At 36.9% G+C, this 72,089-nt stretch overlaps 1 pseudogene; it reads right to left on the bottom strand.

The window, feature by feature from the left end:
* Positions 1–56,878: 56,878 nt before the first annotated feature.
* On the bottom strand, positions 56,879–57,538 carry LOC136388367 (ubiquitin-conjugating enzyme E2 S pseudogene; annotated as a pseudogene).
* Positions 57,539–72,089: the final 14,551 nt, after the last annotated feature.

The following is a 72,089-nucleotide window of genomic DNA, read 5'->3' as shown; positions in this document are numbered from 1 at the left end:
AGGAAAAAATTAACATCTTACAATAATCACCCTTCCATTCTACTAACATAAAATTTTAAAGTACCATTTCGCTGGGTTTACGTAGAGCAGGAGTCGGAAATCTTTTTGGCTGAGAGAACCATGAACGTCACATATTTTAAAATGTAATTCCGTGAGAGCCATACAACGACCCGTGTACATTACACATTATCCAATAAAAATTTGGTGTTGTCCTGGAGGACAGCTGTGATTGGTTCCAGTCACCCGCAACCATGAACATGAGCAGTAGGAAATGAATGGATTGTAATACATGAAAATGTTTTATATTTTTAATGTTATTATTTTTTTTTATTAAAGATTTGTCTGCGAGCCAGATGCAGCCATCAAAAGAGCCACATCTGGCTCACGAGCCATAGGTTCTGACCCTTGACATAGAGACACCAAGTACAACTGAATTTTTAAGGAGTTTTATTAAAAAGAGGAAACTTAATAATATGCTGGCCACATATGACTAACATGGTGTATAGCAAACCCAAATCATGTGTGTGCCGCACACAGCCCTGAGGCAGGTTATATATCTTTGATCACACACAGGTTGGTGGGAAAAGGCAGAGGGGGAATGATGACAGAATTCATTAGCAAGCTTATAATATTCTATAGGATTTATAAAAATATTCCTATATATCAAAACTTACAATGTAACACAATAGTGAATATGTTGTTCTACATATTAAAAGATATTCCCAAATTTTCTAGTGTTCATTTGTCATCCCTTTGTCTAGAGGTACAGACATCAATCAAACATTTTTCAGGAGGGGAGAGGGAATATGGCGCCTAATGGATAAGCGCCTGGAAATGGCCCATTAAAGAGAAAAGAAAGGAAAAGCTTCGTTTAACCTCTCCCTCCTCCTCCCCACACCTGGCTAGGTGTTTACCCTGTTTCTCACAGAGGTGGGGGAGGGGGAATCTAAGTCTCCCCAGCACAAAATCTCTTTACAATACAATGTTGTTGTCTATCCTGAGTTGGTGCAAATCACACAAAAGTATAAAAATCATATTTACAAAATCTCTCTGTATGCTTAGCCCAAATTATAAAATGCCCTTTAAGCTTCCTAGTAAAAAGGGTTTTTCTACACAGTATGTCTCTGCAAGCCAGAAAACTCCCACATCCCTTTACTGTCATTCCTTCCACAAAGGAGAGGACAAGAAACCTGACTTTTTTCCCTAAAACATCAATATTAATTTTTCAATTCTTTGGTACCTTACCACAAAATAACTCTGTTTATCTAATTTTTTAAAATTTCTTTTATTTTATCAATGTTTTATAACTTTCCAATACAGATTCTGGATGTATTTTGCCAGTTATATGACTTTATTTTTGGTGCTCTTGTAAATTACATTCTTAAATGTTAAACTTCAGTTGTTCATTGCTCGTATATAAAAAACGCAATTGATTTTTGTATATTAACCTGTATCCTGCAAATTTTCTGTATACACTTTTTATTTTCAAGATTTTTTTTTTTGATTTTTGGAGTTATCTAAATAGACAATTGTCATCTGGTAAAAAAAAATTTTCTTTCTTCTTTTTCAATCTGTATTCCTTTTTATTTATGTTCTAGTCTTCTTGCTTGAGCTATAACACTCAATAAAATGTTGAGTAAGTGTGGTGACAGTGGACACTCTTACCTTGTTCCTGATCATAAAAGTATCTTGTCTCTCAACATGATGTTAACAGTTGTTTTTGTTTTTGTAGGCGTTCTTTATCAAGTTGAGGGAATTCCCTTCTATTCACTCAGAGTGTTTATCATTAGAGGGCATTCGATTTTGTCACTTTTTTTTCTGTCAGTTGACATGATCATATATTCTTTTTCTTCTTAAGCTAATATATTACATTTACAGATTTTTGAATGTTGAATCTGTCTTGTATACCAGAAGTAAAACCCATTTTTTCATGGTGTATATTTCTTTGGTACATTTTAAAATTTAACTTGCATGTGTTTAGTTGAGAATTTTGTTTGTATATGCATGAGAGATATTGATCTGTGTTTTTACTTTCCTTTAATGTCTTTATCTGCTTTCAGTATTAACTGTTGGCTTCATAAAATGAATTATGTAATGTTCTTTCTATTTCTATTCTTTTAAGAAATTGTAGAGACTGGTATTATACTATTCTTATGTCTTTGTAGAATTCACCAGTGAAACCATCTGGTTTTGTTTATTTGCTTTCTATTTTGTTAGATTATCAATTATTGGTTTGATTACCTTAGTAATCAGGCTATTCAATTTATTTATTTATTTATTTCTCCTATGTGAGTTTTGGTAATTTGTGTATTTCCACAAAGTGGTTCATTTTATCGATCAAATTTGCTGCCTGTCCCCTCCTTCCTCTCTGTCTCTCTCTTCCCCTCCCGCAGCCAAGGCTCCATTGGAGCAAAGATGGCCCGGGCGCTGGGGATGGCTCCTTGGCCTCTGCCCCAGGCGCTAGAGTGGCTCAGGTCGCGGCAGAGTGACGCCCCGGAGGGGCAGAGCATCGACGCCCCGGAGGGGCAGAGCATCGCCCCCGTGTGGGCAGAGCTTCGCCCCTGGTGGGCGTGCCGGGTGGATCCCGGTCGGGCGCATGTGGGAGTCTGTCTGTCTCTCCCTGTTTCCAGCTTCAGAAAAATACAAAAAAGAAAAAAAAAAATTTGCTGCCTGTGGTGTTAAAAGATATCTGAGGTATTCTTATGTTATATTTCTAATGCCATAAAATCTTTTATATCTGATATTGGTAGTTTCTTTCTTCTCTCCTCTTTCTTAGCCTGACTAGAGCTTGATACATTTTATTGATATTTTCAAAGCTTTTGGTTTCCTTGATATTTTTCTGTTATTTTTCTATTTTTAATTTCATTGACTCTGCTATTATATATACTACATGTATTATTTCTTTTATTTCACTTATTTTAGGTTTAAATTACTTTCATTTTTCTAGTTACCTATGGGAACTTTAGGTTATTGATTTTAGAACTTTATTTCCTGATATATATATTTAATGATATAAAATTTCCTCTAAGCACTGCTTCACAGCATCTCAAAAAATCTGTAAGTTGTATTTTTACTTTCATTCAGTTCAAAATACTTAAAATTTTCTCTAAAGACTTTTTACATATATTATTTAAGTTCTAAGCATTTGTAGAGTTTCCAATAATCTTTCTTTTATTAATATTTACTTTAACTCTACTTTATTCTGAGAACATGTTCTGTGTGTGTTTATATTTGTTAACATGCATTTATAATCCAGAATGTGGCCTATCTTGGTGAATCTTCTATGTGAACTTGAGAACATGCATTCTGCTATTGTTAGATAGAATATTTTATAAATAACAATTTGGTCAAGAATAACTTTATTTTATACTTACTGCTTCATGCAGTAAAAGCAAAACCATATTTTATATCAGGGAAGAATTTTTATAAAACCATTTTTAGAATATAGTATGTCTCTGAACTTTTAATTTTCATTGTAGTGCTAAAAAAAATAAGAATATGCAGACCACCGTGATACTTAAGGAGCATGTGTTTGATGTCTTTCTATAGTATATAGCACATGTATGGTAAATCTGAGATGTCTTAAAATCTTCTAATCATAGGTTTTATCTCTAAACAAATTAGATGCTTTTCATCAAACATCTGAAGCATACATTCTTTTCCACAATAAAATTTAATTATATCAAATGAGAAGAAAATGAAGAAATAAAAATAAGTCAAAATCATTTTAAGATAATCTGAGAAATGCATCTTTACTTATCACATGAACCATCATATATTTAAACTTTTGGACTAATATATAGAAGCTTAATTATGGTGTTCTTGCATATTAGATATTCTTATCTTCAATATCTTTTTTTAAAACCAAAGAAATTATAGAATTAGTGAATATAAAATAAGGGAAATTAAATGTCTTTTCTGAAATTAAGAAGACTGGGAAAGAAAGGAGATACATTTGGAAAGAGTGGTCTGACTTTGAATGTAAGCTTGAGATGTGTTGGTCAAATAAGTTTTTAAATATGATATATGTTTGCTCGCTTATAGTTTGCATTTGGTGTGGGGGACAGGCTGTAAGCAGTCAAGGTGGTTATAGCCTCAGGCTTAGTTTTAAGACTAAGCTTTTTCCCACACCCTTGACTGATTGCATGATGTGGGGTGGTGCACTCTCATGAGGAATCCTATTATGCTTCAAATAAGTGACTTTGTATCAGAGACTTCTTTGTTTGTATATTGGATTAGCGGTTTTGATTTCTACACTATAAAGTGGGGCAGACTGTGAGCTTGCTCTCTTGGTTCCTGAGATTAGCATTAGAAGAGAATAGAGAAAGGAGTGCAGATAAAGGCCATGTGGAGGAGAGGAGAAGCAGCCAAGATGGCAGAATGCTAAAGGAGAAGTCAGTTTGTGCAGAGTTGGTGCAGAGAGAAGGAGATGGGGAACAGAGGTGAATAAGGCTAGTGAGCTAGAAACCTTTGATTCTAGGAAACTCGGATAAAGTCAGTAGCTTTGTGAGCACTGAATGAGTGGGTTTTGGAGCCCAGTGTGTGTTTGTACTTGCCCGCCGGGGGCAAGCTAGGATTAAAGCTAATGGCCCACCAGTTCTTGGCTCCATTGTTTCATTACCGTCTGTCCGAATCCAATGTGAACCTGCATGGGCTAGGCGGCTCTGATGGTGGCCGTGGCTACTGGCTTTACAAGATGCTTATTAAATATCAAAATAGAAATGTTAAATAAGCACTTTGATATTTGTACCTGATGCTGAAGAAAAAGTGCATGAAGTAGAGTGAACCCCTTTAGAGAGAGAGCGCATATACTAGGTTGAGTACTATGCCATGAGGAACTTCAACATGTAATGCCTAAACAGAGGGGGGGGAAATAAATGGGATTGAGAAGGGCAGATACAGATGTAGAAGAAAAGATAAAGATGTGTTCAGAAACCCAAAGAAGAAGGTTTTTACTAAAGAAGGGGCAGTAAACTGTGTCAAATGCTGTTGACAATTTGGGAAATACCAATATAGTGAAATGGCTATAGAATTTGGCAACGGGAAGTCCTTAGGGGCATTGATCAGAACTGATGTTGTGGAGAGAAGAGAATGGGATGAGCTGAAAAGAGAACATAAAATGAGGAATTTGAGAATGTGTACTTGGTCAAATCTACTGATAAGAGGACTCTGAGGGGGAAAAGAATAACGGGATAATACCTAGAGAAATATGTATGGTCAGGGGAGATAATTTTTTTTAAAAGTATGGTGGGCCATAGAAGATTTTTATGGTTATGAAAATGAATGTGTGAAAAGCGGAAAATTGATAGAGCAAAACAGTGTGAAAGATGATTAATTATAGAAATCGTGTTTTCAAAGGTCAAGAGGAGGTTGATTCCAGTGTACAAGAGGTGGTTGGCTTTTTAGAAAAGTAAAAATATTATATCTATTGTGAAAATAGAGGAAATACATTGAGATAAAAGTTTTAAATATTATTGGTACATAAGACAAAAATTATTCTATTCTTTGATTCCAGACACATTTGGCTCACTCTGCTGAGAGTTGTGTGCAGATGCCTAAGTAGGTTTTCTACATCAAAGAAAAGCAACTGTGGAAGGACAACCACAGGCTCTTCCTTTGCTGGTGCCTCATTTCCTCTCAGGGGTGGTTATGGCATTTTTTCAGGCATATTTTAAAGACTGTGGTTTACCTAAAAATTTATCATGTATGTCTTGTGCTTTCCTCATTTGTTTGAAATTGTGCACAAAAAAAATAATAAGTTAGGCCAGTATGCATATAAGTAGATACAAAGCAGCCAACTGACTGCTTGAGAGCCAGGTAAATTATCAGAAGAACTGATATGAAAAAGAGAAAGTTTGGAATTAAAGGGGATCTTGAATAGATTATTCTCCAAGGAGCTGGCAGGGAGTCCGGGAAAATAGACTAAGGCAACCTCAGATCAACCACAAAGACAAAACAGTAACAAACAATGGCAGTGTAAAGCCAGTAGCCAGGGCCACCATCACAGCAGCCTCCTGGCCCATGCAGGTTCGCATTGGATTCGGACAGACGGTAAAGAAACAATGGAGCCAAAAACTGATAGGCCATTTTCTTTCATTCTAGCTTGCACCCGGCAGGCAAGTAAAAATACACACTGGGCTCCAAAACCCACTCACATTCAGTGCTCACAAAGCCACTGACTTATCCGAGTTTCCTAGAATCAAAGGTTTCTAGCTCACCAGCCTTATTCTCCTCAGTTCCCCATCTCCTTCCTTCTCTCTACACAAACTACACAAACTGGCATCTCACCCAGCACTCCGCCATCTTGGCTGCTTCTCCTGGCCACATGGCCTCTTTCCACTGCTCTCTGCTCTGCTCCCTCTGCTCTCTCATGCTAATCATCCCAGGAACCAAGAGAGTAAGCTCTCATTCTGCCTTCATTTTATAGTGTAGCTTCACAACCTTTAATCCAATATACAAAATAAGGAAGTCTCTAATACAAAGTCACTTCTCTGAGGCATGATTGGATTGTACCGCCCCATATCAAAAAGGGTGTGAAAGGCTTAATCCCAAAACCAAGCCCCATTCCCACAGAGACACACATTAATATCACCTGGGCAATGGCCTCCATGTGGGCAGCGCCACTTTAACAAAGTGAGCATAATACATTTTATCTGCCCAACAGGCAGAAAACATAAAGTAACAATTTATGAAAGAAGAAAATACACTGTCAATACCATCTGAAAATATTCTTATTTTTATGAGCTAATAGCCCATCTGAAAGCATTAACTGTCTCTTCATTTCTTTAGATTACAACCTGTATATTTAAGATTATAGTAGCCTACAAAACTGCATGAAACAACTTTTTTGTAGGTTAGTGGATTAACCATATTTTTCAGTTATATTTTTTTTTCCTTTTTTTTTTTTTTTTTGTATTTTTTCTGAAGCTGGAAACGGGGAGAGACAGTCAGACAGACTCCCGCATGCGCCCAACCGGGATCCACCCGGCACGCCCACCAGGGGCGATGCTCTGCCCACCAGGGGGCGATGCTCTGCCCCTCCGGGGCGTCGCTCTGCTGCGACCAGAGCCACTCTAGCGCCTGGGGCAGAGGCCAAGGAGCCATCCCCAGCGCCCGGGCCATCCTTGCTCTAATGGAGCCTTGGCTGCGGGAGGGGAAGAGAGAGACAGAGAGGAAGGGGGGGGGGGTGGAGAAGCAAATGGGCGCTTCTCCTATGTGCCCTGGCCGGGAATTGAACCCCGGTCCCCCACACGCCAGGCCGACGCTCTACCGCTGAGCCAACTGGCCAGGGCCTCAGTTATATATTTTTAAAGTATTCGCAGATTGATTGAGATATAATTGATATAACCTTTAATGTTTAAAGAATGCAAAGTGATAAAGCTTAAAGTACAAAGTGCTAAAGTTTGATATAGATATTCACCTGACACCACCACCACAATAAAAATAATGAACATATCCATTATCCTCAAGTTTGCTTTTGCTCCTTTTTTAATTCTCCTGATAATAAATTGTTTCAAATAAGAGGAACAAAACCAATTGTAGATATATATAATAGTATATATATATTATATAATAGGAGTTGACTAATGCAATTATAGAAGCTGTTAAATCTTATAATCTGCCACATAGAAACTGAGAAATCAGAAAAGCTGGTGTTATAATTCAGCCTGAATCCAGACTCTAGAACAAGGAAGAAGCACTGATGTCTGAGGACAGAGATGGGTGTTCCAGCTCAAGGAAAGAGCAAGTTTGTCCTTCCTCTGCCTTTTTGTCTTGTTCAGGTTCTTACCAAATTGGATAATGCTTACCTATATTGGCAAGGGTAAACTTATTTTTAATTAAATTTGGGGGATAACATGGGTTAATAACATTATATAAGTTTTGTGGGTGATCTTCTCTACTCAGTCTACACATTCAGATGCTAATATACAATATTTTTCAGAAATACAGACACTCAGAAATACCCAGCTATCTAGGCATCCCTTCATTCAGTCAAGTTGACACATGAAATTATTATCATATGCACCTAAATTGTTCAGTTACAGGAGAGACAACTGGTTTAGCAAGTGAAAAAATTTAAAAGTTTTAGTTGACTACAAACTCAGTATTCATTATCATCATGAGAAGTGTGTCAGAGAAGAAAAGGGCAGGTGGGGGGAGAACACAACAAAGCCAGTTTAGTTTGGGTTAAGAGAGGCAAATGGTCTGGAATGAGCAAGGTGATGTTTCTACTTGGCCTCCCTTGCATGAGTCAGGTTATTCCTCAAATGCCGTATTCAAATCTGGACATGTTTCTGAGCCTGACAACCTGGGACACAAATGAGAGGGAGAGCTCTTGCAGGTCCCTCCGACTAGCTTTGTAACTGGGAACAATTATGCTGTATTACTGATATTAGTCTGACTAGCTATAAAATAGAGCTAAATAAAAGTATACTAACAAAGTAAGGTAACAAAAGAACTTCTGTAAAATGATACATCCAGTTTGTTGCTCTTATATCTATGATTCAGCATATAGTTTAGTGATCAAAGTTATGTATTCTGTATCAAATTAAAAGTATATAATTAATCCTGTACTTTCATCTCTGGCTAAATTCTTTTTTTTTTTTTTTTTTTTTTTTTTTTTGTATTTTTCTGAAGCTGGAAACGGGGAGGCAGTCAGACAGACTCCCGCATGCGCCCAACCGGGATCCACCTGGCACGCCCACCTGGGGACAATGCTCTGCCCATCCGGGGCATCGCTCTGCCGCGACCAGAGCCACTCTAGCACCTGGGGCAGAGGCCACAGAGCCATCCCCAGTGCCCGGGCCATCTTTTGCTCTAATGTAGCCTCGGCTGCGGGAGGGGAAGAGAGAGACAGAGAGGAAGGAGAGGGGGAGGGGTGCAGAAGCAGATGGGTGCCTCTCCTGTGTACCCTGGCCGGGAATCGAACCCGGGACTTCCGCATGCCAGGCCGACGCTCTACCACTGAGCCAACCAGCCAGGGCCTCTGGATAAATTCTTGGTACAGTTAAAAAGCTTGTTGTTCCCCTCTGGCTGATGAACACCAAGGGTTAACATCAGAATGAGTACATATCCTCAGGCCCTCTCCTGCTCTCCCATCATACTGCTGATAAGGCCAAGAGGACAGCCTGACTGGGAGAATATGTGGAACCTGTTACATAGAACAAAAAGCTTCTTTTATAAGTTACTTGCTAACTTCGGTTTCTGTAACCACCAAGGAAGCAAACTCTGGTCTTCAGATGTGCCAGTTCCCAGAGTCATACTGGTCTTCAACCACTTATCTGAACAAATAGTGCCAAGTGCCCTCAGCAAAACACTCCCCTCTTTGTTCTAATTTTGCTTGTTCCCCTTTCTCCTCCTTTTTATAAAACTTCTGCCTGCACCAAGAGAGGAAGAGGAGTTTCGAGGATAGGAGGCCCCTATCTTCTCAGGTGTCTAGCATTTGAATAAACCTCTTTCCTTCTCACCAGCCCTTGTATCATGTCCATAATTGCTTTTCATGATGACAGACAGAGGGTCCTGTGGGTCTTTTTCTGGTTTCGGTTTGGTGTGTTCTGTAATTCATCTCCCTGCCTGGGTTTTCACATTTAGAGAAAAAAACATTTGTCCATTTAGCACTTACTCTCTAAAAAGCATGGGAATGTGTCCAGTGGAGAATCTACTTTAAAGCTGATAAAGGTGAATTTTTGAACTCCTTTCTTGCCTGGCTCCCTCTCCCTTGTAAGGTATTGGATGAGCCTTAGGCAATGTGTTTACATAGTTGTCTGTGTTTGCTAAATTTGTAAACCTAAGATATTATAAATGTACTCAATTAAGACTGCTATCTTTTTCTGCTCTGACTTCCCTTCCATCATACCACATTTCCTTCCACTTGGGTTGGAAGGGTGGCCAGCATTTGTTTTGATCTTCTGAAGGGGAAGTTGAGGTGGCAAGAATTTTCAACTTAGTGAAGTGCCAGGAATGTATGTAAGTTGTTTTCATTTCTAAGTATATTTAGGCTCTTGCTCGCCTTCCTGGTGTAAGTATGGCTTCCAGAAATACTCTTAACCTGAACAGTACTGATTTACCTTGTATCATGACACAAAGATACAAGGCAAGTCACCATATGGTGATATGACTGGATTCTATGGAACACATAGCCAGAAGAAGCAAGTAGCAAATGGGGGAACAATAATATTTGAAATGTACAGAGCCATAACCTACTGCGTAGAAAATTATTCAAAGTATCAGCTAAGTAAAACTGTAATTAAAGGATTGACTCTCATTCATGTGTAGACAAAATAGAATTTCCTTTATGTCCAGAGGCAGATTAAGGTCGGTTGAGACCCCAGGCACAGAAGAAATATTGGGTTTCTTAAGAAAAAAAAGAGAGAGAGAGACAGGGGAAATAAAAAGACATTAACCATATTTTTAAATAAATAAAAAAATATTATATACTATTAATGTTAAAATTGCACATATGAAACCAAACTTGGTATCATTAGAAAAAAGTATTAAGTTGGGGTTTTGCGGGGCCCTTCAGAAGTTGGGGCCCAGGGCATGTACCCCATGCGCCCTCCATTAAATCCGCCTCTTTTTATGTCAGATAACATAAAACATATTACACCAGTGTAATAAGATATCTAGGACAACTTGAAAATGAGGGCCAACAAGTCAAATATGTAGTCTTTTAGATTCATCTCTGAACATGAACACTTTAAATGCCCCATAACCTTACAGTCATAGAAATAATTTTATAAACATAACATTACCATTAACAAGTTGTGATGTTCAAAAAAATTATATCAAAACTATTAATGATACAAAATAAATTTTAGCCAATCATGTTTGCTATAAAAATGTAATTATATATTTTTAATGTGTGAGTAAATTTATTTCCTCTTGCTCCATCTTAACTGAAAGTAAGAAATAAGAAAACCAGATTTGGAAATTGCTAAAATGTTTTCACATGATTAAGCACATACCTTATGTTTGCCACTGTGTGCCCTTGCATCACTTGTGCCTCCTCCCATTTTACCACTATTAAAAATATATGATTAAGAGTGTGGTGGTTACGGGGGGGGGGGAGGGGGGAATGGGAGAGGGATAGGGGGTGGGGAGGGGCACAAAGAAAACAAGATAGAAGGTGACAGAGGACAATCTGACTTTGGGTGGTGGGTATGCAACATAATTGAACGACAAGATAACCTGGACTTGTTATCTTTGAATATATGTATCCTGATTTATTGATGTCACCCCATTAAAAAAATAAAATTATATAAAAAAAATATATATATATGATTAAAAACAAAAAAGTTAAAGTTAAAAATAAGTTTTTAAATAATATCTAGTCAAAATATAAAAGTGTTCAAGAATAATAAGGCAAGAAAATCATAACAAAATTCAGAATATATATGTATACAGTGATCTTCTTCTTCTTCTTTTTTTTTTGTTTCTTTCCAAACTTAGAAGCAGGGAGGCAGTCAGACAGATTCCGGCATGCACCCGATAGAGATTCACCCGGCATGCTCACCAGGGAGTGATGTTCTGCCCATCTGAGGTGTTGCTCCATTGCGGCTGGAGCCACTCTAGCACCTGAGACAGACCTGAGACAGAGGCCATGGAATTGTCCTTAGTGCCTGGACCAACGTTTCTCCAATGGAACCTTGGCTGTGGGAGACTAAGAGAGAGAAAAAAAGGAAGGAGAGGGGGAAGGGTGGAGAAGTAGATGGGCTCTTCTCCTGTGTGCCCTGACCAGGAATCGAACCTAGGACTTCCACACACTGGGCCGACACTCTACCACTGAGTCACCAGGACAGAGCCATGATCTTCTTCTTTCACTCAATATTATGTTTGGGGCCCACGGAACCGAGGTTTGTGGCCTAACTTGAGAGCCAGCTCCTCCCACGGGGTTGGAGCCAAAAACCCAAAACAAGCAGAGTCCTGCTACTGAGTGTGGGCACGCAGTCCCACCTGGACTGTGGAGCCAAGGCTTGCAGCCGTCCCACGAGCAGGTTCCCCCTGCAAGGGTGGGGCGATAGCCCAGAAACAGGAAAAGACCCACAGCTGAGCAAAGATGCTAGCCACTGCCCGCAGGGCTGAGCATAACGCCACCCACAGCGGAGGGGCAAATGCCAAGGCCACCAAGGCTTGTACACACGAGCACGTGATCACAGTCACTCCTGTGAAGGAGAGATAGAAGCCACAGTAACAGCCCCAGAGGGCAGGCACTGGCAACGCCCATACCCAAACGCCCTAGGCAGCAACAGCAGAGGGGGTGGTGGGCCTGCAGACAGACCATACCTAAGGAACAGAGGCCACACCCAGTAGACTCCAGTGGCCAAAACCTTCCTTTACACAGACAAAATGAGAAGGCAGAGAAGTGCAACACAAATGAATCAAGAGAAATCCCCAGAAAAGGACCTGAATGAATCAGGTATAACCAAATTACCAGATGCAGAGTTTAAAATAACAATTGTTAGGATGCTAAAGATATTAGAACAACAATAGATGATCATTACAAACACCTAAATAGTCTACAGCCATACCACCCTGAACGCGCCCAATCTCGTCTGATCTCGGAAGCTAAGCAGGGTCGGGCCTGGTTAGTACTTGGATGGGAGACAAACACCAAACACCTAAATAAAAAGATAGCAAATATAAAAAAGGACATTGAAATAATAAAAAAAAAATCAGTCAGAAATAAAAAATACAATATCAGAAATGAAGAACACAATGTAAAGAATTAAAAGCAGGATGGATGAAGCTGAGAATTGAACCAGCAAGTTAGAGGACAAAATAAATAAAGGCATGGAAGCTGAACAGAAAAAAGAAAAGAGACTCAAAAAGTCTGAAGAAACTCTAAGAGAGCTCTATGACAACATGAAGAGAACTAACATTCACATCATAGGAGTTCCTGAAGAAGAAGAGAAAGAACAAGGGATACAGACTTTGTTCAAGCATATCATAGCTGAAAACTTTCTTCAATTAAGGCAGGAAAGCATCTCACATGTTCAAAAAGCACAGAGAACTCCATTAAAGAGAAACCCAAAGAAATCAACACCAAGACACATCATAATTAAAATACCAAAGCTAAGTGATAAAGAGAAAATATTAAAAGCTGCTAGAGAAAAAAAAGACTATCACCTACAAAGGAGTCCCCATAAGGATGACTTCTGACTTCTCAACAGAAAACTTGAGGCCAGAAGGTAATGGCAAGAAATATTCAAAGTAATGCAGAACAAGAGCCTATAACCAAGACTACTTTATCCAGCAAGAATATCATTTAAAATCGAAGGAGAAATAAAAAGCTTTCCAGACAAAAAAACAAACAAACAAAAAAAAAACTCAAGGAATTCACTACAACCAAACCAAGGCTCCAAGAAATGCTAAGGGGCCTATTGTAAACAGATCAAAGGAGAAAAGAATATAGCAAAAGAGGAATACAGTTTTAAAGAATAAAATGGCAATAAACAATTACATATTAATAATAATCTTAAATGTAAATGGATTAAATGATCCAATCAAAAGACATAGGGTAGCTGTGTGGATAAGAAAACAGGACCCATGCATATGCTGTCTACAAGAGACACACCTTAAAACAAAAGATGTACATAGACTGAAGATAAAAGGATAAAAAAAATATTTCAAGCAAATGGAAATGAAAGGAAAGCTGGGGTAGCAATACTTATATCAGACAAAATGGACTTTAAAACAAAGATTATAGTTAGAGATAAAAAAGGTCACTACATAATGATAAAGGGAGCAATCCAACAGGAAGATATAACCATTATAAATATCTATGCACCTAATATAGGAGCACCTAAATATATAAAGCAGACTTTGATGGATTTAAAAGGCAAGATCAACAGCAATATTATAATAGTAGGGGATTTCAATACCCCACTAACATCACTAGATAGATCCTCAAGAAAGAAAATTAACAGAAACAGCACACTTAAAGGACATACTAGATCAACTCAATTTAATAGATACCTTCAGAACATTTCACCCTAAAGCAGAATATACATTCTTTTCAAGTGCTCATGGTAGATTTTCTAGAATAGACCAAATGTTAGGGCACAAAAGTGGTCTCAACAAATTTAAGAAGATTGAGATCATATCAAAAACTTTCTCTGATCACAATGGCATGAAACTAGAAATAAACCACAACAGAAAAACTGAAAAATACTCAAACACTTGGAAACTAAATAGCATGTTTTTAAATAACGAATGGATAAACAATGATATCAAAGAAGAAATTAAAAAATTTCAAGAAACAAACGATAATGAGCATACATCAACTCAAAATTTATGGGATACAGCAAAAGCAATACTGAGAGGGAAGTTCATAGCATTAAAGGCATAAACTCAAGAAGCTAGAAAAAGCTCAAATAAACAACTGGACCCTACATCTAAAGGAACTAGAAAAAGAAGAGCAAGTAAAGCCCAGAGCTAGTAGAAGAAAGAAAAGAATAAAGATCAGAGCAGAAATAAATGACATAGAGGCTAAAGAAACAATACAGAGGATCAATGAAACCAGGAGTTGGTTCTTTGAAAATGTAAACAAGATCGAGGAACCTTTAACCAGACACAACAGAAATACAAAATATTGTAAGAAAATACTATGAAGAACTGTACACCAAAAAACTAGACAACCTAGATGAAATGGACAAATTCCTTGAAACATATAATCTTCAAAAATTAGTCTGGAAGAATCAGAAAACCTAAACAGACCAATTACAACAAATGAGATTGAAACAGTTATCAAAAAACTCCCCAAAAAAGAAAAGTCCTGGGCCTGATGGCTTCATAAGTGAATTCTACCAAATATTCAAAGAAGAACTGATTCCTATCCTTCTCAAGCTATTTCAAAAATTCAAGAGGAAGGAAGACTTCCAAGCTCCTTTTATGAGGCAAGAATAATTCTGATTCCAAAACCAAGCAAAGACAACAAAAAGAAAGAAAATTATAGGCCAATATTCCTGATGAATTCAGATGCTAAAATTCTCAACAAAATATTAGCAAACTGGATCCAGCAATATATGGAAAAAATCATACACCATGATCAAGTGGAATTTATTCTTGGGAGGCAAGGCTGGTACAATATTCTCAAATCAATCAATGTGATTCATCACATAAACAAAATCAAGGAGAAAAACCACATGATAATTTCAATAGATGCAGAAAAAGCATTTAATAAAATCCAGCACCCATTCATGATCAAAACTCTCAGCAAAGTGGGAATACAGGGAACATACCTCAACATGATAAAGGCCATCTATGACAGACCCACAGCCAATATCAAACTCAATGGGCAAAAATTAAAAGCAATCCCCTTAAGATTAGAAACAATGCAGGGGTGCCTCCTTTCACCGCTCTTATTCAACATAGTTCTGGAAGTCCTAGCCACAGCAATCAGATAAGAAAAAGAAATAAAAGGCATCCAAATTGGAAAAGAAGAAGTAAAGCTATCATTATTTGCAGATGATATAATATTGTATATAGAAAACCCTAAAATCACAATCAAAAAACTACTAGACCTGAAAAATGAATCAGCAAGGTGGCAGGATAATAAATTAATACTCAGAAATCAGAGGCATTTTTATACACTAACAATGAATGGTCAGAAAGAGAAATTAAGGAATCAATCCCCTTTACCATGGCAACGAAAAAAATAAAGTACCTAGGAATAAATTTAACCAGGGAGATTAAAGACTTGTACTTGGAAAATTATAAAACATTGATAAAAGAAATCAGGGAATATACAAACAAGTGGAAGCATATACCATGCTCATGGTTAGAAAGAATAAACATCATTAAAATGTCTATATTACCCAAAGCAATTTATAAATTCAATGCAATACCGATTAAAATACCAATGACTTACTCAAAGATACAGAACACATATTCCAAAAATTTATATGGAACCAAAAAAGAATACAAATAGCCTCAGCAATCTTGAAAATGAAGAATAAAGGGGGAGATATCACACTTCCGGATATCAAGTTATATTATAAGGCCATTGTACTCAAAACAGCCTGGTACTGGCATAAGAACAGGCATATAGATCAATGGAACAGAACTGAATACCCAGAAATAAACCCACACTTTTATGGACAACTAATACTTGACAAAGGAGGTAAGAGCATATATTGGAGTAAAGACAGCCGGAAGAAGAAGAGAAAGAACCATTTCTCTTCAACAAATGGTGTTGAGAAAATTGGACAGCTACCTGCAAAAAAATGAAACTAGACCACCAACTTACACCATTCACAAAAATAAACTCAAAATGGATAAAAGCCTTAAATGTAAGCCATAAAACCATAAGCATCTTAGAAGCAAACATAGGCAGTAAGCTCTCTGACATCTCTCACAGCAATATATTTGCCGATTTATCTACACAGGCAAGTAAAATAAAAGACAGGGTAAACAAATGGGACTTTATCAAACTAAAAAGCTTCTGCACAGCTAAAGACAATAAGAACAGAATAAAAAGTCAAACCACACAATGGGAGAATATATTTGACAATACGTCTGATAAGGGGTTAATAACCAAAATTTATAAAGAACTTATAAATCTCAACACCAGGAAGACAAACAATCCAATCCAAAAATGGGCAAAAGAAATGAATAGACACTTCTCCAAAGAGGACATACAGATGGCCAATAGGCATATGAAAAAATACTCAGCATCACTAATCATTAGAGAAATGCAAATTAAAACCACAATGAGATATCACCTCACACCAGTCAGAATGGTGCTCATCAACAAAACAACACAGAATAAGTGCTGGCGAGGATGTGGAGAAAAGGGAACCCTCCTGCACTGCTGGTGGGAATGCAGACTGGTGCAGCCACTGTGGAAAACAGTATGGAGATTCCTCAAGAAATTAAAAATTGAACTGCCATTTGACCCAGCTATACCACTGTTAGGAATATACCCCAAGGAAACCATATCACTGTTTGAAAAGAAGAAATGCACCCCCATGTTTATGGCAGCATTGTTCACAATATCGAAGATCTGGAAACAGCCCAAGTGTCCGTCAGTGGACAAGTGGATTAAAAAGCTTTGGTACATATATACTATGGAATACTACTCAGCCATAAAAAATGATGACATCGAATCCTTTACAACAACATGGATGGACCTTGATAACATTATACTGAGTGAAATAAGTAAATCAGAAATAACTAAGAACTATATGATTCCATACATAGGTGACACATAAAAATGAGACTCAGAGACATGGACAAGAGTGTGGGGGTTACAGGGTTGGGGGGAGGAGAGGGAGGGGTTTGGCCGAGGGGAGGGGCACTAAGAAAACCAGTTAGAAGGTGATGGAAGACAATTGGACTTTGGGTGATGGGAATGCAGCATATTCAAATGTCAAAATAACCTAAAGATGTTTTCTCTGAACATATGTACCCTGATTTATTAATGTTACCCCATTAAAATTAATCAAAAAATATTATGTTTGGGTGATTCCATTTTGTTGTCACATGTTGTAGCTATGTGGGTCATTATTTTAATTAGTATAATATCAAATTCATTTTTATTGGATAAATATTTGATGTATTTCCTGTTGTTTGGGCTTGTAATGAATGTTCTTTTTAAGTACCCTGGTGAATATAATCACAAGTCCTTCATTAGTTTCTATAGGAAAAAGACCTAAGAATAGAATTTCTTGTTCTTTGGGAATGATTATTTTCTATTTTGTTAGATAATATTAAACTGTTTTTCAAAATGAGTGTACATTTCCAATCATGATAGATCATTGTTGCTATTGCTTCACAATCTCTTTGATGTTTAGTAATGTTAGAATGTGCTTAAGTTTGCCGATCTAATGGCTATATAATTATACTGCTCACAAAAATTAGGGGATATTTCAAAATAAATATGAAGTGATAAAAAAGAGAAGCATTTGATATTTTTTATTAAACAAGAACATCAGAAAAGCAAATGACAAGTCAAAGAAAGTTGTTTTTTGCAAATGAGATGCAAAACCAACTTTTATTTCATTGGTGAAAATACACTATACAAAAGACTGAAAGTACTGGAGTATCTGCATGTTCCTCAATCCCCTAATTCTTTTTTTTTTTTTTTTTTTTTTGTGACAGAGACAGAGAAAAAGACAGAGAGAGGAAAAGATAGGAACAGACAGACAAGAAGGAAGAGAGATGAGAAGCATCAATTCTTCATTGCAGCTCCTTAGTCTCTTTAGTTGTTCATTAATTGCTTTCTCATATTTGTCTTGACTGGGGGGCTGCAGCAGAGTGAGTGACCCCTTCCTCAAACTATGATCTTGGGCTCAAGCCAGTGACCTTGGGCTTCAAGCCAGCAACCTTTGGCTCAAGCCAGTGACCATGGGGTCAGGTCTATAATCCCACACTGAAGCCAGTGACCCCGCGCTCAAGCTGTTGAGCCTGCACTCAAGCCGGATGAGCCCACACTGAAGCCAGTGACCTCAGGATTTTGAACCTGGGCCTTTCATATCCCAATCCAATGCTATATCCACTGCACCACTACCTGTTTATGCCTTGATCCCCTAATTTTTATGAGAAGTGTATATCTCTTGGTATTTAGAGTTTATATGCTTTTATCTGATCATGACTGAGAATGATCCCCCTTTCATATATGTACTAGTGACTTGGATGTCATTGGGAAGTGAGAGTCTATGGTCATGAATACCTGTGGGACAAAAACCAATGAAATCTGCAGTGGGTCTGTGGTGGCTGATTTGGACCTCATTTTTCTCAGTGGCGAAAGCTGCTGGGGTTCTCTGCAGAGCAGGTCACTAGGAACCACAGTCACTTCTGCTTGTGGCTGACACTAGGAGTCCCTGCTGGTCTTCCTTGTTCCTAGTCACCTCAATAACTCTCAAGTTTAATTGGTCTCTGCTTAGGGTGAAATAAAAGGAAGTCACTCCACTCTCTGTTTCCCAGTGAGGGGAACTCTTATTACCTGGGGAGTTCCCTCTTGGTGCTGGGTAATGCCCACCTGAAGGATGGGATGATGCAACCCAATGATGCTGTTTTCCACTCCCTCCTCCCTCTTTTCACATTTCAGCTCTGACTTCCTCTTTTACTTTCAAAGACCCAAGTGATTAGGTTAGGCTCAGACAGATGATCTGTGATAATCTTATATCAAGATCCTTAACCTTAATCACATCTGCAAAGTCCCTTTTACCACAGAAAATAACATATCTACAGGTTCTAGGGATTAGGGTGCTGAAATCATGGGAGGCCATTATTCTGTCAACCACAGCAGGCCTTTTTAATGCCTCTCATTCAAATTATATTATTTTCTTTCTTAACTTCTTGCACATGTGTTTTAATTTTCAGATCTATTCTCATAGATTTTATATTTATAATATTATATATATGAGAATAATTTACTCATTTATTCTTTTAAATTTGGCAAAATTCTACCTGACTAGGCAGTGGCACAGTAGATAGAGCATCAGACTGGGACACAGAGGAACCGAGTTTGAAACCCCGAGGTTGCCAGCTTCAGCACCAGCTCATCTGGTTTGAACAAGGCTCACCAGATTGAGTCCAAGGTCACTCAAGGGGTGATTCAGTCTGCTGTAGCCCCCTGGTCAAGGCACATATGAGAAAGCAATCAATAAACAACTAAGATGCCGCATGTTGGGCAGATAAAATATATTATGCTCACTTTGTTAAAGATGGCGCTGCCCATGTGGAAGCCCATCACCCAGGTGGTATTAATGTGTGTTGGGGGCAGGCTGTGGGCAGGCAGGATCCTTGTAGCCTGGGGCTTGGTTTTAGGACTAAGCCTTTCCCACCCTTTATGATGTGGGGTGGTACAATCCCATCATGCCTCAGATAAGTGACTTTGTATTAGAGACCTCCCTATTTTGCATATTGGATTAAAGGTTTTGATTTTTGCACTATAAAGTAGGGCAGACTGGGAGCTTGCTCTCTCAGTTCCTGAGATTAGCATTAGAAAGGAGAGCAGAGAAAGGCCACGTGGAAGAGGTTAGGAGAAGCAGCCAAGATGGTGGAGTGCTGAGGGAGAAGCCAGTTTGTGCAGAGTTTGTACAGGGAGAAGGAAGGAGATGGGGAACAGAGGTGAATAAGTCTGGTAAGCTAGAAACCTTTGATTCTAGGAAACTCGGATAAAGTCAGTAGCTTTGTGAGCACTGAATGAGTGGGTTTTGGAGCCCAATGTGTGTTTTTACTTGCTTGCCAGGTGCAAGCTAGGATTAAAGATGATGGCCCACCAGTTCTTGGCTCCATTGTTTCATTACCATCTGTCCGAATCCAATGCGAACTTTCATGGGCCGGGCAGCTGTGATGGTGGCCCTGGCTACTGGCTTTACACTGCAACAAAGAATTGATGCTTCTCATTTCTCTCCCTTCCTGTTTGTCCCTGTCAGTTCCTCTCTCTGTCTGTCTCTCTCTCTGTCTATGTTACAAAAAAAAAATTGGTAAAATTCTTAAACTCTTTGTTTCTACCACACCATTTCCTTGGTAATCCCTCCCAGATTCTCTGCAGCAGACTTGGGAACATTTTGTCATGTTCCAATTATGTTTAATTCATGCCCCCACTATACACTTTTATTTGATACATGTTTATTATTAACTTCTCTGTCAATTTACTCTGCTAATTCTTTAAATACAACTAATATCTCAGTGGGATTATGTTACTTGTTACGTATGTTTTGATTTTTGACAAATGTAAGCAATCTTTCATTTTGGAGTATTAACTATATTAAAAGAGTAGCCTAAATTAGGCTGTGAAAAAAAAATAGCCTCATTTGTAGATAAGTCACAGTAAATTAGATAGAAAGATTAAAAAACTCTCTTACCTTGATATGTGGTAGTATAGTAGACAGTTAGATAGGCAAGAGAAGAGTAGGAATGATAGGCTGGATGCAGAGGGTCACCAGGATGCAGAACCCAGGTGCCTAGAAATGGGCAAAACTACAAGCTCTTGCAAAACCACTCCCTTAAGCATTAACCCCTGGGGATCACATCTAGGCTTCGGATGCGTTTCAGCTCCATGTCCAGAAAAGCAGCAAAACTAGACAGAGGGATGCCAATGACTTACATCAGGACCAGCTATATTGACTAATGAGGAGCCAACCCTAACACTAATCAATCAGTGGAGACCACAACCCTGAAGGGACATACACAAAAAGCTGATGAATATTCTAATGGGATCCTCTTCGAAGGCCTCAGATAAAAACCTTCAGGACAGAGAACCCAGTGTGGCTCTCTTTTTGGAGCACACCCAGGAATTTTCCCCTTCTTCCCCTAGAGGCATTTTCTCTACCTGTCTTTCTCCTAAGCTTCAAGGGGGGCCCTTCTTTTGTCTCTGTAACTTATTTCCTGAGCCCATTTAGCTTAGCTGACTCACTTTTTCTAACTTTGTGACTTTTAAAATCAATTTTCTCTTATAAGTTGAGTCTTGGCTCTGAATTCTTTCTTAGCCAGAACTCAACTACCAAAGTTGTTGAACTGAGGTCCAGTCTACTTCTGCCAGTTAACATCTTGTGCTGTTTCACCACTAACAATAATATAATTTTGCTAAATAAGAATGGGGAATTCTAGTATCTCAAAACAGTTCTAAATATATTTGGGTAATTCATTTTAGTTGTTTGGTTATTGATTTATGTTGTTATTTCAGTTTATTAAAATATGATGATGTATTCAAAATGAAAAAGTTAGTATAAAATATTTTAAGAGGTTTTGGCAGTGTATACTAATTTTTAACAATACAGGAATTAAGGGAAACAGAACCTGGTTGAAATGATCTCTTACTGACATTGTTTTAGTACCAGGTACAATTGTAAATGTTCTTACTCAAAGGAAGAGCCATTGCAGAAAATATAAAGTTAAAGACAATTCAAAAAAGTAACCTGTACACTCTAACCTTCTGGTTATATAACCTGATTTGGTAACAAGTAGGTTTCTATTATGTCCCGTTTAAATTTAAGAACTTTGTTACCCCACACGACTTTTCCTTTACCAAAACACAGAAAAATTGAAGAGTTGGTTGAGGGGGTTAGGTACTTTTATGAGTACAGAAGCTAAGTTTGGGATTTTTCAAATGCTGTGGCTTGGAAATTTGATTAAAGAATTTTTTAAAATTCCTTTAAAACAAGAATTCAGTTTTTTTTTAAATCTTTATAGCCTCAGTGACCAAGATAATGCCTGGCACATAATAGATACTAATTAAATATTGTTGCTTATTTGTTTGAATGAATATAAAAGTATATTTTCCTATGTGAAAATCTTAGTTCTATTATATTCCCTCTTTAGTTTTTGCATATGTGTTTATGAGACACAATCCCAAGAAAGTGTTTTAGTTCTGTTGGCTGACAGTTTATTTTCAATTGTGCTAACTTTTCATTAGAACACACACACAGGCACACACAGACACACACACACTCACACACAAAATTTACAACATAAGGTGAATTTCAGTGACTAAATCTTGTGTAGTTTATAGCCAAGCCCTGCTTTTCTCTAATGATCAAATTGAAACAAAATCAGGTAACAGGAGATGTTATTTTCCTTTTCAAAAAAGTTGTACTTGATCTTTGACTAATTCTTCCTTTCTCTAATATGCCAGAAATTGATTCCTTTATTTAGAATTAGTATTGTTTCAAAAATGACCACATAATTATCTTTCATAAGATCATATAGAATATGTATCAAAGAACACAACTGAGATTATTTATACTTACTCAGAAAAAAACATAAATAGTTCAATTGTTTATGTCTGACCTGAAAAGCTATAGACTTATAATATTTCTCCTTAAAATTATAAGATATTGCTGAAATATGTCCAAAAATATCAAAAATATGAGTGAACATCTTTCATAAAATTTAACAAAAAAAAGCACACATATTTTTGTCTCATCCTATATATTTCTTCACTGTAGACCATAATAAAAAAGTCATTCTTTTTATCTGTGTGATGTAAATTTGTATTCATAAAAAAATACATAGCATATTTTTTTATTGATTTTAATTTATTGTGTTTACATAGATTCTAGTGTTGCCCCGAATGCATCCCCTCTGCCCCCTTATCCCGTCACCATCTCCCTTGCTCCCTCCCCATAGCACCCTCCCCCACATAGCAGATATTTTTAATAGATTTTTGAGAGGAAAGGCATTTCATTATTTTAACTGATTTATAAGAAATGAAAATAATTTTAATATATAAACAGGTATCAAACTTTTTCATTATTTGATTAAATTTTTTTTTAATGAAACAAAGTGAATAAATAAATGGAACATAATAATCTCAGTGTTGAAACAGTTGTGTGAAGAATTCTTTTGGTCTCAGATGATAGACAAACTATCATAAGGAGGGGCCATTGGAGTTTTCCCTTCTGTGGATATCCTAGAATCTAATACACATCAGTGAGTCTCTTGATAAATGTACCTTTGTTCAACTCATCTTTAATTGATCTGAGCTCCTATTCTATTTCTTCTTTTACATAAACCACCAATAAAAAATTTTGATTTATTATTCAGAACTAAAGTATTTTCGGAACACTGAGGTTATAGATGTTTACACTCTGTAAGTAATTGTTTTAGTCTCAAGAGCAGCCGATTATTCTTACCTATATTTGTTTTCCCCTCCTCTGTGCAGTTAGTTTTTCTCATCACACAAGGAAGCATATTTCTCTGATGCTACCATGACCTCAAATAGCATTTGTTAATAGTTGTGTAGTTATTAATTTATTTTCTTATCTTTTAAATTTGTTAAGAGTTGAGATTTTTGGAGAGCTGTTAGTTTTCAACAAAATTTAATAATAGCACAAAAGCACAACTATACCTCATGTTTGAGTTTTGTACTATGATCATATAACATCATTTTTTATATAAAAATACAGATTTTAGTTCTATCAGGAGTCTCTCTTAATAGTTCATTCTTTAATTCATTCTCCTGTGATGCATCTATCGGTCTCCTTAGTGTACCTGTTGATTTTCTACATTTAAATAAATCATTAACCTCCGCAACTCTGATGTTCTTCCATTTGTTAATGACTTTGTTTGCAATTTAAACAAATCTCTATTGCTTTCATGGATCTCATAAAGTGCTAAATATTTTAAAGCGATGTTAATTTGCATAGCACATTATATTTGCACTATATTATCAAGTTTTAGCATCTGACAGCTGGTTAAAGTCAGTTCACAATGTCCTTGATGACATGACAGAGATAGAAGCCAACGCCAGGTGGGAAGGGAAAGTGAGTGGGAGCCAGTGTTTACAAGTGTTAGTCAATCAGTGAATAAATTTGCTTCTGTTGCTTTAATACTTATTGTTCTCATGTACAAGTTCATAACTGCAGTAATTCTATGAATAAAAGATTGAAGAATGAAGCCCTTCTGTGTATATTAAAGATGCTTTAACACCATTCTTAAGTGATTCTCACAGCTCTAAAGTGATGTAGGCAAGACAGACATTCTTATTTCCATTTGATACTCAATTTGAAATGGTTACATGATTTGTTCAAAGTCGCAGAATTATTGAATAATATAACTAAGACATGGACACAAATCTGTTTCTGTACCAGCCCTCTTTAATCCAATGTATGGTATTATGCTGCCTCCCAGTGGTAACCACTTACATTCGCAGGCATCTGTAAAGAAACACTTATTAGTTCTTTCCTGCAGATTTGGGAAGATTACGGCTGCACCACAACTCTGTAGAGAGACTCAAAGGCCATAAAATTCTCAAAACTGAGGGTAGAAGATAACCCTTATGTTTATCTAGAGAGCCAGAGTATAGAGTTCAGCAAAAAGCCCCTTTGCATATCAGAGGGAATGGGGATGAGGGGATGGGATCAGAGAAAGTAAAGGTACTAGTGAAATTATATATACATAACACGTAGATACAGGTAACAGGACAGCACACCCCAGAGAGAAGGGGGGAGGGCATGAGAAGGAGAGGAGCAAAGGAGGTAAAATGGGGGACACGGAGGTGGAGGGAGAGGGAGTTATATTGAGTGAGACACTTGAATCCATCTTGAATCCATGTTAACACAATAAATTAAAATTAATAAAAATCTAAAAAAACAAACCCTTTGCATCACTGGTGGTTAGAGCACTAGCTTTCTGAGAGTGCCGCCAACAAGGCTTGGGCCTGCCCTGCATACCTTCTTCTCTGGACCAAAGGAAAACTTTGTGGCCTTGAAGGGGGCCTCAAAAAGCTAGTCAGGGTTACCCACGGTGAAGAGTACAACATTTGGTATATCTGTCCAGTCCTAGAAATTGTAACATCACTATATAACTGAACTTCTGTCCAGTTTTATACTAGAAATAGGTATTCTAAAAGTTGCTAACTCTTTAATGAAAATGTCCCAAAACTGAGAGCTGTCCTTTCAGATTTAATGGTATTGTGTTTCATAGCAGGATGTCTCTCCAGGTAAAAATGAGGAAACAGAAAGATATGCATTTTATGAACACACCCCTTTAGGTAGAAGAGAAACAATATTACATGAAGAAGCAGAAGAAATATATCTTATATTACTATAAGAATGGTTACCTCAGTAACTCTCCAAATTTGAAAATATATTAAATGTGAAATGTTCAGAACAACTGAAATAAAGAGAATAAACAGCAAAAATTTCAAAGATAATTCTAAAAAGAATAACAGAGTGGATTTAGTATCTCATCAAATACTAAATATGTTTCAAAACTTAAATACTTTTTCCAGTGTAACTCTGACATGAGACAGATAAATGGAAAAAAAATAAGTAAACCATAAATATGTATTTTTATGGAATGTATTAAATCTGTTTTAAAGATGGCAAAATAAATCAATGGAGAATAAACACATTAATAAATGTGTTGAGTCAAATGGTGACAATTTTATTTAGAAATATTTTATTTTACTATACACCAAAATAAATTTTAGATGAAGAAAATATGTATGCACTTATGACTCTAAATAAAATTTCTTATAAATACCAATACTGTGTCCTTATAAACTAAAAAATATTTAAAATTGTATAATGTGAAAATGGCTTGTTTAACCTCAATACATTTAACTCTATAGATAAAAATAACTATATTTTCAAATAAAATAATAAATATTGAACTATATTCAGTGACTATTACAAATAATTAATACATCAATTATATAAAGAACTCATATAGGACATGAAGGGACACTGGCTGTGACATCAGCTACCTATTGTGTACTAAGAGTGAGTTTGGCCAATCTGGATGCCCTAATAATTATAGCTGCTCCATGATATTCCTTGGAAAGATTTCTGCTTCCTTGTGGAGGAAGTTTTCCTGAGTTAGAAAAGAATTTTTCTTTAATGTTAGTGCTTTGTTCTTTCACATTAACATTCCCCTTCTGTATATCAAAACAAGATTTTTAAATAACAGACACAAATTATAAAGAAAAAAACATCAATATCTCAATAGATTTATGGGAAAAAAATCAGGAAATTATTAGTAAAACAGAAAATCTAAATAATAATTCAGTATATAGGATGTTAACCAACCTGATAGATTAATCATCAAAGACACCAGAATCATAAACCAACACATTAGGCTTTGTTTCTGGTAACTGTTTGTGTGTGTGTATGTTCTAGAAATTGTGGTTTAATTCTAGTAAATGGTAAATTTAAATTATTATGCAGGTTCATATGCTAATAAATATTATATAAAACTCTTAATTCTCTTTCCTTCATAATGATTAGGTCGATTGTCCCAGTAGATCCCGAGCTCTACGTCGATCAGGCATCCCCGATTCGACTTCCCTGTGCAGTGGGACACTCCTGCTTAATGGCAGGGCAAGCAGCCTCTTCGAGACTACTCTTGAGGCAGCTATAAGGATTCTATTTATCAGTACCGAAACCAATGGCCACCAGAGGAAAGACACAACTGACACACAAGTTAGTTGCAAGAATCACACAGGCAGCTTATTACCCACAAATTCTACGGTGTGCTTGGGTACAGCTTAATGGGGCCTCGTTGCCCTGCTCCTCTCAGCTGTCCTTGGTCAGAGTGGCATGGAAACAGTCCACGTTCAACATTGGAGTCTGGACAACTGACTGCAGCAGAGGGACCTGTTGGCTTAAGTACCCTTTCTGGCCTACACCTTCCAACAAATGTTAACCTACAGGATTATCATATCAAACCACTCTTAGGGAGGTCCTCACAGGGAGTTCTTTTTATCTACATATCATTTCACACACACACTGACTGGGCCCTGCACAGAGAGCATGCCCTTGCCTATCACATCTCTACACACTAGGTTAGCTCTTGCCTGGAAGGCAGAGCCTTATTCGCTTGCCTTAATGGCTTTTAATATTACATATATCTTAACTTATTTCTATATTTTGATTTCCTATGTTACTATAACATCGATGATATTTGGCAGAACTCGCTGACATCCACTGTAAACTTATTTAATGATTTTATTTTATCATTTTGCTAGAATTATGTATGGCCAGGGGCGGCCATCATGGTCATTCACATGCAGGTTCTCATTGAATTCGGGCAGATGGTAAAGAAATGGCAGAGTCAGAGCATGGTGGGCCATTCTGTTTATTGATGTCTCACCAAGACAGGCAAGCCACAAGAGAAGACAAGGGAAAATCAGAAAACTTACTTTTCCCATAGAGGGCAAGGGATCAGGGAGGCCTCTGCAATGCTGATAGCAGTAACCAAGAGAGTGAGAGCCCCTGGTCTGCCTCATTTTATAGTGTAAAAAATTAAAGCCTTTCAGCCAATATACAAATAAGGAAGTCTCTGATACAAAGCCCCTTATCTGAGGCATAATGGGATTCCTCATTAGAGTGCACCACCCCACATCATGCAACAATCAAGGGTGTGGGGAAAAGCTTAGTTTTGAGAAGACCTTAGTATTAGAAGGGAGGGAAAAGCTTAGTCTTAAAACTAAGCCTTAGGCTATAATGACTTTGCCAGTTTACAGCCTGTCTCCTATACCCAAAGTGAGCAAACATATATATCATATTTTACAAACTTATTTAACCAACAAATTAAAACCAGGATTTATGGAACTCCCAATAGTCTTCAATTTTGTTTTCCAATGGCTATAAACTAACACTTATTCCTCTCTACATATCAACTGTGAAATAACTGTTACACTGTAGCAAGATTTTCATAGGAAGTTCTTTAAGGCTTCTGTCATATAGAATATGTAATATTTTCAAAACAATAATGTCTCAATTGTATACATCAAATAGTTATTTGACATTCTCTTTCTGCAATTTAAATTCTAAAGACATAAAAACCAAATGTCACATGTTTACAAAATATTAAAATAACATTAGCTTCCCATTAACTGGACACTAATTTTGCAATACATAAAAATTACAAACTGTCTTACATACTAAAAATTAAAAATCGATTGGTGACGTCACGGAAATGGCGCCGTGAGCAGCGCGTCCGACAGATCTCCCCAAAATCACAACAAATTTATCAACTAGAAACAGGAAAATTTATCTTCAGAGCAAACTGAAAGCAAAAGGACTGTTATCACTCGAATCTGAGAGACGAGGGTGTGGAGGAAGCTACCGCAGGGACGTTCATTCAAGCCGCGAGGAAGTGCGCCTGTGGTAAGTCATCCCGCACTCGGAAGCCGCAAGCGGCAGCCGCCGCCGCCAGCCGCCACGAGCAGCGCCCGGGTCGGTTGCAGAGCGAGCGACGAGCAGCTGCTGGCGTGCGCCCGGTCTGGTTGCAGACCGAGCACCGCTAACGTTCCCAGCGGCCCGCGCAGGGAGCGGGAGAGGCCCCAGGGCGGTATTCCCTACTTGGGAGATTCTCTCCGTGGGCGGGGCACCTCACCCAGCCATTCAAGCTAACAATCAAGCGTTGGGGGAGGGGCGCGCGCAGGCAGCCTGAAATACCTTCGGGAGCACAGCTGCGACCCAATTACTAAAATTAACTTAACCCGTGAAATCTGCGCACCCTCAGTTCTAATTGATAAGACCTCTCTCAGTTCACCGACCCAAGACAAGAGGCGTGATATTTTTTTGGTACCTCTCGCTAAAGGGGCGGGGGCAACTTCTGATTGATAGAGCCTTCATATTCAGGGATAAATGCTAACAAGAAGGACTTGGCAGATAATAAGATCTATACCACACTAGTCGCAAGCAGAGACTAGTGCCTCTTCTTACCAGCCAAAACAGGCTACAAAGTGTGGAAAGCCTGGGTTGAGAGGTCCAACGGAATGCTAGGCGCTGAACAATCACCTTGACAACAATTGACTCCCACCCCCGCCTGATTATACTGGAGGCCCTGACTGTCAGAGCCCTTCCCAGAGCCTTGCACTGAGTGGGGATAGAGTGGGGATTTCCCAGCTCTTTGAGCCTCTTACTCCCCAGGCAGAAGCAGTGGCAGCCTTGTGGCTGGATCGCCAGGCTGCTGGTTTGGGAGGGGGGGACTGGGAGAGAGAATCCATGAAGGCGAACTCTCTCGTCGTTGGACCCTGCAGACGCCGGCAGGCCTTGACTACCAGCAAGACTAAAGCCAATTGTGTGACATTGCCGTAGAACCCCATCAACTGCAAGTCCCTGCCTGGGTGTGGCGCAGGGGCAGGGCCTGGGGTGCAGAGTCGCCGACCGGGAAGAGGGAGAGAGGAGAAGGAGGAAGAGGTTGACATCTCAAAATCAGGAAAAATCCACAGACTTTGCAGCTTGTTCCACTGGTTTTTTTGTTGTTGTTGTTGTTTGTTTCTTCTATCTTATTGCCTTTATTTCCTCCACCTCAGTCCTTCTATTCTCTGCCCATCTTATGCTTCCCTTTTCTTGAACTACACTACCCATAAGTGTTACATTTTATTTCTCTTCTTCATCCTCACCCTCCTTTGGGGTTATACTCCAGGACACTTAACTCTCACTCTCTCCTCTTTTGTTTTTTTTTGCTTTATTTTGTTTTTTTCTCTTCCTTTTTTATTTCTTCCTTCGTTTTTCTCTTTTTCTTATTTTTTCCTTTCTATTCGTTTTTTCTTTTCTCGTTTTACTTTCCTCCCATTTAATCCTCAATCACGAACAAATTAGTTAATTTGGGACTCAAGGTTTTTTTTTGGCTTTGTTTTTCTTTTTTGGTTTTGTTTTTGTTTTTTTCTTGTTGGTTTGTTTTTGTGGCATTTTGGGTCCTCCCAACCCAAGGTCTCCATTGTATTTGGTCGTTGCTCCACTTAATACAACGTATTTTTACTTATTATTTTTATTTTTTCTTCTTTATTATTCCTTTTTTTGTCCTTTTTTCTGGTTCCCTCTTGTCCCTCTCATTATATCTCTTGGTTGACCGTCACCCGCAGGCAGATCAACTTATGCTTGTCTAAGATTTTCTTCCTTTTTTTTTTTTTTTTTTTTTTTTTTTGCCCCCTTGAACTCTTCACCGCAAACCAGGCCCTCCATTATAGGCACGATATTTCCCTGAGGAGGGGAGAGGAGGGAAGGAAAACAAAGAAAAAAAAAAGGGGGAAATAATAAATTATTACTGCTTTTTTTTGTGGGGTGTTTTACCCTTTGTTTTTTTTTTTGTTTTTTGTTTTTTGTTTTTTGTTTGTTTTTTACTTTTTACTCTTTATTAATTCTAATTAGTGCTATCAACAAGACCACCCTCAGATGCCAATAAGAAAGAGGAAATCAAATATTATGGATACAAAAGAAAGAGAGGTAACACAAATAGATGTGGAAAAATCTATGGAGAAAAGACTTAACATATTGGAAGCCTTGGAGCTAAATGACAGAGAATTTAAAATAGAAATCTTAAAAATACTCAGAGATATACAAGAAAACACGGAAAGGCAATATAGGGAGATCAGAAAACAACTCAATGAACACAAAGAATATATTACCAAGGAAATTGAAACTATAAAAACAAATCAAACAGAAATGAAAAACTCAATTCACGAGCTGAAAAACGAGGTAACAAGCTTAGCTAGCAGAACAAAACAGATTGAAGATAGGATTAGTGAAATAGAAGACAAACAACTTGAGGCACAACAGAGAGAAGAAGAAAGAGACTCAAAAATAATAAAAAACGAGAAAGCCCTACAGGAATTATCTGACTCCATCAGAAAGAATAACATAAGAATAATAGGTATATCAGAGGGAGAAGAGAAAGAAAATGGAATGGAGAATATACTCAAACAAATAATAGACGAGAACTTCCCAAGCCTGTGGAAAGAACTAAAGCCTCAAATTCAAGAAGCAAACAGAACACCGAGTTTTCTTAACCCCAACAAACCCACTCCAAGGCACATCATAATAAAGATGACACAAACCAATGACAAAGAAAAAATTCTCAAGGCAGCCAGGGAAAAGAAGAGTACAACATATAAAGGAAGGCCTATTAGATTATCATCAGATTTCTCAGCAGAAACTCTACAAGCTAGAAGAGAGTGGACCCCAATATTTAAAGCCCTGAAAGAGAGGAACTTTCAGCCAAGAATACTATACCCATCAAAGCTATCCTCCAAGTATGAAGGAGATATAAAAACATTCACAAATACAGAAAAGATGAGAGAATTTATCACAAGAAAGCCCCCACTCCAGGAAATACTAAAGGGGGTTTTCCAACCAGATTCAAAGAACAAAAGAAAACAACACCACAAGTAACAGCTCCACCAAGAACACAATAAAACCAAACTTAAACTGTGACAACAAAGGAAAAAAAAAAGGGGGGGGGAGAGAATGGAGATTAACAGTAGCGAAGGACGATGAAGTGCAGAAGTACTTATAAGATAGGGTACTACAATGAATATGGTAGGTACCCTTTTCATTACTTAATGGTAACCACCCTAGAAAAAAACACCACAAAAACACATGACTTAAAAAAGGTAGCAACAGAGGAAAGAAGTATGGAACACAAACAAACAGAAACAAATGATAGAAAAACAAAAGAGAAGAATCAAACTAGATACAAAACTAACAGAAAGCAATTTATAAAATGGCAGTAGGGAACCCACAAGTGTCAATAATTACACTAAATGTAAATGGATTAAACTTACCAATAAAAAGACACAGAGTAGCAGAATGGATTAAAAAAGAAAATCCAACTATATGCTGCCTACAAGAAACACATCTAAGCAACAAGGATAAAAACAAATTGAAAGTGAAAGGCTGGAAAACAATACTCCAAGCAAACAACACCCAAAAAAAAGCAGGTGTAGCAATACTCATATCTGATAATGCTGACTACAAGACAGAAAAAGTACTCAGAGACAAAAATGGTCACTTCATAATGATTAAGGGGACACTGAATCAAGAAGACATAACAATCCTTAATATATATGCACCAAACCAAGGAGCACCAAAATATATAAGACAGCTACTTATTGACCTTAAAACAAAAACTAACAAAAATACAATCATACTTGGAGACCTCAATACTCCGCTGACGGCTCTAGATTGGTCATCCAAACAGAGAATCAATAAAGATATAGTGGCCTTGAACAAAATACTAGAACACCTGGATATGATAGACATCTACAGGACACTTCATCCCAAAGCGACAGAGTATACATTTTTCTCTAGTGTACATGGAACATTCTCAAGAATTGACCATATGTTGGGCCACAAAGACAATATCAGCAAATTTAGAAAAATTGAAATTGTACCAAGCATATTTTCTGATCATAAAGCCCTGAAACTAGAATTCAACTGCAAAAAAGAGGGGGAAAAACCCACAAAAATGTGGAAACTAAACAACATACTTCTAAAAAATGAATGGGTCAAAGAAGAAATAAGCGCAGAGATCAAAAGATACATACAGACAAATGAAAATGAAAATACGACATATCAGAATCTCTGGGATGCAGCAAAAGCAGTAATAAGAGGAAAGTTCATATCACTTCAGGCCTATATGAACAAACAAGAGAGAGCCGAAGTAAACCACTTAACTTCACACCTTAAGGAACTAGAAAAAGAAGAACAAAGACAACCCAAAACCAGCCGAAGAAAGGAGATAATAAAAATCAGAGCAGAAATAAATGAAATAGAGAACAGAAAAACTATAGAAAAAATCAATAAAACAAGGAGCTGGTTCTTTGAAAAGATCAACAAAATTGACAAACCCTTGGCAAGACTCACCAAGGAAAAAAGGCACAGGACTCAAATAAATAAAATCCAAAATGAAAGAGGAGAGATCACCACAGACATCATAGATATACAAAGAATTATTGTAGAATACTATGAAAAATTATATGCCACCAAATACAACAATCTAGAAGAAATGGATAAATTCCTAGAACAATACAACCTTCCTAGACTGAGTCATGAAGAAGCAGAAAGCCTAAACAGACCAATCAGCAGGGAGGAAATAGAAAAAACTATTAAAAACCTCCCCAAAAATAAAAGTCCAGGCCCAGACGGTTATACTAGTGAATTCTATCAAACATTCAAAGAAGACTTGGTTCCTATTCTACTCAAAGTCTTCCAAAAAATTGAAGAAGAAGCAATACTTCCAAACACATTTTATGAGGCCAACATAACCCTCATACCAAAACCTGGCAAGGATGGCACAAAGAAAGAAAACTACAGACCAATATCTCTAATGAATACAGATGCTAAAATTCTAAACAAAATACTGGCAAACCGAATACAACAACATATTAAAAAAATAATACATCATGATCAAGTGGGATTCATCCCAGAATCTCAAGGATGGTTCAACATCCGCAAAACGGTTAACGTAATACACCATATCAACAAAACAAAGAACAAAAACCACATGATCTTATCAATAGATGCAGAAAAGGCTTTTGATAAAATACAACACAATTTTATGTTTAAGACTCTCAACAAAATGGGTATAGAAGGAAAATATCTCAACATGATAAAGGCCATATATGATAAACCATCAGCCAACATCATTTTAAATGGCATAAAACTGAGGACTTTCTACCTTAAATCAGGAACAAGACAGGGTTGTCCACTCTCTCCACTCTTATTTAACGTGGTGCTAGAAGTTCTGGCCAGAGCAATCAGACAAGACAAAGAAATAAAAGGCATCCATATTGGAAAAGAAGAAGTAAAGGTATCACTTTTTGCTGATGATATGATCCTATACATCGAAAACCCAAAGGACTCCACAAAAAGATTATTAGAAACAATAAACCAATACAGTAAGGTCGCAGGATACAAAATTAACATACAGAAGTCCATAGCCTTTCTCTATGCCAACAATGAAATATTAGAAAACGAACTCAAAAAAATAATCCCCTTCACGATTGCAACAAAAAAAATAAAATACCTAGGAATAAACATAACAAAGAATGTAAAGGACCTATATAATGAAAATTACAAAGCATTCTTAAGGGAAATCGAAAAAGATACAATGAGATGGAAAAATATTCCTTGTTCTTGGATAGGAAGAATAAATATAATCAAAATGGCCATATTACCCAAAGCAATATACAAATTTAATGCAATTCCCATCAAAATCCCTATGAGATTTTTTAAAGAAATGGAACAAAAAATCATCAGATTTATATGGAACTATAAAAAACCCCGAATAGCCAAAACAATCCTAAGGAAAAAGAATGAAGCTGGGGGCATTACAATACCTGACTTTAAACTATATTATAGGGCCACAATAATCAAAACAGCATGGTATTGGCAGAAAAATAGACACTCAGACCAATGGAACAGAATAGAAAGCCCAGAAATAAAACCACATATATATGGTCAAATAATCTTTGATAAAGGGGCCAACAACACACAATGGAGAAAAGAAAGCCTCTTCAACAAATGGTGTTGGGAAAACTGGAAAGCCACATGCAAAAGAATGAAACTCGACTACAGCCTGTCCCCGTGTACTAAAATTAATTCAAAATGGATCAAAGACCTAAATATAAGACCTGAAACAATAAAGTACATAGAAGAAGACATAGGTACTAAACTCATGGACCTGGGTTTTAAAGAACATTTTATGAACTTGACTCCAATGGCAAGAGAAGTGAAGGCAAAGATAAATGAATGGGACTACATCAGAATAAAAAGTTTTTGCTCAGCAAGAGAAACTGATATAAAAATAAACAGACAGCCAACTAAATGGGAAATGATATTTTCAAACAACAGCTCAGATAAGGGCCTAATTTCCAAAATTTACAAAGAACTCATAAAACTCAACAACAAACAAACAAACAATCCAATAAAAAAATGGGAAGAGGACATGAATAGACACTTCTCCCAGGAAGAGATACAAATGGCAAACAGATATATGAAAAAATGCTCAGCTTCATTAGTTATTAGGGAAATGCAAATCAAAACTACAATGAGATACCACCTCACCCCTGTTAGATTAGCTATGATCAACAAGACGGGTAATAGCAAATGTTGGAGAGGCTGTGGAGAAAAAGGAACCCTCATTCACTGTTGGTGGGACTGTAAAGTAGTACAACCATTATGGAGGAAAGTATGGTGGTTCCTCAAAAAACTGCAAATAGAACTACCTTATGACCCAGCAATCCCTCTACTGGGTATATACCCCAAAACCTCAGAAACATTGATACGTGAAGACACATGTAGCCCCATGTTCATTGCAGCACTGTTCACAGTGGCCAAGACATGGAAACAACCAAAAAGCCCTTCAATAGAAGACTGGATAAAGAAGATGTGGCACATATACACTATGGAATACTACTCAGCCATAAGAAACGATGACATCAGATCATTTACAGCAAAATGGTGGGATCTTGATAACATTATAAGGAGTGAAATAAGTAAATCAGAAAAAAACAAGAACTACATGATTCCATACATTGGTGGAACATAAAAATGAGACTAAGAGACATGGACAAGAGTGTGGTGGTTACCAGGGGTGGGGGGAGGGAGGACAGGGGGAGAGTTAGGGGGAGGGGGAGGGGCACAGAGAACTAGATAGAGGGTGGCGAAGGACAATCTGACTTTGGGCGAGGGGTATGCAACATAATTTAATGACAAAATAACCTAGACATGTTTTCTTTGAATATATGTACCCTGATCTATTAATGTCATCCCATTACCAATAATAAAAATTTATTTAAAAAAAAAAAATTAAAAATCAAGGATATACTAAACAAATTTTGACATCACTAATTTTCTAGATTCTTCTTTTAATATAACATAACATAAACATTTCTGATCACAGAGTAACATTGAGGTAGTGAATATCATCAGTATGTTCACCTAGTTAATATACCATACAAATATATGCCTGATTTATCACATATATGTTTACCTATTTATTAATTACCATGCAAATATAAGCCTAATTTTTCCTTTTGTCAAGGTCACCAATATAAAGTATGCAAATCAACCAAAAAAACCAGCAAGGGAAGTCAGCAATGGCCAAATCAGTAATTTCTGGGCCATCGGAGACAAGTCTCAGCTGTCATTACAGGTTCAAGGCGCTGTTCATGATGGGATACTAGGGCCCAGGGAGGCATCTCGATTGGGTATCTTTTCAGCAGTTGGCTCCTGATTGCTGTTAGCATCAACAGCTTCTACTGACTGCAGAACATTCACATAGTTATTCTCATCACTTTGAAGTGGGGAGTATTTTAGAGGGTGGGGATGGTGCTTTTGTTTTGACCTTCTGAGAAGATTACATCTCTAAGGATGTGGAGGAACTCTAAAGATCTGCAATTCTATAGTGCGATCCAATAAATGTTCTTACACTACCTGCTTCACAGAATATCATTCTAAACACAGTAAGTCAGACAGAAGAGTCAAGAATCATGTTATTTCACTCATATGTGGGATACAAGACGGAAAGCAACGCGTGAAAGAACCAGACAAACAAACAAATAAAAACTTACAGACACGGACAATATGGTGATTCCCCTGGGAAAAAGGGGTGGAGAGGCAGGAAGGGGTAAAGAGAGTCATATATATGTTGACAGAAGTAGATGTGGTTTTGTGTGGTAACCACATAATGAAATATACAAATGATTTTATCATAGACTTGTACACTTGAAACCTAAATAATTTTATTAACCAATGTTACCCCAAATAAAAAAAATGGTTTCCTTTGGTTGTAGCCAAGTTCCTCCGGGTCGCTCTGAGACACTAGCATTGGGGGCAATGTAACGTGTGTCTTCTTAGTGGATCTGATGGCAGTTTGAAATACATGGTTTGGAAATTATATTGACCCTTATAAAAGTCAGACAATATTTATTAGCAGTATTAAAGGGACATTTGAAGATTGTTCATGCTTTTTCCCGAAAAAGCTGAAAACATATTTATTGTCTTTCTCCTTCATAATGTCTAGGTATTGTGATATTTGGCAAGTCTCTTTGCTAATCTATTACATGCCATTATTTTGGTCCCAGTTAGAGGTTTTGTTCAATAGAGAGGTTTCTGAGATTGATAATTCCTCAACAACAGGATGTGTTTGTTCATCAAACTAACATTTGCTGTATATAACAGGGACACATGAACTAACTCTAACTACTGTCTTCTTGATTTTCTTCTCTTTGCTTTTTTAACAGTTGCAAATAGCTATACCACAATAAAAAAAAAATAGTGAATACATTTCTGAATTTGGGGAGAAGTCAAACAGTAAAATTCAGATAGCATTTATAAATGTTTCATTTAAGTTTACTAAAGAATTTATGAGATTGTTCACAGTTATAGACAGCTTAAAAATAAAGAGAAAGGGCTTCCTTATAAATCCAGAAAATCAAACATTAAGACAACATCAACTGTATTCTAAACAACCACCGTACAATTTACCTCATCAATTCATGCACTTATGTCAGTAATTCTTATTCCACTGAGTCTTGGTTTTGTAGTCTCATGAAAGCTGTTAATTTCTTTTTTTTTTTTAATTTTATTTATTCATTTTTAGAGAGGAGAGAGAGAGAGAGAAACAGAGAGAGAGAAGGGGGGAGGAGCTAGAAGCATCAACTCCCATATGTGCCTTGACCAGGCAAGCCCAGGGTTTCGAACCGGCGACCTCAGCATTTCCAGGTCGACGCTTTATCCACTGCGCCACCACAGGTCAGGCCTGTTAATTTCTTAACTAAAAAGAGCTCTGGAAATCCTTATCAGCACCCTGGAAAGGTCTGAACAATTGTCCAAGCAAAGCTCTTGATGTCAGTCCCCAAGAGTTTATTTTTTGAGACTAGGAAGTTTGAGAGAGAGAGGAGGGAAAGGAGGAGGGAAGGAAAAGTAAGAGAGAAAGGAGCATCAATTTGTTGTTTTGCTTAATTGTTCCACTTAGTTATGTACTCATTAATAGCTTCTCATACAGCTCTGATCAAGGATTGAACCTGTGACCTCTGGTGTGCCCGGCTTACTGTTTTATCCACTGAAACACTTGGTCAAGGCCTGGTGTTACCCTTTTCTAAGAGTTTTTTTTATTGTTTGTTTGTTTGTTTTTTACAGAGACAGAGAGTTAGAGAGAGGGATAGATAGGGACAGACAGTTACGAAGAGAGATGAGAAACATCAATCATTAGTTTTTTGTTGCAACACCTTAGTTGTTCATTGATTGCTTTCTCATATATGCCTTGACCGCGGGCCTTCAGCAGACTGAGTAACCCCTTGCTCGAGCCAGCGACCTTAGGTCCAAGCTGGTGAACTTTGCTCAAACCAGATGAACCCGCGCTCAAGCTGATGACCTCGGGGTCTCGAACCTGGGTCCTCCACATCCCAGTTCAAAGCTTTATCCACTGCACCACCGCCTGGTCAGGCTTTTCTAAGAGTTTTTGAGGGTCCTCCTTCACTGAAGGCACAGAATCTGACCTCTAACTGGTTGAGGAAGTTTCAGACAAGCTTTAAAGTGAAAAAAAAAAAAAAAAAGCTGTCCATAGATAACAAGTTTACACTGCCCCCACACACAGAAGATAAAATTGAAGTACAAAGTTGAATATCTTGCTTAGGGTCACAGAGGTCTTAAGCAACCCTCTCTCTCTTGAGTTTTGAGGAGAGGCTTTTTGATGTGCCTCCCTCAAGTAAGCCCCAGTGAACCCATGGTTTGAAGCCATCTTGACAGATATGACTGGAGAGAATTTAATTCAGAGATCAACCCCTCTGAACTTTAAGAGACTGAGACAAGACCACTGCTAACCATGTTGGACCTTATGTACACACAAGAAAAAACACCCCTGGGGAGGACTGAGGGAGGACAAAAAGTTTTTATATAAAGTATCTCATCTGAGATGAAGAATTTCAAAGCTTGCTCTTTCTGGACTGAAGCAGTACTACCTCAACCCACCCAATTGCAAAACTTCTGGGTCTTGCTTAAATTGATTGCTCCTTTCAGTTTTTTCTACTTTAGATGAAGGGTTCTTTTTCATCAAAAATGTACTTTTAAATCACCTTCATCACTTCCAACATCCCAATTGGATTATTTGGCTTAAAGATAATGAGAGTCTGTCTTTACAACTGGCTGCAGATCAACTCTGTAGCTTGAAAATTTTAATGGTATTGTGCAAACAGGAATATCAACACGTCCATAGATGTACACTGCCAGGAAGATGGAGGGAAATTTGATAATATTCCCAGTAGAGAGATCAATGTCTTTATTATGTTTTCTTTCTGTTCTATGATAAAAGTAGATGATTCTACAAAACCCTTAAGGGAAGAAAAAACACACAGGGGAGGGGTAAAAGTAGGTTTACACTCTGTGCCAATGTGTGTGTGAGTACAGCAAGTAGACTACAAGAATATGTAAATAATAAAGGCTGGCAACAAATAACTGGAAACCTATTTTGCCCATCCTGAGTTAGGTCTCAGCTGGAGGAAGTGGTGTACCGGTTTAGGGTTTTTTTCTCTCTGCAGAGGCAGCAGGGAAGCAGGAGCGCAGGGTGTGCAGGGTGTGGCAGGTGGATGGGTAGGTGGGGACATTTTGTTCCTGCGGTAATTAATAGTCCATCATCTTGCAGGGTGCTGTGCCAAGTCTCCTGCGGCTTCTCCTCCCACTATTACCAGAACAGACACCTTCCGAGAGCAGGCCTGCCTGAACCAGCAGGTAGTGTGTGGGTTCTTGTCTTCCTACTGGAGAGATTTCACAACACGAGTTCCTGTGATTTGGGGAATACATTTATGAAAGCTGGGGACAGTGAAACAAAGGAAGGCCTTATGCCAGAAGCAGCGACAGGAGAGCCTAGGCGGGGCTGCTTTGGCTCACTGGGCAGTCAGAGAAAATGGGCCATGCAGACAGATTCAGGGGGTGAGCCCCAGATAGACTGCCACTGCCCATTGCGTCCCTGGTTGCAAATCTTATAGGGACCCTTGGAGTTTAGGAGATACAGGCCAGTGGGACAAGAAGAGGGAAGGAAAAAGGCTTGGATGTGCTTCCAGGAGGGAGAGCAAGAACTAGGTCCTTTGTTTTGGGGATTTTAAGGGCTGGGAGTATAGGGGAGGATCTCAATAGAATACTCATCAGCTTTTCCAAGTGTGCCCTTTCAGGGTCATGGTCTCTATATATTGGTCAGTACCAAAGCAGGGAGTCACTAGTCATTGCAGTTGATCATGGCATCACCCTCCTGGTCTTGCTGCTTTTCTGGAGCTAAAATACAAGTGCGGCCCAGATGTTAACTTTAGGGAGGTGACCTTCTGTATTTGGCTGTAAGTGGTTCAGCCAGTTTCCCCATTCTGCTGTTGCAGTTTCCCCATTCTACTTGCCAAGGAATTTTTGCAGCTTCTTACTATCCTGCCTCTCCACTTGTCCCTTTCGTTGTCTTTACCCATTTGGTTTGGTTCTCAATCTGGGACTTGAATAGGGGAGGAAGTGCCAGTTTCTCTGTATCTCAGCCCAGTGTTATGAGTCCTTTCCCTGCCCCGAATCAGTTTCCAGGCTGGAGCTCAGGACCCGGTCCCACCTTCCTCAGACCACTACCCAGATGTGGGGGCAAGGCTGGCTGTTTCTGGGCCAGAGAAACAGACACTGACATTGGATTTCCAAGACATGGCGGTCACTGTTGACTTTGACAGGAGCAGTGCTGATGTTGGTGACATCCAAATGAGGTCAAGAAAGAACAGGAGGAAAGTGAAGAGGGGAATATAGACATCTCTTTTGAAGAGGATGTGCTATAAAAGGAACACAAAATAGCTAGCTATAATCATTACAGCACAATCCTATTGAAAGGTCTTTATCCCTTTTCTAGACTGTGCTTTAAATCAACTTTAGGAGTTAAATCAGTTAGCTTAAAACCATCGATTGGTTTATTCTTACCAGAGAACCATGCTCTTAAGGAATAAGGCATAAGACAAGTGAGTTTGTTTTGTTTTTGTTTTTTAATTTTTATTGAATTTATTGGGGTGACATTGGTTAATAAAATTATATAGGTTTCAAGTGTACACTCCTGTCATATACATCATCTGTATATTGTATTGTATGTTCTCCACCCAAAGTTAAGTTTTTTCTGTCATAATTTATCTCCTCCTTTGTCCTTTTCTACCTGTCCTCACCCCCTTTCTTTTGGTAATCACCATACTGTTGTCTATGTTTATGATGGTTTTTACCTTTTTTTTTTATTTAATTCCTTCACTTATTTCACCCAGCCTTTCTTCCCTCTTACAGATAGATGCCAGTCAGTTCTCTCTATCAATGAGTCTGTTTCTATTCTGTTTGCTTGTTTATTTTGTTCATTAGTTTGCAAGTGAGTTTCGTTGGACTGGCTAGTGATGGAGAAAAACTTGATAGGTGTGACATTGTTGAAAAGGGTGGGCGAGGTGAAGGACAACAGAGGCAGGATGGGAGCATCAGTGTTTCTAAGGGGGTTCTGGCAACTGGCAAGGAGAACCCTGAAGGCACAGCACTGAAGGGCAATAAAAAGTACGCCACATCCTTCACAGTATTGCTGAAGCACAACACGCTGCAAGTCTTCTCATCATCTTTTTGTGTTTTCACCAGAGGTCTCTAGAGCTCAACTGTGTACACCGTAGAGGAGACCTTATAAGAAACATGCTAATGATCTCTAAGGAAGCTGAGAAACGGCAGAAGAGCAGAACACTGTAAAGAGAAACCTACCGCAATGGTCATGGTCTAGGATATGAACAATCTGGTAAGGACTTGAATGCAGGACTAAAAGTGTTTGTCGTCATTAACTAATTAGAAAAAGAATATTCTTTACAATTGTATTTTTATGTTTTTATTTTTTGTAAATTAATAATAGTAATCTTTTGTAAGGAGGGTATTTTGAGTCAGTCATTCACTGGGCAATTATAGACTTGTTACTATATATGGTTCCTGCTAAATAAAACAGGTCTCTCCACTCAAAGTGCTTACACTAGAGGGTCAGCATGAGTTCACTTGAGGAAGTAAAGGCTGAGATGAGTTTGAAATGAATAAAAGTTAAGCAACAAACATAATTTGAGAGTTGGCCGATTGTGTGAGGAAGGAAGAAGGGTCTTCCAAGCAGTGGAAACTGTGTTTCTGTCTCATCACTCATAGGCTCCTTCTCAGGAGCTATTGTTTTATTTTGATTAAGAAAAAAGAAAACTGGAAAGTAAGTTTGGAAGTGGCTTTTCAGGAAAAAAGTCAAGTAGCTTTCAAATAATCCCCCCTTTCAAATAACCTTACCCCTTATTTCCCTGACACAATGTTGCCTGTCTTTCTGTCCCTAGGCTCCTTCTGTAGAACTATCTCCTTTCCTTTCTATTTCCAGGACATCCAATACATCCTGAAGTCTTTCTCATGCCGTGCATCTGCCAGAAGGGAGGGCACTAAAATATTATCTCTCAGGCATCATAGGGGTCAACTAGCAAAAATAATAAATATTTTTTTCCAGACTGTCAAAAAATTGCTCAAATATGCTATCAGAAATGCTATAATTTAATTTTTCTTTTCTTTTTTCAAGTTTAAGAGAGTTTTTCATTGTTGTTTCTCAAAGGAGATATGACCTGCTCACCACACAGGGCTTCTGTCTATATCTTCTTGGTCCTATAACAAAGCATTTACCGAAACTTGGCCCTTAGCTGTCCCAGAAGTAATTTTTGTTTTACCTCAGCACACCTTGAAGCAGGATTATAAGTTAACAGGAAGTTTCTACTGATCTGGTCCTTCTTCAGCTGATTTTTTCTGAGTCGACTCATGCATCTGTGGGCAGCTGACTGATTAGTTGAGGGCTGGCTGGTGTAAGATGACCTCAATCACCAGCAGGGCAGTTGGCTCATTGTCCACTTGACTGATAGTTCTCTGCATTTCTTATTCTCATCAGGTTATCTCAGGTTCACATGCTGGTTAAACAGAGTTCCAAGAGACAGAAGGGCCTAAGTTCGTGACTAAACTCTGTCACTTTCACCATGTTCTATTGACAAATTAAGTCAGAAGGCCATCCCAGAATCAAGGGATGGGGCAAATAGATTTCTTGTCTTTTTTTAAATTTTATTTTACGTATTGATTTTGGAAAGAGAGAAAGGGGGAAAGAGAGAGAGAGAGAGAGACAGGAGCATCAATCTGTTCCTGTATGTGCCCTGACTGGGGATTGAAACAGCAACCTCTGTGCTTCAGGATGGTGCTCTAACCAACTGAACCATCCGGCTAGGGCCAGACTTCTTGTTTCCTTGAGAAGAGGCACAAAGTCACGTTACAAAGGTTATGGAAACAAGGAGAAGTAGAGAACCAAAACTGATGCTAATTTTTTTTACTCAATTTACACATAACCCATTAAAATTATTTCTAATTGTACCACACCCCACACAGTGTATACTGAGAACTTTCTTCTGTTAATTAGGGTGCTAGCAGTAGATAACCACAAAGCGCTTAACAATCCAGTGAAAGGACTCAACAGTTCTATTATTTCACTCACAAAAATCAGGAAGGTGGGGGAAGGGGGACATTCAATAAAATATGTCAATTAATTTAAAAATAACATTTAGCCTAGGGAATAAAGTTTAGTTTTTGAGGAAGAAAGAAGTTGCAAAGTTTATAACAGTGGACATGATGAAAGAGGGAAAATCTGGATGCTTTGCCCCAGGCAGAAGACAGTGAAAGACCGCCAGACTCCTGGGTGTGGCCTGTCGAAAAGAGTGAGAGGATCAGGAATAAGATGAATTGCCTGCTTCATGAGAAAGATTAAGTTCACAGGGTAATGTATTCAGAACCAGTTTTCTTTCTTTTCTCACCAATGAAAATTATAAGTGCACTTATGATTATATTTGTACATATTTTAAGAGAAACTATGTTTCCTTCTCCATGGGAACCTATCAGAGCCACAGAATGACAATTACATTTATCAGTCATTTCCTCCTAGTGTCATTGTTTGAGAGGACCAAGACTCAGGATGTACTTTATTAGAACTTACCATATTCAAGGTGAACCAAAAAGGAAAGTTATTCTTTTTACAACTAAAAGGAAAGCCAAAGATTCTTGAATCTAATTTCCTTATTTTACATGTGAGAGCTGCTCATAGATGACTAGGTAAGGTAAAAAAATTAAACATTGGTAGAGCCAGGTCTAGAACTTAGATTTCTCTGAAATGATCTGCCCTTGTTGCTTTTTCCTGTTTTAGTGTTTCTTCCACTTTCCAGGATGGTTATTTGAATATTAACTTCTCATGTGCATTGTTAATTTTTTTCATTGTTTCTTGCCTTCTGAGACTTTTATACATTTCTCCTCTTAGAGTCAGCATTTGAGAATATTATGATAAGAAATTTTTTTTTTTCTGGTTACTCCTTTGATGGAAGGAGTGTTCTAACACAAATTCAAAAGTGAGTCTATCACACCCTTGTGGTTATAAGGCACAACTGCAATGGCAAACATGCAACTTTTAAAGAGGAAAGTTTCACATTTACTACAGGTCCAGGAATGGGTCCATAAAACCAGTATTTCCCTTACCTAAAGTATTTTCTTCCAAATTATTACAACTTATTCACATATATTTTAACCAATCTCTCTTGCTTTCTATTGTCTTTCTGAATGCTTTGACAGTAAGTTGCATACATAAATATATCTAAGAAAATTAATAATTCAGTATAAATTCTAAGATATAGTTTACATAAAATTTTTTCTAAAATATTTTTATAACCCCTTACCTTCTTAATCCAACATTTAATCAATATTTTACACTTTGCATTTTGAATACTGTCACTGCTAAATGATAAAATGAAGTATAATTTAAATTTTTAAGAGATTTTTGTTGTTGTTGTTTTTACCAAATGGATTCAAATCAAGCAAAATAGAAAGAAACTCTGAGGAGCTGTACAAAATAAGACTTTTATAGGAAGAGGAACCAGAAACAAGAAAGTTGTATGAGGCAAAAAAACAGGTTGATTATTACAAGGCCTTTCCTTAGGGTATCACAGGAGTTTATCAAACAGATTACCTAACTAGCACTGACCAAATGATTCCTGATTGACTGCTTTAAGATTCCATTTCTGGGAGAGCTGAAACAGTCTGTTCCGTGATGTTAGGCTTAGCATAAGCAACTCCTTTATGGGCCTGCTATCTTGTTTTTAACATTCCTTTGGTTTCTTTTAATGAAAAATATTCTTCATTGTTCTTTATTATCGGCTCTTTTTTTCTCCCATGGCATTCATTTATTGATGAGTCTAGGCCAATTTTATTATAGAATGTACTGAATTATGAGTTCTTTTTTTTAAAAAAAATTTATATATTATTTTTAGAAAGAAAGGAAAGGAGGGAGGAAGGGAGGGAGGAAGGGGAAGATTGATCTGTTTCTGTATGTGCCCTGACTGGGGATAAAACCAGCAATCTCTGCACTTCAGGACGACACTCTAAACAACTAAGCTATCCTGGCAGGGTGCATAATGGATTCTAATCTGATTATTTCTTCATAATGTCAGTGCCAATTTTAAAATGTGGGCCCCAAATTCTTTGACATTTTCCACTGAAAGGAGAGGTCTGTGCCTACTGCCCTGGCACAGGCTAGATTGTAAAACTCAATATAGATTCTGCTTACACTGAGAAGCTCTTATAAGCTTACTTTTTGGAACTCAGCACCCAGGCTGAGAAGAAGTAAGACTATTTGTTGGTATTCTGGACATCAGTCCCAGCTGAAGTTCCAGATGACAGCCATCTTCAATTGCTAAGTGTGTAAGTGAGGGAGGCTTTGCAATGACTCCAGACCCAGCTACTCTTCGACAGCAAATGTACTAGAAACTCTAGCACCTGGTTAGGTCCTATCACCCCTTTGAGCTTGTAAGAGATAATGAAATGATTGCAGTTGTTTTAAGTCACTATATTTTTGGGAATGTGTTATGCAGCTATAGATCACTGAAATAATATTTTTACACTCTTTCTCCATCATTAACTTCAAGTCATGAAGTAGGTGTTATTAATGATGCTTCACTGTAAACGCTTGTTATTTTTGTTTTCATAAAACAAAAAATAAAGAACTTCTTAGTCTTAAAGTATACAGGTCCTAATTGTTGAAGTGATTATAATATTTGTTGTCAACAAATATTGCGTCAGCCTATGAAATATTGTTTCTTAGTGTTTTTGTGAACACTATGTAATTTTAAATATCAGCACCAATTTATTTCTTATTTTTTATGTTTGCTTCAGATATGAGATTGAGCTTCTGACAGGCTGCTGTTTAGTTGTTTTTTCCCCTAAAAGTCTTTTCTAGACATAAGTGTCATACAACTTATCCAATGGGGAAATAAATGAATTTAAGTTCTAATCCAGCCATCTGAATGTATGATCATGAATAAGTGACAGATCTTATGAATTTAACTTTCTCAACAATAATAAGAGCATTGAAGACAATGACATTCTCTCTGGGTAGGACTTAGGCCACATCTCATATAGTTAGATATGCAGTGTTGTTGATATATTTATTATAAATATTCTGTAGTTATTATTTGAAATTTTTTTCAGCTCAAGAACTATTTAGGAGTGATTTTCTTTCTTCCAAGTATTGAGTTTTTTGTTTAAAATGTTTAATAATTTCTAAAATAATGACAAAATATTTAACCCTGTACTTTTTTTTTTTTTGAAAATAAGTGTGTTCTCTGAAGTACATAATTTAAATAGCTCATAAATCTGCCTTATTATTTGTATTATAGTATATTGTATCCTAATGAATCTTTAGTCAAGTGAACCCAGAAATCTAAATTATGGAATGGCAAAGCTTCTCACCATGATTTATTTCTATATGTTTTACATATATTTTAAAACATTTTTTTAGATATTCTTCACCTGTACTGGTGGTACATTAAAGTTCAGAGTCAATTATTTATTGAAGAAATATTGATTAAACTACAATGGCTGCTAAAATTTTTGTCACTTAGAGTACAACTATGAACAGAATACAGAAAAATCCCAGACCTTATAATGTTTATATTTTCTAATGGTCAGATTGGTAATGAACAATGAAAGTAAATAAATGTTGTAAAAGGTAAGAAATACTAGGGAAGGGAAAATGATAAAAAAAAAAAAAGTGTGAAGAATGTGAAAGATGGTGCTCGCACAGACTACTATTAAATAAGATGGTCAGGGTCAGACATACATAATAAGCAAAGCTTAAAGGGAGTGAGAGATTTAGTCAATAGAATAACAAGGAGATAAGTTAGAAAATTGAATATCATGATGAAAGAGAGAAGGGTCTAGAGAAAAAGAAAAAGCCCCTGAAAAACATAAGTATGGCTGGTATTTTCTAGGAAGGGCAAGAAGGTGAAAATGACTGGAGCTGAGTAGATGAAGGCACAGCAAGATAACACAGTGAGATTGTGTAACAAGCCATTGGGAGGACTTTGACTTTTTTCGTTGGGAAATGGGAAACCGTTATGGGGCTTAAAGAAGAGTAAGAACATGATCTGGCTTCATTTTAGTTTTAGGAGACCAATTTGGTTTCTGTGTGAACAACAAGCCATGTTGGGCAAAGTCAGAAGCAAGGAAACAGGTTAAGAGGCAAATATAGAAATATAGTATATAAAATAGAACAATGTCTATATTACAATATAATGTTATATTTATATTAGAGAATAGTGTCTATATTTATTGAGTTTACTGACTTAATAAAATATGAAAGTGTCCTTAATGAACAGACAAGCACTATTAATTATTGTGTGTATAAATTCATGTTTTTTTATAAGCATTGAACCAAAAGTGTTAATTATTTATATATATCAATCACCATGTTCATCCATGTTAATAATTCTTTATATTAGGATTAGGAGTTACTCAAGTAGTTTTTAGATTTCTCCCAGGGAGAATTACTCCTTATGTAGCTGTATTTCTCGTGCATCCATGGGAGAAGGGAATTTTAGGGGCCTTCTATGTTACCATCTTGGTGACCTCCATCTTCAGTGCATATCTTTAGTCAAGACTTTATAGCAGCCTTTCTCAACTGGGTAATATAAGAGAATTAAGTACCACAAAAAATGATTTACATGTCTATTTCTCAGTATTTTCAAGGATGGCACTTATAAAGTATCCTTCTGAATGCATTTGAGAGAAGGTAATTCATTACAGTTATCAAGAATTTAGGAATTAATTCTGTTACTGAAGTCCAGGTGATAAGGGTTTATTTAGAGTTCTGGGTTTGTCCTTCCTTTTTAATTTTGGGGAGATTCTTAAAGGTAGTCAACCCAGGACTACACAATAAGCAGTGAAAATGTGGTCCCCAAATGCTTGCTCTCAATGGGTACTTCATTACTGGTGAACAGCATATTATATATTTAATTATCTTTTCCACTAATGTGTGATAATGACTGCTGAATCTTTACCCATAAATATTTACATAATTTTCATTAGTTTCCACCTCATTGGGGTAGATAACCCATACTTATAATCTTCCTTTTAGCTTTCCCAAAGATAAGCAACCTGAATACTTTATAAAGTACATAAGATCTGGGGAAAAAAATATCAAAACATTTTATAAAATATTGTATACTACATGTTAATAATACCTGAGAAAGGAGGATTATGACTATCTAGAACTAAACTTTTGATGCAAAAGTTGGCTTCACAGTAAGCCTAACAGAGTCCAAATCCACTTCTTGATTGTTTATTTGGTTCCCAATTGGGTGGTTACAATTGATGTAACTAGCAATGATCAGCAACCCCAAATTTGACTCCTAGATCTGTAGAATAACCAAATTGGACTAGAAGCAAAAAAACATTCTGCTTTTCTTACCCTCAATATATGAGAAATTGCCACTCATACTCCCACTTTCTCCACTGCCTCATCATTTCTGTCATTCTGCTTTCAGGCCTCATAACATTGCAAGTATTTGGATGAACATATTTGCTTATCTGCTCCCTTGCTTCAAGGTAATCTAGAAATAGAGTTCTCTAACTTACTTTTTGGAAGTAAAACACATATGTTGGGTAATTTCCAAAGTACAAAAAAAAATCCACCTAATGGCCCAAGACAAAGATCCACACCATTCAATGACTCATCAATCTGGAATGCTGAAGTCACCAGAGGTCACCAGTTCAAAACCCTGGGCTTGCCCAGTCAAAGCACATAGGAGAAGAACTGCTATGAGTTGATGATTCACTTTCCTCCCCAAGCCTTTCTCTCTCTCTAAAATCAATCAATAAAAAAATCTTTTTAAAAATAAATCCAGCCTGACAGGGCGGTGGCGCAGTGGATGGAGCAGAGATCGAGAAACTTTTTGGCTGAGAGAGCCATGAACGCCACATATATTAAAATGTAATTTCATGAGAGCCATACAACAACCCATGTACGTTATGCATTATCCAATAAAAATTTGGTGTTGTCCCGGAGGACAGCTGTGATTGGCTCTAGCCACCCACAACCATGAACATGAGCAGTAGGAAATATGGATTATAATACATGAGAATGTTTTATATTTTTAACGTTATTATTTTTTTTATTAAAGATTTGTCTGCGAGCCAGATGCAGCCATCAAAAGAGCCACATCTGGCTCGCGAGCCATAGGTTCCCAACCCCTGGGGTAGAGCGTCAAACTGGGATGCGAAGGACACAGATTCGAGACCTTGAAGTTGCCAGTTTGAGTGCGGGGTCATCTGATTTGAGCAAGGCTCACCAGCTTGAGCCCAAGGTCACTGGCTCAAACAAGGGGTCACCCAGTTTTCTGTAGCCCCCCCAGCCAAGGCACATATGAGAAAGCAATCAACCAACAACTGAGGTGCCGCAACAAGAAATTGATCTCTCCCCCTTCCTGTCTGTCCCTCTCGCTGACTCTCCTGGTCTCTGTCACTAAATAAATAAATAAATAAATTTTTAAAATCTATTAAATAAATCCACATCATTTTATGAGCCTTAACAAATCTGTTGCAAGATGATTATAAAATTAGAACAGGACATTTTGGGGGATTGTTGCAAGGAGGTTTAAGAGTGAGTTGCATCCTGGAAGGTTAGCTCAGTTGGTTAAGAGCTTCATCCCAAAACGACAAGGTTGTGAATTTGATCCCTGATCAGAGCACACACAGCAGCCAGAGAATGGGTGACTGACTGGAACAACAAATGAATGCTTTTTTTCCCCCTCTCCTCTCTCTCCCTTATTGTCTCTGTCTCTATCAATAAATAAAAAAATTAAAACCTGGCCGGATATCTTGGTTGGTTGGAGCTCTGTCCCAGAGCATGGAGGTTCAATTTCCCTGTCAGGGCACATATAAGAGCAGTTCCACGTTCTTGTCTCTCTCTCCCTGCCTCTCACTCTCTCTCTCTTAAAAAAAATTTTTTTTTTTAATGAGTTTTATTGAAATGCTTGTTCTTCTTTCTTGCAGAAATGGAAATATATGACTCTGGGAGCCAAGGTGTAGATTTGTTAATAGCTATTATACAATACTTGTTTTTCCTTCTTAGTCAATGGAGTTTTTTGACAGATGTTTTGGAACCCAGGAAAGAAATATATTTTCATTAATATGATTAAGAAACCCACTGAATTGGAAGTTGTTATCTGAACATTAAGGAACTCGTATGCCCATGCATCTGGTATATACCATATATAAATTCTCAAGTAAAAATAGATTTACTAATACACGTTGGGGGCAGGAGGACAAGTGAAACCAAGATGATGTTATGAAGCCTACCTTTGCTGTAGATCAGGGGTCCTCAAACTTTTACAAAGGGGGCCAGTTCACTGTCCCTCAGACCATTGGAGGGCTGGACTATAAAAAAAAACTATGAATAAATCCCTATGCACACTGCACATATCTTATTTTAAAATAAAAAAAAAATGGGAACAAATACAATATTTAAAATAAAGACCAAGTAAATTTAAATCAACAAACTGACCAGTATTTCAATAGGAACTAGGCTCCTCTCACTGACCACCAATGAAAGAGGTGTCCCTTCCGGAAGTGCGATGGGGGCCAGATAGATGGCCTCAGGGGGCCGCATGTGGCCCGCGGGCCGGGCTGTAGTTTGGGGACCCCTGCTGTAGATGATTCACTTCTAGGTGTAGTTCATCCAGGACTTTATAATTTGTTGACTAGGCTAGGGAACATGTAAACAAGAAAAAGTTTAGAGAAGTTTATTTAATATGCAATTCAATTTGATTAGAATAACATCTCTTAAGCCAACACTGCTTAGATGTCTGTACTTCAAATGTAGTATAATGGGAGTTGCAGCAACAACATAAGAAAATTATATAACTGCTGTTGTAGAGAAAACAATAGCACATTATTTTCAAGCTAATCTGGGCTAGGATCATTTTGTATTCATCACTGTGCTTCAAGTATTTTGGTGGGTCCTTAGAACATATCTGACACTCTCCAATGTTTTTTTTTAATTTAATATATTCTGAAAAGAATAAGGGAGACACAAATTTTTTTGATCAAAGCATTGTAAAACACAGTCCTCTGAGATTTATAAACATTAGTGTTCTTAAGCCTTAATAGGCTCTGCCAAAAGTACTTTCCCCCCCAGTAAGAGATAATATTGGTTTAAAGTAATGGATTTATATTTTAAATCTAGATATATGATGAAATTGTATTAGAACTCATGGATAAAAAGCCTTGTAGTAAAAAAAGGCCTTTCTGTTTGAGAAATTGAAAGAAGTCCAGTAGGTCTGAAATGGGGCAAACTTGTTTTTAAATACTCAATTGCTTTTGTTACAGAATTTCGCTGAGTTTAGACTTTGATATTATTAAGTGGGGCATGAAAAATAAAAATAAATTCTAACTAAAAAATCTGTGTTATTCTAAGCTATTTAAATGAAAGTCATATAAACCAGAGTGCCAGTTCTCCATAACTTCAGAGAAACACCCTTCACTTATTCAGAATTTTGACTTTCATTAGCTATACCAGCACTGTGCAAAGTCCTCTCTTACTGCTCACCCCCACCTGCCTCAGGTTTAATCTTGATAATATTTATTAAGTAGGCTAAAATCAATAATCTTGAGAATTGCAGCATAGGGGGAAGTCAATGTGATTTGACATTGAAAAAGGAAGTATTTTCATCTAATTCTGCTAACTTTTGTTGTTGTTCAATGGCATCTTGCAAAGGCATTATTAAGATGAGGTATTCTTGAGGATATGAGGAAGCAAAAACCAGTTGATCCAAAACATTAACTTGTTTCAGATGTATACCAATTTTTTAAAAAGTAAAATTTCAAAGACATGGATAGACTAGGATCTAAAATACAGGTGGAGGAAGAATTGACCTTAAATGCTAAAAGGACAATCTTTTGACATAGAAAGAAAGAAGTTGATGAAAATTAATTGAAATATATTTGAAAGTTTGTGATGGTTGTGGAGTCAAACCATATGCAATATTCTCAATTTGGTTGATGTAATAGGATAAAACTTTGAAAAAGTAAAAGAATTCACCATAATGCAGAATGGCTTATTTAGGTGGCCACCAAAGGTTTTGCTCTAAAAGTGATTTATTTGTATAGTTGTGGTTCAAATATGGGCCATGATTTCAAAAAATAAACAAAGCCCATTATTATTATTATTATTATTATTATTACTATTATTTTGTGACAAAAACAGAGAGAGATATAGAGAGAGGACCAAATAGGGACAGACAGACAAGAAAGGGGAGAGATAAGAGGAATCAATTCTTTGTTGCAGCTCCTTAGTTGTTTATTGATTGCTTTCTCATATGTGCCTTGAATGGCAAGCTACAGCAGAGCAAGTGATCCCTTGCTCAAGCCAGTGATCTTGGGTTTCAAATCAGTGACCTTGGGGCTCAAGTCAGTGACCATGGGGTCATGTCTATGATCCCATGCTCAAGCCAGCGACCCTGCGCTCAAGCTGGTGTGCCTGTGCTCATAATGGTGACCTCAAGGGCTTTGAACCTGGGTCCTCTGGGTCTCAGTCTGACACTCTATCCACTGAGCCACCACCTGGTCATGCAAAAGCCCATTATTCTTAATCAGGGCTTTCTAGAAAAATAAAATATTTTACAATAAAAATATTGCATTTCTTTCTTATTGTTTGATGTGAGTAATACATTGGTAGCTCTGCTTTTACTTCCTTATAATACCTTAAAAATATCCCAGATCAAATGTACAAAAGGAAACACACACTATTTGGACCTTTAAAAGGCTTTCAACAAAGACCTTAGTGATTTGTTGACTTTAGAATATTTTCTAATCCCTAATAAGTGTTTTCTTATTTATATAAGCTTAAGTTTATAAATGAAAATGCCTGGTTTCATAAGAGCTCAGTTACCTTTGTATTTTCTTTTAGTCTTGATGGATAGAGTTGTCAGGAAGAAATTTCTCCATGTTTGTGTTGGACTAAATTAATCAAATATTGTAGTAATTTACACAATTCCAGACCAACTGGGCAGAGTCCAAATCATAGCAAGCAGCTGATTCTCCTTTCAGAACAATGCAAATCACTGCCCTGGAACCAAAGCAATGGTCACTGCTTTCCTAAGTAATTGATTCTGTCTGTGGTTTGGAATATTAATCTAACCACAAAGATAAGATGTATAAACACAGAAGGAATCATAGAGCTTATGTACTTTACAATGGCCATATTCTACAAAAGCAAACATAAGGCCAGATCAAAGAGTTTTATTTTGTTTATATCCAATGTTTTACCTCCTTTTATATGTCCTAACATTTATTGAGTTCTTACTAAGTGCCAAGGGTCATTTTAAACACTTTTAGTTCTCATAAAACACATTTAATCCTTATAAAAACTCTATTATTTTCCTCATTTTGCAGATGTGGACATTAGTTTCCAAGAGGTTTCAACATGTTCAACATTAATCAATCTGTAAATGTAAGAGCTGTTAGAACAAAACCACAGGCTCAAAACAGTATCACTTGTGCTATAAGCCGATGATACCAATTCAATAACCTGATTTAATTGCAGTTTCAAACTTTTGCAGAAATATAATCTTAATCAGCCCGTCTTGAATTTTCTAGTCAACACCAATGAGATGAGATGTCATGTGGGCCTTCTCCATTGCCCATAAGAAGAAGCAATCTGCGTGATAAAACATTTGCCTTGCCTTCCTTTCCAGCCAAAAGAAGATGTACTAATCTAAAATAATCCTTTATTTTCTTTTGCTAATGTATCCCTTACCACACTCTTCTTCCTCCAAAACCTTCCATGTTATACAACTCTTCTTAGTGCTGTTCTATTTGCTCCCAAATTCATGAATGGCTTAATAAGGTAAATTAGATCTTCAAATTTACTTGATTGAATTCTGTTATTTAACAAGGCCTAGATTTGAACCCTGTCAGTTTCTATAGCCCACACTTTAAATGTAACATACTCTAGCTAATACCTTATAATTAGAAATATTGCCTAATGAATTTATTCAGCTATGTGAACCTATACACAAATATTTTCATTACTATATTAATATAATTGTTAGACATCATATTTTTAATATTAAAAACATAATTTAAATTATAGTTAGTTGATCTTGTTTAATAAATATTGTATTTATTTGTTGAGATGATAGTGAATCCCTTTCCATTGTCCGTACTCATTGATGCATTTATAAAATATAGCAAGCTGTTCAACACTTAATCCATTAAATATATTACATCTCAAAAATAAGAAACAATGTTCCTTTTGGAATTTAACCAAGGAGGTAAAAGACTTGTACTCAGAAAATTGTAGGACATTGAAAAAAAATGAGGAAGATACAAACAAGTAGAAGCATATACAAATGTTCATTGGAAGAATTAACATCATTAAAATGTTCATACTACCCAAAGATATCTATAGATTTAACACAATTACTATCAAAATACTAATGACATACTTCACAGATCAAGAACAAATATTCCAAAAATTTATATAGAACCAAAAAATAACCCATTTTAGCCTCAGCAATCTTGAAAATGAACAACAAAGTGGGAGGTATTATACTACCTGATATCAAGCTTTACTAATAGGCCATTGTAGTCAAAAGAGCCTGGTACTGACATAAGAACAGGCATATAGACAATAGGATTTATACTACAGAATTTTCTTCCTTTTCTGGTCAGTTAATACCAACAAATCTTAATTTCCAATGAGTAATGCATTATTTTCCCATAAGGCATGAAAAAAAAACAAAACCCAACAAGAATTTCTTTCTTTTCTTTGTTTTTTAAAATGATCATTCCCAGTGTCTAGATATAGCAGAAGCTCAATAAATATAAGAATTAACAAGTAAATGGAAGGGAGAAATTCATGCATACCATTTAAATCTGAATTTTTTTCTTCTGCAATTACAATCTGAAGTATTTTCTACCTAAATAGAAGTAAAAAATATCAAACGTTCATTATTTTCAGGCAATATTATGTACACTTGAAAAACTCAAAAGAATCATTTGAAATGTTCCTATAAAAAAAGTTAGTAAAATATAAAATAAATATTCAGTTATCAATAGCTTTTCTATGAAAAATTAAATTATATATATATCACTTATATATAATAGACAATACTATTTTAGTAGTAACAAAAATAAAATAACTCAAAATAAACTTAAAGTATTAAAAATTGTGTGACAAAAGCATTAAAATATCCCTGAAGAATACAAAGGAGACTTGAAACAACAGACAGAAATGCAAGGTATTAAATGGGAAAACTAGACATTTTATAAAGATATCAATTTTCTTTAACCTAATGCACTACAATAAAACTGACAAAATATTTTCTTTTTTTAACAATTTTTTTAAATTTATTCATTTTAGAGAGGAGAGGGAGAGACAGGGGAGGGGGAGGAACTGGAAGCATCAACTCCCATATGTGCGTTGACCAGGCAAGCCCAGGGTTTCGAACCGGCGACCTCAGCATTTCCAGGTCGATGCTTTATCCACTGTGCCACCACAGGTCAGGCAACAAAATATTTTCTTTTATCCTGGGGAAAAAAGCAGATTTTAAAATTGTTGTGGTAAAATAAACAATGAAGAAGAGTCAGGCAGGAAAACTCTTAAAAACACTGAGGCAGAACATGGGAATTCTAGGACTGAAGCAGGGAAAGGACAAGATGAGCTACTAAATTTATTCTCTTAATAATATTAATTGAGCACATATTTGCTACCAGGCATTTTTTAAGTGGTAGGAATATAAAACCTTTGCTGTTATTTTAGTGGAAAAATCAGTGAATATATATTTTATATTTAATACACATTTTATTTATTTTAATGTATACTAATGTTACAAATAAGTATCATCTATGTTAATGTTATCAGTATATATACTTTGTCTTAAAGGGATAAATGCCTTGGGAAAAATAAAGCAGGGACCAGGAGGAATAGGGCACACTCTGGAATAATGCAATTATATAGGGAAGTAAAGAAAGACTTTACCTTTATTTTTGCTTTTCCAACTTTACTTAGAAAAACAAATTCATGTCCCAGTGCCTCCATGCTGTCTTGTACCACAGCCATAATTTTATTTTATTTTATTTATTCATTTTAGAAAGGAGAAAGGGAGAGAGAGAGAGACAGAGAGAGAGAAGGGGGGAGGAGCAGGAAGCATCAACTCCCATATGTGCCTTGACCAGGCAAGCCCACGGTTTCGAACTAGCGACCTCAGAATTTCCAGGTCGACGCTTTATCCACTGCGCCACCACAGGTCAGGCCGCAGCCATAATTTAAATAACTTACAGAGTTAAGGATCAGGTCAGGTTGCAGTGGAAAAGGAGGGGAGCCCACTACAGCTGCTGCAGCGTCTGCTTCTTGTCTTTTTCTTGGCCCCCAGCTTCTTAGCGCTCTTGCCACCGTGCTTCTCTTCCGTGGTCCCTTAGCTCCTCCCAGACACCAGTGGTCACCGGGAAGGTGGAAAAGGCTGCTGCCTCACTGGCCGCTGTGAATCTCTGTGTCCAGGGAGGCCTGGGGGAGGGGCACTTCCAGTAGTTTCCCAAGAGCAGAGGACTCGCCACCTGGACAAGGGCAGACTCAGGGTTAGGGTGGATAACCAGGCACTTGGTGGTTAGCAACATGTACCAAATGTGCAGTTCATCTGTCCTGTCCCAGAGCATGTAGACATAGATTTCATTGTTGGTGTCCACATTGGGCTGGAAGATGTTGGTCAGGAAGTAGCCCTTGGGTAGGAGGGCAGGAAAGTCCCTCCTTAGCAGGAGTTTTATGTCCAGCAGGCCTCTGGCACATGGAGTCCCCTCAGGGCCCTCAATGGTGACCTACTAGTCAGTGAGGTTCTTTTCTTTTCTTTGGGAAAGACCTTGATGCCATGGGACAGGTCAGCTGTCGACATCGTCAACTCCTTGTACACCAGGTTGACATAGTGGGGCAGGTTCTCCATAGTGGAATAAATAGTTGACATTTGACAAAGACTTGAAGCTGATGAAGCAGTGAACCGTCAAGATTTATGTGTCCCGGGTTAGGTTCCCAGTCAGAGCACACAAGGGAAGCAACCATCTGCTTCTCCACCCATCTCCCTCTCACTTATCTCTCTCTCTCTCTCTCTCTCTCTCTCTCTCTCTCTCTCTCTCTCTCTCTTCCTTCTCCTCTGCTTCTGTAGCCATGACTTGATTATAGTGAGTTGGCCCCAGGTGCTGTGGATGGCTCCATGGCCTCCACTTTATGTGCTAAAAAATGTCACCAGTTGCAATGGAACAAGGTCCCCAGACGGGCAGAGCATCGTTCCTTAGTGGGCTTGCTGGGTGGATCTTTGTCGGGGAGCATGTGGGAGTCTGTCTCTATCTCCCCTCCTCTGACTAAATTAAAAAAAAATAAAAAGAAAAAAGATTTATGAAAGACAGCATTCCATGCAGAGGAAAAAGCAAATGAAACAGTCTTGAAGCATGTACATCACACTTCAAGTTTTCCAGACTTCCTCTTGACCTCATGCAAAGAGGGCACTTCCAGATTTTGTGTCTGTAATAAAAGTGGCTGTTTTTAATATAAGTTGTTAACATTTTTATCTAAAGAGTATCTTGGAACTCATGTGTGTATATACTTAATAATTCCAAGGTTTGCCACAATGAGAACAAATAAGAAAAGTAGGGAACAGGAGATCATGGCTATAACTCCATGGCTGAGCTGACTTACCTTCCCTAGGAATAGTTTTAAGTTAACATTTTTCAATTAACACATACTTACTGCATGCTTAATATGTTACAGGCATTGTGCTCTTCCCTGGCAGACCCCTGCAAATAACCAGTTTCTGTTTTTAGAAGAGTCAGAGCACACACTTACTTGCTAAATGAAAATATCCATTTTTTTCTAAAGTAAAATATATATTCTAAAGCACAAGCATTGAAGATAAACTGCTAGTAACAACTTGAAATGTTCCAGCCAATTGAACTAGATCCAGAACTTAGAGCTGTTCTCATGCAGTGTACTTAGTGCCCTTTTTGTTAGGACATTGTCTAGACGTAATATATGCACCTGTCTCATATCATTAAAAGACAAAAATGTTATGAATAATTCAAAACATACAGTTATGAAGAAAGAAAAGGATGATGAGCATACATATTAAGGCAAGGGAGGTTAAATAATATAAAATATTTGAATTGCATTAAGGTTTTTTGTTTTGTTTTGGTTTTTTTACAGAGACAGAGAGAGAGAGTCAGAGAGAGGGACAGATAGGGACAGACAGCAACAGAGAGAGATAAGAAGCATCAATCATCAGTTTTTCGTTGCGACACCTTAGTTGTTCATTGATTGCTTTCTCATGTGTGCCTTGACCGGGGTCCTTCAGTAGACCGAGTAACTCCTTGCTGGAGCCAGCGACCTTGGTTCCAAGCTGGTGAGCTTTGCCCAAACCAGATGAGCCCGCGCTCAAGCTGGCAACCTCAGGGTCTTGAACCTGGGTCCTCTGCATCCCAGTCCGATGCCCTATCCACTGCACCACTGCCTGGTCAGGCTGAATTGCATTAAGTTTTTGATAAAGCATTCCATATGGAAATAATTTCAATTTCAAACCTTTGTTATTTTCAAACAAGAGCAAATCATTTCTTAAATTTTTAAAATTCAAAGAATATTTAAATCATATTTGCTTTCTTCAAATATATGTAAAATTGCTACACATTTGACAATGAATTTCAGAACTTAAAGTGAATTTAAAGATTACTTTTTTCTAAACTTGCTTTGTAAAGGAACAAAGTCCAGAAGTCTGAAGTAGTTTTGCTAAGCAGTGGTAAAGCAAAAGGTTAGAGCAAATGGCTTACCAGTGCAGTCTTTTTTTTTTTTATGTGCGCACAAATCACCTGAGAATCCTCATAAAGATTCTGATTCAATATATCTTGGATGGAGTCTGAGATGCTAAATATCTAACAAGCAGCCAATCTGACTGGTTATAGGGACCACGGTTTGTGTAGAAAGGTTTTGTACCACCCAGACTGATGTCAGTTAGTACGAACTAAATAATACTAGATATTATTCTAGCTTCAAGTGTCTTTAGCAAGTAGTTTCCAACAATGATCGATGCAATATAGATTAAATAACTAATACACCAATATTCACTTTGAAATTTATACTATATAAAATATCAAAACTTCTTTTACAATTTTCATGAAAAGATACTTTTAAAAAAATCATGTATTGTAGCACACATAAATAAAACTTAACATAAAATATTTAGCCAAGAAAACTTATCCACTTTGATTTAGAAAACCCAATTAGAAAAACACTGAATTAGGGACACCAATCATCAGATTAGAAAACAGTGAATTCTAGAATTTTTATTGAAAGAACTTATCAAACTTTTATTTATAGAATGTATATTAAAATTAAAATTAATGACAATAGAACATTTATAATATCAGTTATAGAAAATTCAAAGTGTACAATGAATTTTCTGTTAAATAAAAATAAATAATGTAAATTGACCTGCTTTAGTTCCTGTCTAGATCCACCTCCAAAAAGAGATTTTTTTCTCTTCACACAAAGAAGCTCTGTAAGCTGTGGTGGTCCTGACTTTAGGGATATGAAAGAGAAGTAAGTAATTCTTCATTTAGTGTTCCAAAGAAAGATTCCTAAACTTCTGATGGTCATAGCATTTTTATACATTTGCCCAAATAGTTATTGTAAATTTGAGCCTCTGCAAACTAGACATGAAATCACTCCAAGGTTGTGAGAAGGTTTCAGGAGAGTTCTAAGCACAATGTCTGTTCTCTCTGATCCAGATATTCCTGTGTGAGCATACAACAACTTCTCACATTGGCAATACAGATAATAGCAGATATTTGTTCATGGAAGAAATAGGAAGGGAAGGGTAAGTAACCACATAGAAGACTCAGGAATATAGAAACATGATACTATAGACTAGCCAAAAACAGAACTTCCATACTTTGTCAAAAATTCTGCAATAGGTCCTGGCTGGTTGGCTCAGAGGTAGAGCATCAGCCCAGTGTGTGGGAATCCTGGGTTTAATTCCTGGCCAGGGCACACAGAAGAAGCATCCTCTGCTTCTCCACCCTTCCCCCTCTCCTTTCTCTCTATCTCTTCCCCTCTCGCAGCCAGGGCTCCATTGGAGCAAAGTTGGCCTGGGCGTGAAGACAGCTCCATGGCCTCAGGCACTAGAATGGCTCCAGTTGCAATGGAGCAACGCCCCAGCTGGGCAGAGCATCGCCCCCTGGTGGGCTTTCTGGATGGATCCCAGTCAGGTGCCTGCAGGAGTCTGTCTGTCTGCCTCCCCCCTTCTCACTTCAGAAAAATACAAAAAAAAAATCTGCAGTAGCATAGATCTTGGGGGATAGATTCACCCACAGGAGTTGGAAATCTAGTTACTGTCTTTGATTCATACAGATGGATTATATTATCCCATCTTCTAAAATGCTTAAAAGCATATTAACATCTTAAAAGAATATCATGCCGTATGAATGTTGTTTCAAATCTCTGTTGTAAACTATTAAAAGAGCACATGTAACTTGCAAAAAATATTAATTTTAAATATTATAGAGCCTGACCAGGTAGTGGTGCAGTGGACAGAGTGTCAGATTGGGATGCGGAGGACCCAGGTTCGAGACCTCAAGGTCATCAGCTTGAGTGTGGACTCATCTGGTTTGAGCAAAGCTTACCAGCTTGGACCCAAGGTTGCTGGCTTGAGCAAGGGATTACTCAGTCTGCTGAAGGCCCACGGTCAAGGCACATATGAGAAAGCAATCAATGAACAACCAAGGTATCACAATGATTGATGCTTCTCATCTCTCTCCGTTCCTGTCATCTGTCCCTATCTATCCCTTTCTCTGACTCTCTCTCTGTCTCTGTAAAAAAAAACAAAAAAAGTATTATAAAAAGCAATAACTCTATTTATTTTTCTTCCTCAGTATGCAGGTATACTTTTCTTTTAAGTTCTATGGAAGCTATATTACTTTATAGGACTAATTTTTGCAGCCAAATTAGTACAATTTGAGCTAGACTCTCTGCCCCTAATATCCCTACAATTGCCTGTGCCTGAAATTCTACTATTTAAGATATCTTTCTTTTGGTTTTAAAGTATTTTTTAGTATATACTCACTTTATATTAAAATAGATATAACCCAGATTAATTAACACTTTCATCATTACCATCAGAATAAATTTAAAAGTGACAGAGGAGGTTCTTCAGAGGGGATAAAATAGAATGCGTGGGGTTCTAATTTCCTATTTAGTCAGGATTAGCTCACATATTTTCTTCCCAGATGCTGTAAGAATATTTCCTTTTTTGTGATGTGGTCATTAAGTTTTCTCCACAGAAGATATCTTGAATTTCATAGGTCAATAAAATAACAAAACAAAAACTAGAAATGTGATTTTAAAAAATAGCTGGTTTTTTTAAAATTTTGCCAAATAAGGAATTAAAAATTAAAAAATACAACCATATATATTTTTTTACCACTACTCTGGAAAAGAAAGAACATTTGATATCAAATATCCAGGAATAATCTAAACTTAGAATGAAGAACCTAATTTATTGTCAGGTTTTTTTAGTTACCCAAGGATTGATGCAAACTTTGTCAACAACACTAATATCTTATTCTCATGTCATCTTTTGAGAAGCATTGTTCTAGTGGGTTCTCAACTGGAGATAATTTGCCCCCCAGGACATTTGACAATGTCTGGAGATATGTTTGGTAGTCTTAACTGGGGGAGGGGTACTAACATCTAGAAGTAGAGGTTAGGATTCTGCTAAACATCCTACAACGCATAGAATAGTCCCCACAAAAAGAACTATCTAGTCCCAAATGCCAAGATTGAAAAACCCTGATTTAGGAGATCAAAAGAATAAAGAAATTTCTATATTGGAAAGACAGCAGTTCAGGGCAACACTTCTTAGAAAAAGCAACAGTGTCTTGTTTCCTGGGATTCCATGACTCCACCTAGGGACTTTGACCCATATTTGAAACCACATGGATCTGAGTTGGTTATCATTTAATCCAATACATTCCTCATTACTCTCTTTTCCCAAGCTAAATTTGCAGGAGAAAAAGTATATGAAACTACCTGGTACAGTGTCTGGCATGTAGAAAAGCTAAATATATGATGCTTTTCTTTATTATTCCTTCTAAATCTTTTTTTTTTTTTCCTTCTGATAACATTTGAGACCTAGTACGTATTTCAACAAGAAGGTATCATACTTTCAAGGAGGAGCATCCCCGCTGCTCAGATCTGTGGTAGGCACCTCGCTTACGGGCTCCTCCTCCTCCTTGCACGGCTCCTATCAAGGCACTGATCACACTATATTATAACTGGTTTTGAAAAATGTCTCTACTGTTAGTTTGTAAAATCTCTTACAGTGGGAATCTCATATAACTTGTTAATTACTTGTTGAATTCCTAGTGACTTTTTAAAGGTTTGGCAAATAGTAACTGTCATTTGTTAAGTGAATGAAAAACTTTTAAACAGATTTTCCTGCTTTTCATATCTTTACTTAGTTAATTACCTGGAAGCCTTTTCAAGCAATACTTAGGTAATAGGCATTGGCAGGAGTCCAAAACTAGAGGGAAATGATGAGCTCCCATGTGTTATACACAGTTAGCAATTTGGTGACATTACTTAGGGGTATCCCTGAAAGTTCATGATCACCTATGAAAGTTTTTTATTATTATTAAATGAGAGGCGAGGAGGCAGAGAGACTGACTCCCACATCTGCCCCACCAGGATTCACCCGGCAAGCCCCCTATCAGGTGATGCTCTGCCCATTTGGAGCTGTTGCTCCATTGCTTGGCAACCAAGCTATTTTAGCACCTGAAGCGAGGCCATGGAGCCATCCTCAGCTCCTGATGCCAACTTGCTAGAATCAGTCAGGCCAAGGCTGCATTAGGGGAAGAGAGAGAGAGAGAGAGAGAGAGAGAGAGAGAAGAGAGAAGAGAGAGGAGGAAAGGTAGAAAAGCAGATGGCCGCTTCTCCTGTGTGCCCTGACTGGGAATTGAACCTGGACATCCATAAGACAGGCCAACACTCTACCACTGAGCCAAACAGCCAGGACCTAATTGTGTTTCCTATGAAATGGCAATTGAGACAGATTATTGAATAATGTCATATCTTGTTCCATGCATGTGATAACAGCAATTTAAATTATATACCTAATATTTATCATCAAATGCACAAAGTCAGAGTTAGGAGGAAATTTGGACTGGCCTCAGGCAAAATGTCAATGTTCAAAATTAAACAATTTTTTTGGCCTCACAGCTTAATAACTTCTTCCAACTTTCATTTATTGCTGCATCATCCAAACTATTCAAGTTAATGTGTAATAATAGTCCTAGTCATGAGTACAACATTTTATTAAGGCTTTTGAGTTTTAGATAATAATAAAATTTAAAACTTGATGATTCTCAAGTGAAGCCTCTTTGGTGCAATCTTTTTTTATCTTGCCCTTCTTCAGGTAGAAAACTTTCTAAATTGTATCTTTCTCTATTATTGCATTTACATGGTCCAGAGTTGATGTTGTGCTTATCTCACTGATTATATCACCATTTCTTGAAGAAAATAAACTATATTTTTTTAATTTCTACCTACACACAAAATCTAAAGCACATATCAATAAATATTGTTGAGCCAGTGAATGCAACTCTTCTGTATTGAGTGGATAATATTAGTTGACATCCAAATGTTTTGGGTTTTTTTTTGAGGCCACATTTCTCCAAGGGTGGTAACAGAAATTCCCAGGGGGGTGGTGGGTTCAGTAATGAATTACATAATTATGAAAACTACATTATATTTTTATCATTATTATACATCCTTTCCCTACCTTATTTGTCCTTCCTCCAAAGATTTTGATAGTTTCTCTAGTAAAGAAAAAAGTTGTCAAACTAAAGATGTCTGAAGTTTTATATTGGGGGTAACATTTGGTAAGACTCCATTTGACATTTGTCTCAATTTGTCTGCCTGTCTGTTTGGGTGAAGTAGAGTATTTAGAATTGGTAGTGAATGCTTAGGCCAAAGGAAATATACACATTGATTCTAAGTGATCTAAGATAAAACTCTATCTTTAACACTGTTGAACTTTGCCCATTTGAAAAAATAAAAATAATGACTCAGTAAAGCCAGCCACATCATAAGTATTGGCTTGGCCTTTCATTGTCCATCTGTTTCTCCCCCGTTACTTTTTGTTTGTTTGTTTCTCATCCACAGGTGGATATTGTGTGATTAGAAATTTCTTGGCAATTCTAACAATCAATCAGTGTTGCAGTAGATAAACATCTGAGAACAAGAAAGGCGATTTCACTTGTCAAGCAGGTTTTCCTTTATAAGGAAAAGGTGATTTTCCTTTTTAATGGATTACAACATCAGGAACTGAATTGTTTAGTTTAAAATATAATTAACAGCCTAGATATTAGTGGTCTTGGGAAATGCTCTAATTTGTAGTGTTTGCTTAAACATTTCATAAAGGTAAACTAGAAGTTCAAGATGTTCTCAGGAACTGTGAAGTAGATTTTAAATTTCTGACACTTGAAGTAGGCTATCATTATTTATGCAGCAGGAAAAATCAAGACAATGTTTCCTTGATGTTTCAAGAATTTGTAAAGCATAGAACGTCAAAATAACATTTCAAAGCATTGTCTCAGATTCAGCTAAGTGGTGGTAGGAAAATAAACCAATATTGTCTCATACCTGATGAATAATACCCAGCTGGAGGTGCAGAGTAGCAGCCAGAGCTTCACCAATCTTGCTCTTACCGTTGGCTATCTCCTTTCCTTTTATACTTGTTTTTTTCCATGATTATAGCAATGCCTAGGATATCAAATATCACATATATAGTGTAATGATTCCCAAATCTTTACCCACATCTTCAACTTTTTTCAGACCACCAGATTTATTAGTTCAACTGTCTACTGGGTATCCCACCTATATTGCAATGCCGTAAACTCATACTTAACATGCCAAATGTAAATCATCACTTTATCAACGTCAAGTTGATAAAGTTTCTCTCTTCTTCATCTGCATATCAAAATCATCTCAAGTTCTAACAATTGGAGTGAAAATATGTTGCTTGATATTGTCATTTTCAAGGCCTTACCTCTTTAACCTAGGGTAATCTTTGAGCAGATTCATACTTCTCTTATGAAGTACAAAGTTAATTATATTCATTACTCTTTAAAATAGCATTCAAACTCTTAATACAAGAAAACCACTTTGTACAAGCCAACCACAACGTTTTATCAGTAGGCTTATTTAATGTCATTTTATACCTCATTTCTTTCTTCATAAAACTGAACCTACTATTATTTTAAAAACACACACAATATTTTATTATAATCTTATAATTTTCTTCAAAAAGCTATTACTTCAGAAAATTTCTTCAGCTTCTATTCTACCTGAAGAAAATCATTATCATGTTAATATTGCCAAGTCAAACCCCCTTATTAAATTCTTTTTCAACTTTCTCATATAACTTTTTATAACTCTTATATTATTTTATTTTTTATCCTTTTAGAGATTTAATTGTATTTATTGGGGTAACACTGGTTAACATAATTATATGTTTCAGGTGCCCAATTCTACAACACATCTCTGTACACCATATTGTATATGACCCCCCAAGTCAAGTCTTTATTCATCACCATTAATCCCCCCTATACCATCCTCTACCTCCCAACTCCTGGCAATCACCACAGTGATGTTCATATCCATGAAGTTTTTTTTTTTTGGTCCTTTTTTGCTTAATCCCTCAATCTTCTTATCCAACTCCCTTTCGCAACTGTCAGTTTGTTCTCTATGTAAGGGTCTGTCTTTATTTTGCTTGTTAGTTTCTTTTGTTTACTAGATTCTACATGAATAAAATTATATGGTACCTGTCTTTCTCTGTCTAGTTTATTTCATTTAGCATAAAGTTTTCCAGGTTCATCATGCTGTCACAAAAAAGTAATATCACCTTATTTTGTCCATTCATCTACTGATAAAGCACTTGGGCTGTTTCCAGTTCTTGGCTATTGTAAATAACACTGCAATGAACATATGGGTGCATATATTTTTTCAAATTAGTGTTTCAGGCTTCTTAGGGTATATTCCCAGAAGTGGGAACAGTGGGTCAAAAGGCAGTTTTATTTTTAATTTTGGTATAGTTGTGGCACCAATCCGTATTTCCACCAACAGCACACAAGAGTTTCCTTTTCTCTACACCCTTGCCATCACTTGTTTGTTGATTTATTGATAATAGCCATTCTGACAATTGTGAGGTGATATCTCAATATCTCATTGTAGTTTTAATTTGTATTCTCTGATGATTAGTGATGTTGATCATCTTCTCATATGTCTATTGGCTATTTGTACATCTTCTTTAGAAAAGAATCTATTCAGGTCCTTTGCCCATTTTTTAATTGAATTGTTTATTTGATCTTTATGAATTTTTGGATATTAATCCCCTATCATATGTATTGGCAAATATGCTCTACCATTCAGTGGATTGTCTTTCCATTTTGTTAATGGTTTCCTTTGTTATGTAAAAAACTTTTAGTCTGATATCGTCCCATTTGTTTATTTTTTCTTTAGCTTAAAACAAATACAGTATCTAGAAATAAATTTAACCATGAATATTTATGTTATTTAACCAAGAAAGGTTTATGTTTCAAAAATTATCACATTGAAGAAAGAAATTGAAGGAGATACAAACAAGTGGAAATATATATCATGTTATGAATAGAAAGAATTAAAATTGTTAAAATGTTCATGTTATCCAAAGTGATCTATAGATTCAATGTGATTTCTATGAACATATCAATGGTGTATTTCACAGATCTAGAACAGATATTCCAAAAATTTATATGGAACTACAAAAGACCCCGAATAGCCACAACAATCTTGAGAAAGAACAAAGTTGGAAGAATCATGCTGCCTGATATCCATCTTTGCTACAAGGCCATAGCAATCAAAATAGCATGGGACTAGCATAAACATAGACATATAGATTAATGGAACAGAATAGAGAGTCCTGAAATCAACCCACACCTATGTGGTCAGTGAATATTTAACAAAAGCAGCAAGAACATACAATGGGGTAAAGACAGTCTATTCAATAAATGCTGTTTGAAAACATTGTACAGATCCATGCAAGAAATGAATCTCACAAATATTTTAATGTGATTCCTTTAAGCATTGTTTATAGTCTTAATGGGATAGTCTTTGTATCATATTACATTGCAATTTATGTTTATATATCTTGCTGAGTAATTAATGAAATATTCTAAGAAAAATTGTCTTACTCATCTATTTACCATCAGGACCTGATTCAATACTAGGTCTTCTCCAAGGTACATTCTCACGATGTCCTATAGTTCATTTAATTCTTTACCACTTTCTATAAAAGTAGTGAAATAATTAAGTGTGCAATTAGTTATTTAGTCTCTGCCTTTCTTGATAGAATAACTCCGACAACTTATATTCACTTCTTCAACCCAACCATCTCCCATAATTCAAGCAGATAGTAGGTAAACAATAAATATGTATTGAATGAATATATGAAAAACAGTATTTCCATAGCAGGGAACACCAATAACCAAATAGTATTGAGTCTGTCAAGTGATCATGATATAATACCTATGTTCAATTATACATTTCTTTGCTCAGCAGAAACTTACTGAGAATTTAGAAGATAGTATCATATTTCCCCATGTATAAGATGCATACTTTTTTCAAAAATTTGGTTTCTAAAAACTGGGTATGTCTTACACAGTGGTTGTAGCACTTCAAATGCCATAGATGGAACTGAGGACAAGGCAATATATGAAGACAGTGATTCGTCATTAGACACAGATGAGGACAAGCTAATGGATGGGAGTTTTGACAGTGATGAGAAGTTGTATGAATTATGTAATGAATAAAACTTGAGTTCAATAACTTTTTGTAACATAGTTTTTTTTCCAAATTTCAGGCCTCAAAATTAAGGTGTGTCTTATACATGGGAGCATCTTCTACATGGAGAAATATGGTACCTTACTCCATGTCCCATTATTATTATTTTTTTTTTTAGTAATTGAAAAGTTGCCAGTTAACCACATTTTATTATTTCTTTACACATATTTTTTTATTAAATTTAATGCAGTGACATTGATAAATCAGGGTACATATGTTGAGAGAAAATATCTCTAGATTATTTTGACATTTGATTGTGCTGTATACCCCTCCCCCAAAGTTAAATTGTCTTGTCACCTTCTATCTGGTTTTCTTTGTGCCCCTCCCCTCCCCTAACCCCTCTCTCCTTCTTCACCCCCTCCCCCCTCCCCCAACCTCCCGCCCCTGTTGCCATCACATTCTTGTTCATGTCTCTGAGTCTCAGTTTTATGTCCCTTCTATGTATGGATTCATCTTAGTTGTTTTTTTTTCTGATTTACTTATTTCACTTCGTATAATGTTGTCAAGGTCCATCCATGTTATTGTAAATGATCCGATGTCATCATTTCTTATGGCTGAGTAGTATTCCATAGTATATATGTACCAAAGCTTTTTAATCCACTCGTCCTCTGACGGACACTTGGGCTGTTTCCAGATCTTCACTATTGTGAACAATGCTGCCACAAACATGTGGGTGCATTTCTCCTTTTCGAGCTGTTCTATGGTGTCCTTGGGGTATATTCCTAAAAGTGGGATAGCTGGGTCAAAAGGCAGTTCAATTTTCAGATTTTTGAGGAATCTCCATACTGTTTTCCACAGTGGCTGCACCAGTCTGCATTCCCACCAGCAGTGCAGGAGGGTTCCCTTTTCTCCACATCCTCACCAGCACTTATTCTGTGTTGTTTTGTTGATAAGCGCCATTCTGACTGGTGTGAGGTGATATCTCATTGTAGTTTTAATTTGCATTTCTCTAATGATTAATGATGTTGAGCATTTTTTCATATGCCTATTGGCCATCTGTATGTCCTCTTTGGAGAAGTGTCTATTCATCTCTTTTGCCCATTTTTGGATTGGGTTGTTTGTCTTCCTGGTGTTGAGTTTTACAAGTTCTTTATAAATTTTGGTTATTAACCCCTTATCAGACGTATTGTCAAATATGTTCTCCCATTGTGTAGTTTGTCTTTTTATTCTGTTCTTGTTGTCTTTAGCTGTGCAAAAGCTTTTTAGTTTGATATAGTCCCATTTGTTTATCCTGTCTTTTATTTCACTTCCCCATGGAGATAAATCATCAAATATATTGCTCCGAGCGATGTCGGAGAGCTTACTACCTATGTTTTCTTCTTATGGTTTCACGGCCTACATTTAAGTCTTTTATCCATTTTGAGTTTATTTTTGTGAGTGGTGTAAGCTGGTGATCTAGTTTCATTTTTTTGCAGGTAGCTGTCCAATTTTCCCAACACCATTTGTTAAAGAGGCTGTCTTTACTCCATTGTATTTTCCTTACCTCCTTTGTCAAATATCAGTTGTCCATAGAACTGTGGGTTTATTTCTGGGTTCTCTGTTCTGTTCCATTGATCTATATGCCTGTTCTTATGCCAGTACCAGGCTGTTTTGAGTACAACGGCCTTGTAGTATAACTTGATATCAGGAAGTGTGATACCTCCCACTTTATTCTTCTTTTTTAAGATTGCTGAGGCTATTCGTGTCCTCTTTTGGTTCCATATAAATTTTTGGAATATGTGTTCTATATCTTTGAATTATATCATTAGTATTTTAATTGGTATTGCATTGAATTTATAGATTGCTTTGGGTAATATAGACATTTTAATGATGTTTATTCTTCCTAACCATGAGCACGGTATATACTTCCACTTGTTTGTATCTTCCTTGATTTCTTTTATCAATGCTTTGTAATTTTCCGAGTACAAGTCTTTAGTCTCCTTGGTTAAGTTTACTCCTAGGTACTTTATTTTTTTGGTTGTAATTGTGAAGGGGATTGTTTCCTTAATTTCTCTTTCTGACTGTTCATTGTTGGTGTATAAAAATGCTTCTGATTTCTGAGTATTGATTTTATATCCTGCCACTTTGCTGAATTCATTTATCAGGTCCAGTAGTTTTTTGACTGAGACTTTAGGGTTTTCTATATACAATATCATATCATATGCAAATAATGATAGTTTTACTTCTTCTTTTCCAACTTGAATGCCTTTTATTTCTTCTTCTTGTCTGATTGCTGTGGCTAGGACTTCCAGGACTATGTTAAATAAGAGTGGTGAAAGGGGGCACCCCTGCCTTGTTCCTGATCTTAAGGGTATTGCTTTTAATTTTTTCCCATTGAGTATGATGTTGGCTGTGGGTTTCTCATAGATGGCTTTTATCATGTTGAGGTATGTTCCCTGTATTCCCACTTTGCTGAGAGTTTTGATCATGAATGGGTGCTGGATTTTATCAAATGCTTTTTCTGCATCTATTGAAATTATCATATGGTTTTTCTCCTTCTTTTTGTTTATGTGATGAATCACATTGATTGATTTACGGATATTGTACCAGCCTTGCCTCCCCAGAATAAATCCCACTTGATCATGGTGTATGATTTTTTCCATATATTGTTGGATCCGGTTTGCTAATATTTTGTTGAGGATTTTAGAATCTATATTCATCAGAGATATTGGCCTATAATTTTCTTTTTTTGTGTTGTCTTTGCCTGGTTTTGGAATCAGAATTATGCTCGCCTCATAAAAGGAGCTTGGAAGTCTTCCTTCCTCTTGAATTTTTTGAAATAGTTTGAGAAGGATAGGAGTTAGTTCTTCTTTGAATATTTGGTAGAATTCCGTTGTGAAGCCATCGGGCCCTGGACTTTTCTTTGTTGGGAGGTTTTTGATAACTGTTTCGATCTCATTTGGTGTAATCGGTCTGTTTAGGTTTTCTGATTCTTCCAGATTGATTTTTGGAAGATTGTATGTTTCAAGGAATTTGTCCATTTCATCTAGGTTGTCTAGTTTTTTGGCATGCAGTTCTTCATAGTATTTTCTTACAATATTTTGTATTTCTGTTGTGTCAGTTGTTATTTCTCCTCTCTCATTTCTAATTTTATTTATTTGAGTCCTCTCTCTCTTTTTCTTGGTGAGTCTACTTAAAGGTTCATCAATCTTGTTTACCTTTTCAAAGAACCAGCTCCTAGTTTCATTGATCCTCTGTATTGTTTCTTTAGCCTCTATGTCATTTATTTCTGCTCTGATCTTTATTATTTCCTTCCTTCTACTACATTTGGGCTTTACTTGCTGTTCTTTTTCTAATTCTTTTAGATGCAGGGTTAAGTTGTTTATTTGAGCTTTTTCTAGCTTCTGAAAGTGTGCCTGTAGTGCTATGAACTTCCCTCTCAGCACTGCTTTTGCTGTGTCCCATAAATTTTGAGTTGTTGTATGCTCATTGTCATTCGTTTCTAGGAATTTTTTTATTTCTTCTTTGATCTCATTCTTAATCCATTCATTATTTAACACCCTGCTATTTAGTTTCCATGTGTTTGAGAATTTTTGAGCTTTTCTGTTGTGATTCATTTCTAGTTTCATGCCGTTGTGATCGGAGAAAGTGCTTGATATGATTTCAGTCTTCTTAAA

This window comes from Saccopteryx leptura, chromosome 1 (genome assembly GCF_036850995.1).
Source record: "Saccopteryx leptura isolate mSacLep1 chromosome 1, mSacLep1_pri_phased_curated, whole genome shotgun sequence".
NCBI classification, from domain to species: Eukaryota; Metazoa; Chordata; class Mammalia; order Chiroptera; family Emballonuridae; genus Saccopteryx; species Saccopteryx leptura.
This window is presented reverse-complemented; position numbering and strand designations above follow the sequence as displayed.